Source organism: Mus musculus, chromosome 14 (genome assembly GCF_000001635.26).
Source record: "Mus musculus strain C57BL/6J chromosome 14, GRCm38.p6 C57BL/6J".
Lineage (NCBI taxonomy): Eukaryota > Metazoa > Chordata > Mammalia > Rodentia > Muridae > Mus > Mus musculus.
The window spans coordinates 24937237-25009325 of record NC_000080.6 but is presented as its reverse complement, the minus strand read 5'-3'; the positions used below and the strand labels follow the sequence as shown (position 1 = coordinate 25009325).

Sequence of the window (72089 nt, the reverse complement as noted above, 5' to 3'; positions counted from 1 at the left end):
TATTTATTTTATTTATTTATTTTTATTATTTTACTTATTTACATTCTAAATGTTGCCCCCTTCCTCATTCCCCCTCCATAAACTCTTCACCTCATCCCTTTTCCCCTTTGTTTTTAAGAAGAGCTCCCCACCCACTCCCACCTCACCCCACTAGCATCCCCCTTCCCTGGGGCCTCAAGTTTCTACAGGATTAAGCACGTCCTTTCCCACTGAGGCCAGACAAGGCAATCCTCTGCTACAAATGTAGAGGAGGCATAGACCAGCCCATGAATGCTCTTTGGTTGGTGGCTTCGTCTCTGGGAGCTTTGAGGGGTCTGGGTTAGTTGATAGTGTTGTTCTTCCTACGGGGTTGCAATCCTCTTCAGCTCCTTCAGTCCTTCCCCTAACTCTTCCATAGGGGTCCCTGACCTCAGTCCAATGGTTGGCTCTAAGTATCAGCATCTGTCTCAGTCAGCTGATGGTAGAGCCTCTCAGAGGACAGCCATGCTAGCTCCTGTCTGCAAGTACAACATGGCATCAGTAATGGTGTCAGGGTTTGGTGCCTGAGCATGGGATGGATCCTAAATTGGGCAGGTATCTGGATGGCCTTTCCTTCAGTTTCAGCTCCATTTTTGTTCCTGCATTTCCTTTAGACAGGAGCAATTCTGGGTCAAAAATTTTAAAGATGGGCGAATGGCTCCTTGCTGATTCTTTATATGGACACTGTGGTGATTTGAATAAGATGGCACCCATAGGCTCATATATTTGAAAACATAGTCACCAGGGAGTGGAATTCTTTGGTAGGATTAGAGGGATTAGGAGGTCTTGTTGGAGAAAGTGTGTCACTGGGGGGTAGGCTTTGAGGTTTCAAAAGCCCATGCCAGACCCAGTGTCTCTTTCTCTCTGCCTACTGATTAGGATGTAGCTCTAAACTATTGCTCAAGCACCATGTCTCGAATGATGTCAATGGACTAAACCTCTGAAACTGTAAGCAAGCCCTCAGTAAAGTGCTTTATTTTTTAAGAGTTGACTTGATCATGCTGTCTCTTCACAGCAATGAAAACAGGCACTAACAAGCAAAAGAGAATCCACAAAGGCTTGGACTTGAACAGCGAGATCAAGTTTGTGTTTTCAGGAGGGCTAGTTCATTAGAGCCTGGAAGACACACACTAGCTGGTGGGAGGGAATCAAAGATGGAGGGACCACTCCAAAATGGAGGTGTCAATCTTCTTGATCAATGCTATGTAAGAGAGTTTTCCTGAATGACAAGAATGTTCTGAATCTCTGCTCTCTGCTGCTATAGCCATCTATAGGTATGCACCAAAATATGGTTGTCTTGGTTACTTTTCTATTGTTGTGATAACATAACCAAGACAACTTAGAGAAGAAAGTGATTATTTGGAGCTTACAGTTGCAGAAGTCTATGACAACCATGGCATGGAGCATGGCAGCAGGCAGGCATGTGTGGTCCTCAAGCTGTAACTGAGAGCTTACATCCATATCCACACAGAAAAGGCAGAGAGAACTATGGGATTACGGAAATGGTGTGAGCTTTGGAAACCTCAAAGCCTGTCCCCAGTAATACTTCTCTTCCAATAAGGCCACATTTCCTAATTGTTCCCAAACAGCTCACCAACTGGGGATCAAGTATTCAAAATATGAGTCTCTAAGGGCCATTCCCATTCGAAGCATCACCAGGATTAAAATGACCTTTGGTCACCTTTTCCTCCTTGAATTCGATACCAGAAACAAGATGCCTGGAAGAGAGGGTCTCGCCTTGACTTCCCAGAGCAATGACAAGAGCAAGGAAGTGATTACAGTTCAGTTGAGACACAGAGAGGAAGGGCCAGCCTGCTCTTTTTATAATAGCCTCCTTGTGACAACCGATAGTCCCACAATACCTCCCTTCCAACAGTGCTCCTCCAGTGCTATAAGGACCTCTTATTTGGCCATACCTCTTAAGAATCTGATTCTGCCACCTCCCAGTGGTGACACTCATTGGCATGTAAAATGCCAACCCAAGGGTTTTAGGGTTATATCATTCAGAGCTCATGGAGCCTATTGAGGCCATGGAGTTCATGAAGCCCGTGGGACCACCTGTGCTGATGATGTGGTACTGATGCTGTGACTAGAGAGGGAAATCAGTGTGACCTTGCTATAAAACATGAAGTGGAGAACAACTGAAGAGGACACACAGCATAACCCCTGACCTCCACATACAAGCACACACAGACATGGTTATTGACACATTGCACATGTTATCGACACACACAAACTGGTGGATTTTGACACAATAAGTCCCTCCTCACCTCTTTGTCTCTGTCAGACTCTGTCTGTCTCTCTGTCTCTGTCTCTGTCTCTCTGTTTTTTGACATCTTCCATAGAGATAATCAGAAACTCAGGTAAGGATGCGAGCAGACAGATATTTATGAACGTGTTCTTCATACTGGCAAAGTTAGATGCAAACGAGATACACATTGAGGGATCATCTTGATAAAGAACACTCTGTTAGATATTAGGATACATACACTAATGAAACTAGCAATGTCAAGTAATATTTAATAAAATGCCCGTGGCATATTACTGCTAATTACCTGGCTCCGTGGACTGACGGAGGAGAAGGAGAGCGGGCAGATTGCCCGAAGCGGCTACATCAGGTGACGGGCCTGCACGTCCTTGCTCCTGAATCTTGTTATGTTTCCCAAGTTCTCTGCAGTGAGTGGGCCTTGTTTTCTCCTCTAATGAGGGAGTAGGGGTGGGGAAGGGTTATTTATAAATAAGAGAAAGCCACATTTTCTGGTTTTTTTGTTTTGTTTTGTTTTTTAAAGATATTCTCTTTTGAAATAACTAGCTTCACGCAGAGTTTTCATCCCCAACTCCACCTCCCATCTTGTCATCAGGGAGAAGGCTGTTTCCCAGGGCCTAAGCCCAAAGAACTTTGTGTCCTGGAGACCTCTATAGGCTCCAAGTGTTATTGTCACTGGTGGTCTGGTGTGAGGCCCCTATTGTTAACTTCTTTCCTCTAGGAAGCTGCTGGGTTTTAAGGCAAGGAGGGTATATGCAGGACTTAAGGGGCCCTAAGGGAGTTTGCGGGTGATGATTACATGAGACCATATCTCTGCATGGCCACTTTTTAGGGGTCTTTATCTCTGTCACTGTATCTTCCACATCTATCTGGCTTTCCGAGTCTGGGTCTCCTCTATTCACCATCTTCATCCCTCTTTACCTCAGTTTCTCCTTCTGTCACTGGCACCCCATCTCTTCACCAGTGTATCTCTGCCTCTTGATACTTATCTTGAGCCCTAATCCCCAGGCCCTCTGCCTCTCTGTTCCCTCCTCTCACTCCCTCAGGGAAGAGCTGTGAAGCTTGGCAGGGTGATGAAGGTGATGGGCTGCGGCCTGTCGGAGGCCCTGGGAGCTGTTACTATTACTGCGGGCTGCTGCTGTCAAGAGAATGTTCTCACATGTCACGTATCAGGAGAGGGTGTCTTCACTTCCTTCTGCCTGACTCCAACAAATCCACATATATCCCTGCTCGGCTCCCTCACTACAGGCAGCAGGCAGCAGGCTTTCTGAAAGCTGTCCTAAGGAGGTGTAAAGTCACGCAAGGGACAGAGTGGAGGAGTCATGATAAGATGAGAGGTCTGCCCCCCTCCACTGCAGAGATGCTGCTGTGCTGAAGATTCCGTGCTAAAAAAAAAAAAAACAAAAAAAAAAAAAAACAGTTCCCAGGCCAGGAACAGTGGGCCTTGATCTGGAATCTTGCTGCACACCGCTTAGGAGAATTATTACTTCTAGAGAGTAAGAAAGTGACCGTGCTTGGTGTCACTTGAATGGGAGGCATCTGAGAGCTGGGACCAGCTACTTCCTCTTCTAAAATCTCAAAGTCATCCATCTAGAGATCCCAAGAGCATGCACCCCGCTCTCCACCAGCTGGCTGGCAGAGGCCCAGGGTAGAGGCTAGGGACTTACGTGGCAGTTTAGGAAGAAAGAAGATATGTTCAATTGAGAATCAGGGAGCTAGAAATGCACAGGCAGAAAGCGGATGGTGCAAGACAAGACCTCACTGGGAAGAAGGTGAGGGCAGGCTGTCCAGGAGCCAAGGGCTTTCCCCTCACAGAAAGTAACAATGAGTTGTTCAGCTGGGTGCTATAGTTTTGTTTCTCTGACTCCTCCCTTCCACACATCTGGCCAGGAGCACCTCAGCCTGTGCACAGAATTCCCTGTGACTTCTACCCAGGAAGGTAAGGTGTAGGCACCACATTCTAGGAAAATACCCGAGGGGTTGTTTGCAATAATGAATGCCCTTCTACCTCAACTTCCAGGTCTTGTGTGGGGATGACAGGACTCCAGGGCTTTGTTCTAAATAATTTGCTGCTGGGATGTGGGGCCAAAGCTTTACAGCTCCAAGGCTCTGTCTGTATGGAGACGTGGCTATGATAACTCACTGCAACTCCTAGGTAAGTGTGATGAACTGGGCTCTAGAAATAACCGACCATCTCTTTTAACTTTTGTTACCTGTCAGTGGAAAGAAAGTGCCTGAGATGGAGAATCAAAGAAAGGCTAAAAGGGAAGATTTCCCTCAGGGCAAGAAGCCTTGGCCTGTAGCCAGCCTGAATTAGAATGGGCCAGGGTGCAAGCTTTCTAGGTTCCTCTTGAAATGGGGAAGGTGACCGGCAGCAAGAGGGCTGGACCCCAGGAGCCACATAAACACACTAAGTTATCCTTTGGAAGACTTTATAGTGAAGCAAAGTAGGTAAAATTAGCTTATAAGTTGGTAAAAAAAAAACTACTTATTTAGTTCACTTATTAATTATAATATATTAATTTTAAACATTAGCTCTCTGAGAAGTGAACACAAATAGATATAAGGAAGCCATTTGTTAAATGAATTTAATGAATGAACCCATCGGGGATTCTTTGAATGCACAGAGTAGTAGGCAGGTGGTACAGTGACATTTTATTAAATAGGCCTGGACAGCAGGACAAATGCCATCCTAGAAGGGGATATGGAGGTGGCCCAATCCGAGAGCAGGAGATAGAGTACTGGAGAGTCTTCAGTAGACAGACAACTCTCACATCAGTGAACTACATCAAGGACAATGTCAGGCTGGAGGTCCAAACACCTAGCAGATTAGTATACCAAAACAGACCCAGCTCTGCTCTCCCCACGGTCTTTAAAAGAGAATCATACTAACAAAGGTCAGGAATTGGAGGTTTCTCCACATCTGCCTTACATATCAGGGTAGAGTCCAGGAGGTAGCCGGATAGCCCAGGAAGCTGTTAGCATCCTGGCACTGAGGAGAAGGTCCTTGAAGCCCTCCCTCATGTCCTGAACTGTCAGAAGCCATCAGAAGGATCAATGGAGTCTCTCCTGCTGTCACCTACAGCCAGGGTGTAAACCCACCATGCATTTTAACCTCTTTTCAGAATAATGGAAAATAAATTTCCACTGGCTTCTGTGGGCCAACCATTGTGCAAAACACCAAGAACAAGGCCTGCCACTCACTCGGGGCTGGCCCCTAGCAATGACCCTGTACTGAGTTTTTCTCGTAGGCAGGGCAAGGAGTTCCCATGAGTATTGCAACTTGAGTTATCTGGGAAGTAGATTCAGAGCCATACCCTCAAGCTTCTCCTCCCAGAGAGTCCAAGTTTACCCATGGATGAGTTGGTCCAAGCATTGGAATATCTAGCAAGCCTCTGTATCTAGATATGGTTAAAGGGGAAATTCTAACAGATCTAGTATGGTTGAGAAGTTGGTTTTAATGGTGTTTCTAGATTCCAACAGCTGTCTAGACCCAGAATGTGCAGCCCAACCATGTGGGCTGGTGGCCAGAGAAAAGGAATGGATGGACATACAGGAAACTAAAGTGAGGCAGAGAGACAGTGGATTGGTCAAAGGTGAGTTAGTTTTCAGCATGCTTTGCTGCCCTGGTAGGTTGTGGGGCATTTCATGAAGGCTGCATTTGAAAAGACCTTCCTGGGCCTAGACTAGCACACAGGGTTTAGACATCTCATGTCTAACATGAACCTAACACAGGCCGATCTTGGATTCTGCACTACACATTGCTATGTGTTACTCGACCTGCCAGATGCAAGACCAGGAAAGCAGAGCACTGATGGACAACTATGCAGCCCCCCAAAAGCTGGCCAGGCCTGGGAATCACGAAAGATGCTCTACTATGTGGCCCTTAATCAACTGAAAGAGAAATATAGGTTGCAAAGACTGTGACTAATTTCTAAAGACCTGAACTCTAAGATACAAAATGGGCTTTTTGTTTGCTTCTTTTCTTTTGTTGCTTCTGTACTCTTTCAGAGCTACTAAGTGTATAACATTCACAGCTGCTCTGTTTGTTCTGGACACTGGTATTTGATAGCATCCCATACACTTCATCCTACAGGCTCAGCCCTGGGAGGTGATGTCATTCCTCCTCACAAAGGCATGAGCTTTCTTCATGTTCCTTTGGCAGCTCTTCCTTCCAAAGATAGCCTTGCCGATGCCTGCCATCCCACATGCTCTCTAGGGCATGTCGTTGTCATTTGCCCCAACTAAGAGCCAAAGTCAAATTCTCTAGCCCCTTGAATCAGTGGGTCCTATATCACTCTTTGAACAAGACCATCCTGTGGAAACTGTGCTGTGCCCACTCCGGATGCCTTTACTGGTGTTACAGACTCTGAGGAATCAGTTGTGGAACCATAAGTGTAAGCATGGGGCTTGGAGGATGGCTTGGTTGATAAAGAGCTTGCTGTGCAACCATGAAGGACCTACGTTCAGATTCTCAGCACCTACCTAAAAAGCTGAACTCAGCGCCGGGCATCTGTTATTCCACTGTGTGGGAGAGCAGAGGCAGAAGCAGCCCTAGAATTCTCTTGCCAGTTAGTCTAGCCAGGTTGGTTGAGTGCCAGGTTTTGTGAAAGACCCTATCTGAAAAAAATAAATATGGTGGGAAGTGACTAATGCACACAATGCAAAAATACCGTAAGACAACCATCACATAAGCAAGAAACCTCAACTCCTTCCCCAGACCTTAGAGGATGAAATGCTGTCTGGAGAACGAGAAGCCAAAGAATAGTGGGTCACCAGTCGTGTGATTAGTAATCTGCCTTCAAAGTTTATCCTTCAGCTCTGGCTACCCTAGTCGATACCATGCCTAGCAAAGATGGACTGTCAAGCCCCCTCCCCTTCCACATTCCTAGCCTGTGACACAGTGAACAGAGTACAGTGACTGTCCTGGGGCAATGTGTTTTGGAACGGTTTGTTTTGCAACAACAAATACCAAAATGCTGCTCCAAGAACACAAAATCATGTTTCCTTCTGTTCTTGACTGCCAGGAAGCTCAGAGCTAGATCTCTGACTCAACCTTAACAAGTCTTCTCAACTCATCCTTACCCTTTGTTTCACACATAGCACATTTGATCTCTAAAACCTATCTAAATTAAGCTGATTTGTATCTCATATAAAACTTCTCCCCCACTCTCCCCACAACCATTTGTAAAATGAAAGGATGCTGGGAGTTTCCTTGGTTCATTCCCTCTGTGTGTATCAAAGACTACCCCAGTGCTACAAAGTTCTGTTTAACCTTCATACTTGGACTCAAGTGTCACCCGTGGATGGCACCCATTGAGTCACCTTTTCAGCATTGTCAATTCATGCCCCACCACTGTCTACCTTGGTTCTGACTCTGGAGTCCCTGTTTATCAGTCAGCATTATTCGGCCAGCATCCACTTACACAGGCATTTGCCTGGTGTCCAAACTGCCCAGAGATGGTGCTTGACTGCAGAAAGTTCAATCAGACACTCAGAGAGACATTTTGGGTCATGGTGGTATAATGAATAATAGCTGAGGGAAGGTCCGTTTGCATCCCCGTCTCTGTGTCTTTGGGACAAACCCTGGAGGCAGAAGGATAATACCTCTTAAGTCTTGAACAGTCATCATGGCCATGTGTGAGGATCTTAATTGTTACTTGACACAACCTAGAATCACCTGGGAAGACACCGCAATGGGGAAATGTGTAGAGCAGGTTGGTGTGTGGGCCTGTCTGTGGGGGAATATTTTGACTGAGGGGAAGTGTGAAGGTGTGCCCATTGTAGATATAGGTAGGAGGTACTGTTCACTGGGGGGAGGGGAGGGCCTTGGACTATGGAGGAGTAGGGAAAGCAAGGTGGGTATAAGCATTAACCCATTGCTCTCTGTCTGTGGGTGTGGTATTATCAGTTCCCCAGTTCTCTCAAGCTCCTGCCACTGTGACTTCCCCTGGATCTCCAAGCCAGATAAGCCCATTCTTCCTTCAGTTGAATTTGTCATGTTTGTTCACAGCAACAGGAAATGAAACTAAGACACGGGTATTCTACAGGTCCATGATATATGGTGTGAAGTATTTGTTGACTATTTGTGTTTTAGGATTCATATCACTCTAGACGTGTGTGGGTTGCATGCCTGTGAGTGTGCACTTGTGTGCACAATGCAATAGCTAACTCAAGGTGTCTGCTGTAATCTTTTATTGCTTTCTATCTTATTCTCTTAGACAAGGTCTCTCACTGAACCAGAATCTCACCATTTTTGGCCAGGCTGGATAGCTATTGAGCTCCTGGGATCTGCCTGTTTCTCTTCCCTGGTGCTGTGTTACAGGCAGGGGCAGTCATACCTACATTTTAACATGGATGCTGGGGATTTGAACTCAGGCCCTCAGCCTTGCAGAGTCAGTGTTCTTACTCACTGAGACATGTCCCTAGCATGCCCATCCTAGACTTTCAATGGTAATGCATTACCCGGAGTGTTATGTTACCTAACTCTCTTGGCACTTCTAAGGTATTACTCTGCTGTCAAACATGTAGTCATCTGTATATCCTACTCTGAAGAAAGAAGCCTCAGTCACCACCATAACAATTCAAGTTCTCTCCATCAGTTGGGATCAGATTTCCTTGCCAAAGAAGTTATTTTAAAGCTTCAAGTTTCCAGAATGCTAATTTTGGACTTGTGGATTAATTGTGGTCCTATACCAGCCACTGCCTACACTTATTTCCCTATTTTATGAAATACACCAAGAGACTGAAACTATTATTATTCCCAATATAGATGGGGAAAAATGGAGGTTCAGAGACACAGAGCTGCTTGGCAGAGGCAGAACGAAGGGCTCGCCAGTGGCAGAGCTGGGTTGCAGCCCAGAAGTGAGCAACTTGCAAGCCTAGGTACTCTGCTGACTCGTTTGTCCTGCACCCCTTCCTCACGAGTGAACAGAAGCCGTCCAACACAGCTCAGTGGGAAGCTGACCTGTGAAACTATCTGGATGTCAGAGAAGAAGAAAAGAGGAAGAGAAAAGAAGATGGGAAGAAGACGATCTTTTAAGCAGAAGGGCCGGAGAGATGAGTTAGTTGCATACCACTTGTCTCACAAGCCTGAGGACCTAAGTGTGCAACCTCAGAACTCACTTAAAAAGCCAGACACGGTAGCCCTCACCTACAATCACGGCAATTTCGAGAGGGGAGGTAGAGACAGGAGGACCCTTGGAAGTGAGGGCTGCGAACTGGGCAGCCTGGTCTAGTCGGTGAGAGGACAGGACAGTGAGAGACCCAGCCTCAAGCAATGGTGCAAAGCCCACGAGGACAGCACAGAGCATTGTCTTCTGATCTCAGGATACATGCTGTACTGTGCACATACACTCACACCCACACTTGAAACTCTCCCTACACCAACCACACATGCACATAAGGTAAATCTAAAGACATTTTTTCCTACCAACTTGCTCTGAGGTCCGGCACCAGCATTATAATGCATGCATAACACATATGTACCCTTCCTCCTCAGCAATAGAAAATATTTCTATCCCTTCCCCCCAGTTTTTGCCTACAGAATTTTGACTGTTATACCAGCTTTGCTACTCCTACTTACAGAGGAAGGGAGCTTTTAATAGGCATTGCTTTCCTTAAAGAAGGAAACCAAAGCATGGTATTTTGGAAGAGCATGGGCTTAAGGCACGTGTGGAGACATTCCCAGCAGCTCCTAGCTGGCATTTCCTGGTTGTAGGTGCTCAGGATGTTTCCTCTGTTTTGGAGATACAGTGTAAAAAAGGCCCTTACTCTACTTCTCACTCCAGACGAAAGTCTCCGCCTGGGACAGACCTTTGAACTCTGTGCAGAGCATACAGGAAACTTGAAAGCTTATGGACTCTGGACTAAGACACAGGAGTCCTTGTTCTCTCTATCACCTTGAGAAAGTCCCCATCTCTGCAAGACACAGGACTTCTTCATCTGGTGTCAGACTACAGAGAGAGTTGACTGAGTGTGTGTGTGTGTGTGTGTGTGTGTGTGTGTGTGTGTGTGTGTGGTGTGTGTGTGTGTGTGCCAATCTAGCACTCAGTGTTCTAGGTTGGAGAAAGTGTTCAAAAGCACACTGCTGTATTTAGTATGATGAACGTAGCCCAGGGCTCTGTAAAAATGTGGGTTCCTAACCCTTCAGAGGACTATGAAACTCCCTATGCAAGCATTAGGACCAGAGCTTCGACCTTCAGAACTCAGGTTTAAGTGGGGAGGTACAGAGATGACTCAGCACTTACAAGTACCGATTGCTCTTGCAGAGGACCCAGGTCTGCTTCCCACCATCCACACCGTGGTAGTTCACATTCACCAATAACTGCATTGCAGGGGATCAGATACTGCTGTCTTCTGAACATCACAGACTGATTCACACACACACACACACACACACACACACACACACACACACACACACACACAGAGAGAGGGGGGGGGGTGCAGGGGTAAGGGTACGGTGGAATACAAAGCTGAAAGATGAACAGGGATACATCCTATTTCACTGTAGAAATGACTAGAGAAACAGTAGGAGTGAAGAAAGAATCCACATGGCTCAATGGTGAGCTGAGCGACCTGGGGCCTGGGAAGATGAGGCACACACCAGAGGCGGGGTAGCTGAACAATCTGGAGGGCACACCCTACGTAGCTTGTGCTGGCTGCCTTGCCGTGACTGGATGTGACTGTGGAGTAGCCTTGGCACAGCAGGTCCAAGAGCCAGGTGAGAACAGCACAGAGTTGTCTGACAGGCTTACAAGGCCTCACTCACAAATGTGTTTGGAAAATAACCCTACAGCCAAGTTAGAACGCTACCTTCCTAGCTCCTGAGACCCCAGGGAACTGAACCGTATCAGAGTCTCTGACCCCAGGCAGGAGGCTGCAACCTGGGGGTGGGGGGGGGAGAGGGGGGAGGTGGTACTGCCCGAAACTGCCCAAAGCCACAGTGTGTGTGTTCCTATAATCAGGAGGGCCTGCTCCCGAGCTGCTGGGAAGCTAACTCTAGGCGGTGTCAGGGTAATTATCCAAGCTGCCTGAACTTTATTCACAGCCTGACAAGGTACACTCCTGGGACTTGTCACTGTGGTTAGTCGGGGGGCGGGGACCTGACATAAGGCTGATTAGGGAGTGTTTTACACAGCAAGAATCTCTCTGATCTTTAGCCGAGGAGACCCCCCCTTCCCATCTCATAGGAGAGATGCCTGCGAGGTTGAGAATAAAGAGCAGCCAGTCCAGCCCCCTTGTTTGCAGACGAGAAAGCTGTTCATAGCATGCCATGCTCTCTCCAAGGCCACGCATGGAGAGTTTGTCCAGGAGTGGGGTGGCCTACCAGTGTCTCACGATTCTGCAGTAGGCTTTTCTCCACTACTTCCAGTCTGAGAGGCTTAAACTTCATATTTGATTCACAATTACCAGGGAGCTTGGAAATGACAGATTCTGACTCACGAGTCTGTGTGCAGTTGAAGCTCTCCATATGTCATAAGCCTAGTGTTGGTTACCGTCTTGCAAGTACAACGGAGTGTCAAGGCCCTTCCTCCTCCAAAGGCCACCTTTAACTCCAGAGGAGATGTCGGTGGATGCTTAAGTGTGCTCTCCACTGTTACGGACAGTTGTCCACTGGCTCCAGCTATCCATGAAGCAGTATCCTTGTGAAATCAGAGTGAGTTGAGCTGAGGAAAAAAAGGCTCACAGAAGCCACAGCCTTCAGCTCCTACGGAAACCTAAATGAATGCCCTTCTTACACTGAGATTTCTCATAGTTCAATGAGCCAGTGCAGTTCACTTTGATAAAATAAGGCTTTGTAGAGAAGCTCAGGGAAGCTTCACTGAGCCGTCCAGTCCTCACTCTCTGCAAACTATGCCAGTTGCCAGTGTACTGGTCAGCTTTCTATCTACCCATTTAACAAAACTGTGGAGACAATTACCTTGCAGAGAGCAAAGGCACATTTTGGCACACTGCTTTAGAGACCCTGGCCTGTGGTTGGCTCTGTTGCTTTTGAGACTGGGGTGAGGCAGCTCTCTGTGGTAGACGCTCTGGCAGAGCAGAGCTTACCTCATGGCTGGGAAGCAAAGCAAGAGGAAGAAGAGACCAGGGTACAACTATTACCTCATGGGAAAACTCCGGAAGATTTAAAGACCTCTCATTTGACCCTTATTTTAAAGGTTCTACTATCTCCCAATTGTGTTAAGGACCAAGACTTTAATGCATGGGTCTCTGGGGGATATTTAAAATTTAAACGATACTGTCTATTTACCCTAGCAAACAAATAACCTACAACAACTGTTACTCAAGTCCCTACAAAGTTGTGTGACCTACAGGCTGGGCCTGTTATAACCAGCAACTTCTCTCCGCACCCTTCCTTTGAGTTTCCTGGGACGGAGAAGCCAATGAACGCAGCTTGTACATCTGGTCCTTGTCTCCTCTGGGGCTAAGGAGTCCTCACAACCAAACAGGGAGATTTGATGATGTGGCCATTCTGCACCCTCACGTGTCTATAGCATTGGGGTGCTCTGGGATCCCAGAGCTTAAAAGTAGTCCTGTGCATTTGGAATTGGGAATGACAGGAACACAATGCTGGTGGTGTCTGGGGCTGCTTGCTCCAGATGGCAAATGGCCAAACACACAGAAGAAAATGGAGGTTTCCATATATCATTTGTCCAAGTCAATCTCTGATCCGATTCCCCAGCAGTGAACATCCTAACAGGGGCAATGAGCCTTCAGTAAGGCTGTGTGGACACCTGACTGAGGGACTAAAGGGCAGGCTCTCTCATTGCCTCTGTGCTAGGTTCTTGGATCTAGTACTTGATTCTAGTCTGGTTATCATTTTACTCAAGTGAAAGGACCCCCCCCCCCCCCCCGCAGAGCTCTCTCACTCTTTCATGTGTGTGCATGTCCATGTGCACGCAGGACATATGCACACACATGTAGAGGCCAGAGGACACCCTCAGGTACTGTCCACTTTTCTTTTGAGACAGGTTCTCTCACTGACCTTGCTTGCTGAGAGAACGTTGGATGTTGAGCAAGCCCCGAGGATCCACCTATCTTGCTTCTTGGGCAACAGGATTTTAAGAATGCACTGCCACCCAGTTCTAGTTGTGTGGGTTCTGGGGATCAAATGGGGTCTTGTGAGCTATCTTTGTCAACTGAGCTGTTTTCCTGGTCCTCACTCTTTTCCCCACTTCTTTCTCTTTGTGAGGAAATGTTACTCAGCTGCCTGCATACAGAAGACAGCCCTCACCAGAAGCCAGAGATATTGGTTTTCTGACCTCAGACTTCCAGTTTTCTGTTCCATGAAAAACACATTTCTGATGTTTATCAGCCATCCCGTATAAGGTGTATATTCTAGTATTTGGATGGACTCAAATAGTGAAATGCTTCAAGAGAGCCCCTTTCATTCCTGTGCCAGCCCTGTCACACCCACACTGCTGTCCTTGGCATTCTATCTATGTAAAGGTAACACTCTCATTAAATGACCTCTGTCTTTCCCAGTCTGGCAGGTGTGGACTAGCCTGGGAGCACATGGTCTGACAGTGAAGGAAGCCAAGCCCAGCAGGGTCTGCTTTGCACAGACTGACTTAGCCTTTAAATAAGCACAACCAACAGCTGAGATCTGCTTTGGCCAGACACTGTGGTGTGGGCATCAGCTTACAGTGGGGGAACAGCGCACAGCAGGCTCCCAAAATGAGTGAGAAGACGACCAGATGGAGGTGTGCTGTGACTCCGGTCTGCCTTGCGGTGACAAAGGCCTTCTTCGGGCTGTGACTTTTGTTTCTTTCTCCAGTCGCAGCTAGCAGTGCATGGGAGACCCGGAGCACCGGTTCTGAGTCCCATATCTGTGCACTGCTGCCTAAGGACAAGTCCCTTGAGGCCACAGATCTGGATCTCAATTTGTCTGTCTGGGACACAGAGGAAGGAAAGTGATTACACGCTTTCTGCTTCTGGCCTGAATGTGTTCTGATTCTATACAAAGAAGGAGGAGACAAGATCAGAGGCGTCTTCTAGTGCTCTGCTCCTTCGGGGTCTGAGACTGATACCCAATACCAGGTGGTCCCTGCCACTACCTCCTTAGGTATCAAAGCCAGGCCTGTGTGGCAGGTCACACAGCTGGCCTTGTGTTCTGCACTTGAGGGCTCTTGAGTTTCTGCTCCCCAGAAAGATCAGTTTCTTGCCAATGTCATCACTTTTAGCCAGGAGAGACCTATCAGCAACTCCATCAAGTTCTGCACCCCCCCCTCCCACCCCACACCCCCATGCCCGCCTCAACTTTAAGTCTGAGCCCTGGGAACACTGGGGAAACTTAATTCTCGGACACCTTGATTCAAAGAGCCACTGTTCTGCAAAGGCAGAGCTGGACCCTGCGTTTCAGCAGGCTTTCAGGTGGGGTTCCACCCAGACATCGATAGCATGCGGGAGGCCTGTGAGTGTGTTGACCTGGCTTCAACCACAGCTCAGTTTCAAAGACTTGGCTGTGGTCTCCGCAGGCCCTCCTCTTTCCACCCGAGGCTCCATCCCTCTCCTGCGAGCCCAGGTCGGTGTCTCAGTTACTGGGAAGGCTGTCTCTGCCTGTGGGCTTCACCCTTGTCTCCCCTCGAGATGAGATGACGAGCCACTTGAGGTTCCCACTCTGGGAATGCCTTGCTTTATCCTCCCAGTTCCTGCCAGGGTTGATATGGAGGGACACCAGGACTTCCACAAGAGCAGCGTAAACAGGACGAAGCTTCACACGACCTTCTCATGCCCCCATGCCACCCTGGACAGCTCATCCCCTCCCAGTGCAGCTCAGATCCTCCCTGGGCGGAGCAGAGTTGGTCTGGAATGAACAGACTTTGTAAATAGAAGTCCTTCACCACACCGCTCAGGAGCCTGCCCGTTCCTGAAGCAGGGCTGGGGACATTTCCTGCTTCCCTTCCCTGCCGCTGAGAAATTAGTAGGCACAGATTGTCAAAAAAAAAAAAAAAAAAACAGCCGGGCCTTTGTAATTACAAATGTGCACACATCCCACCGAGCGTCATTTTCAAAAGGCATATTAAGCAGCAGAGACCACAGGGGGGACCCGTGTAAACAGGCTTCCTCAGATCCTGGCAGAAAAGGCTTGGAGGAGGCAGTTGTCCCCAGGAGTTGTTGGCTGTTCCCACTCTTCCACCCCCACCTCCCTCCCTGCCCAGCAGCTAAATGTTCAATGCCTGGGAACACGGTTGCAGATCCCAGCAAGGGAGCATGGCGACAGAGAGCTCTGGAGTTCACACTACAACTGCCTTTAAGATCCCAGTGGTTTCAGAGTTGATGCTTTCCCGAATCTCATTCTACAGTCCCGCCCCACCCCCTGCCTCTAACAGCCACGGATGGTCCTCCATGTTCTCTGATGTTCCCTTGCAGCAGTCCATACAGAATATTGCCTCTGCTCAACACTAAGGGTGCTGTAGAAAGCTACATTTGAGCCTGAGATTTGTGTTAGGATTCCAGAGCATATGTCCAAAGTCCTTGTTAGTCTCCATTATCTCCCATCCTATGAGCATGCAGTCAAGACCCTGATATAGTGAGCAGCAAAGGGCATTAGCCAAACATGTATTGTTTAATTCAACATTCCTGCGCTGGACATCCCTGGTTATCAGGCCACCTTGGTTATTGTGACTAGATCACTGCTATATGACAGCAAGAATGGCAGGCATAAAGACATTGGTAGTGATAGACAAGGGGGTACCCTGGGTTTCCCTGAGAAGTGGTGGGCAGGTCTCTGCTCCCTCTGATGGCATCCTCCCAAGTAGGTAGCTTGATAAGCCACCTTCCCAAACACAGAAGCAAAGGGTCGCAGTGGGTAGCAAAGGGGGTCTCTGCCTAGAATATCCGGGAAGCCACCACTGTTCAAGGTGCAGCACCCCTGTCTCCACTGCTGTGGGAGCAGAGGAAGGAGAATATAATTCAAATCTGGAGTGCTTAATGGAAGGCTTCCTAGCTGACGGACGGGAGCGCGAAGATTAATTCAAAAGCAGGAATAGATGTTATTTAGGAAAGGAAGGGCATTCAAGACAGAGACGAGGTGAAAGACAGCATCGATCATTTCACCGGCGATGAATGCTTGAATCTGGCAGCAGTACAAAATGAAAGAGCTGGATGTGGGAGTGGGGGAGCAGAGCAGGAGACCAGGGGCAGGCAGGCCGGTCACCACGCTTGTGAGCCAGGCTGAGTTGCAATTTGACCCTACAGCAGGGAGGGTTGTTGTTGTTGTTGTTTGTCCATACACACACATACACACACACACACACACACACACACACACACACATACACACACACACACACACACACACACACACACGCACGCACGCGTGCATAGGCAGACATGGGCTATGGCATCTGTGTGGAGGTCAGATGACACTGTTTGGGAATAAAGTTCTCTCCTTCCACGGTGGGTTCTAGGAAAAAAACCTCAGGTCACCAGGCTTGTATAACAAGTGCCTTCACACAGTGAGCCATCTCTCCTGTCCAAGAGAGTTTCAAACAGTGTGGTCAGGTCCTAGGAGGATGTCTCTGTGGACAGGTGAAAGATATTAATCCGTGTATAGGCTCCAGGAGTCAGTCATGGTTCTGGTATAGCTAGAGTCCCTCTAATAAAGTGGTCACTCCAAACTGGCCACCCACTTTCTGATGGTTGCAGCTGGTCAAATGCAGCTCTTTTGTAGGCATGTAGGTGTTGCTCAAGCACAGGGCCAGTCTGTCTTCCCAGAAAACTACAGTACTGAAGTGTAACCTGGAGTCACCTGGGAAAAGCAGCTCTTTGGATTTCTGTCTAGAGGTAAAATCCCCAACAAGGTGGTAGGCGTTGGGGCAGTTAAGAACACTAGCTGTTCTTCCAGAGGACCTGAGTTCAATTCTTAGCACCCACATAATGGAGCGCAACTCTTGGTAACTGCAGTTCCAGAGGATCTTGTGCCCTCTTCTGGCCTTCATGGGTACTTCACCCACATGGTGCATATTCATTCATGAAAGCAAAACACCCATACACATAAAATAAAAATAAAAATTTTAATTAAAAAAAAATCCCTAAGAAGGGATTCCAAGATGTTCAGGACAATCTGCCTGAGCCATGCCCACAGGGATCCCAGGGGATTGGCAAGTCCCTACGCAGAAGGGCAGTCAGTAGAGTTTATTGGTGATTTGTTTCAGAGGTGAAATAAAAGGTAGTCCCCTAAGAACGCCTGCTCCTCCTCTTGCTGGACTCAGCAGGGACTAGACACACAGGATATGCGTAGAGGGATGTGAGTGGAAGGGCTACCCTTGGGTGACAGTGGGAGAGCGAGGGGGTAGAGTGAGTTCTGAATGCCAACTCCATGTGGCTGCTGGGAGCAGAGCCTCAGGGAAGGCCCACTTCTGGAGCTGCTGAGAACTGTGTGCACACAGCACCTCTGTGGGTTTGCTGCAGAGCTGGGGAGGGGGTGGGGATACTCTACAGCTGATGTGACAAGGAGGACCAGCCAGCCAAGCTCCTCCTTGATTATCAAATCAAGCTCACCCATGTACACTACTTAAGAAACTCTCTCCCTGGGTTTCCCGAGAGAAGCCTAGCCACCATGTCCCTATGTCCTTGGTTTTTTCCCCTGCTGGAACAGGAAGTCTGTGGCTTAGTGACAGGGTTACTTTCTGAAAAGCAGGTATTATTATCATCCTGCTGACATCCTGGCATGACTTACACAGTCACCAGATGTGACCTCTTGCTAACAGAGGACACTGGACACATGCTAGATGTGTAGAGTGTTGTAAGTGGACGGGTGACACAGAGGTGGCACAATAAGAAAGACACAAAACCCCTAACACAGATGGTTCTAGATGTGATTGTGTGAGCCTACATTCACAGATCTGTTGGAGTAATTTCCTCTTTATCAGGGTCACCACACCCTCAAGTTGTATTACACGGTGATATGACAGCGGTGGCATTGCTGGGTCATAGGAGTCTTTCAGCACCTTTGTATTGCAATTTGTCATTGACTAGAAGGTGGTTGTGTCCTGTGGGATGCTGTATGTCGAAGATACGTGGCTTCTATTTTAACCTTAGGATTCCCAATAACTGGCATCTTTGCTTATAATGGACTTCCCTCCCTCAGGCTTGTCCTCATGACCAGTGGCATCCAACAGAAGTGGTGGCTTGTCACTTCTCTGAACAAGGTGTTTCCCCTGTGTTTCAGATCCTTTGTTCGGGCACTATGGAGTGCTGGAATCATGAAGAATGGCAGCTACCCTCCCAGGGGCAGAGCTGCCCAAGAACACTTTCAATTGATTGAGACCTCAGCCTACAAGAGACTGCCGCTTCAAGAGGGCATGACCTGGAATAACTCAATGGCGCCACCCCAGACTCTTGCCTCTTGGACTCTATGGTCCTGAGCTCCTAATTTTCAGGATAATTGCTTCAATAGCTGTGGGTGGGAATGGGCTATGGGAAGATTCTGACCATGTAGAACCACGGATGCAGAAGATAAGTGTAGGTCGGGTCCGCCCCAACCTTGGCATGGTGGGCCAGTCTCTGGACCTCAGCGACTGGGTCTTCCCATTCCAGAGATGAGGAAGATGCAGCACCTGCCTCAGAGGTCACAGGGCTTATGTCTGTGAATGGCGCAGTGCAGGAAGCACGGGGTTACACAAGCTGTGTTCAGAACAGGTCTGGGTGCCATCATACTGTTTTAGCCTCTCCTTCCGATGACAGCAAGCCTCCTACAGATTAGCAAACTTACCTCCTCCGCACCTTCCCAGCTCCAGGCTACTTCTGGAAACTTACCTCTTCACCTACAACACTTACCCACCCAGGTCAGGGCAGTTCCCGTGGGAGAGATGGCTGCTCTTCTGGACTTGGTTAGGTTTCTGTTTCTCAAGGGTTCACATGTAGTAGACATTTTGAGATAGTTGCTGACAGGGAATAGGTATGTGCTCTTGGCTTTGTCCCAGAAGGCCTTGTGGGAATAGGGGTATTCTGATTTCCAGCAGTTGAGACAGCTGTCCATCAAATCCTTACTCCATTTGTGTTGTTCTTGTTTCCTTCGGCCACCACTGGTGGCTCTTGCTATCCCATTCCCTCTGAAACACCGTTCTTTTCTCTGTTCCATCTCTTCATGGTTTCCTCTCTGCTTTCAGTCCTGTATTGTGAGTGGAAGATAGGTATTTGGGTAAGAAAACAATGTAACCATTTGTTACAGTAGTTGGAGTGGCTTCACAACTTCTTTTGGGGGCCTATCCTGACCCTGACCTTTCAAGTCCTCAAATCATAAACAGTACAGACTTACATGGCCAATCCCCTACTGTAATGTCCCAATACAGACACTATTGGGCAGTGGTCTCCTGTAGTACCTTAGACCTAAGACAGCTTTGCTTCAAAGATAGAAAGCTCCAACACTGAGGTCTGGCCTTAAAGGCACCCTGTCTCTGTCCTACAGCAGACACACAACTAGAAAGCCAAGAATGGCCCAAATGGACCTTTAGCCTGGGTACTGTACCCTCATTCACCGATGACCAAGATCACAGTCTCTAGTCCCTGTTATCCCCAGTTGATTCACCTCTATGGTAGAGGCCACCACTATATGATGCATGTACCCCAGCACGACTTGGGTGCTGACTCTGAGATAAACATCATGTGAGATCCAGAGTCCACCTCCTCGTGTGTGTGTGTGTGTGTGTTTGGATCCTCTGCTCTGTTCTCCAGGGGCTCTGAGGTTAGAAAGGAGGCGGGCCTGTCTCGTGTGTGTGTGTGTGTGTGTGTGTGTGTGTGTGTGTGTTTGTGTGTGTGTGTGTATCCTCTGCTCTGTTCTCCAGGGGCTCTGAGCTTAGAAAGGAGGCAGGCCTGTCACCGGATCCTAGTGACTGCACTGAGGTAGATATATGGGCCATGGAGAAGGAAGGAGGGGCTGGCAGCCAAAGCTGGGTACATCTGAAAGGCTCCCAGAGGAGCACCAGAGGAGATGCACCAGCACTGCATGATGTCTTAAAAGTGAGAAACAGGAAGGGACCCAGGGATGGGGTCAGCATGCAGATGTAGGGGTGGGTGGGCATCAGGCTGCAGGTGCACTGGACAGAGTCAGGGGTGGGGTCAGCATGCAGATGTGGGGATGGGTAGGCATCAGGCTGCAGGTGCACTGGACAGAGTCAGGGGTGGGGGCAGCGTGCAGTTTGTAGAATGAGCACTATCGCTAAGGAGTGGCTAGGAGCCAGGTGTATCCAGGACGTGGAGTAGAAAGGGAACACACATGAGTGGGCACTGAAGGTTCGAGACCTTGCCCAGGTGTGGGGATCAGCCATGTTCACTCTCCTTCCTAGCTACCAGAGCCCCTCCCCCTTATAGAAATCCCGCTGAAGCCAGCGCCTTTTTATCTTTTAAGTGGCCCTCCTCCTCTCTACAGGCTCTCAGAGCTCAATCACGCATATGCACAGTCACGTGCTGTCCTGTAATCCAATGATCGGTGATTTTGTTTTTAATTTTCCCTTCCTTACCCAGTCGCTCTTCCACTGAGTTCCTGTGTCAGGAACAGGAATACAGCATCGCCATGTTTTCAGGAGTAAGTCAGAGTCCCTTCCTTAATTCTATTATCCCAGAAACAAGCTCGATTTTCCCTCCATACAATCCCGCAATCGACAGGAACCAGGGAGGAAGTGACTCTGCCTTTCTCTGGCTTTTTTTTCCTAATGAGTGGCATTTGAGGAAATTAACTGTGTTGAACTTGATACCCAGGATCCAGTCCCCAGACAGAATAGAGGACTAAAGTGGTAGAGAGTTGGTTACAGAAGTAAGAATTTTGTTGCATCTTCCTCTGGCCCCGATGAAGATCATTGCAGATGAAATGATATGCTTTGGCCTGACACTACTTTAAATAGTGCCAGTAAGTCAGGCTCAGGCACCTTGTTATCACCACTGTGAGAACTTCACTTTCTCAGAGTTGAGGATGCGTGGGAGTGGCCGGCCGCCTCAGCCTTGGATTCTAGCGCCCTTGCAGGGGTCCTGGCTGCACATGGTAAGATCTGGAAAATAAGCCCCCATGTTGCAGGGAGGAAGCACAGGGTGACATGACAGCAAGAGGGGTAGCTTTGGAAGCAAACCATAGATGTGTACCCCAATTCTGGTGCTCTGGAAGTTCGCTTGTATCTTCTGAGCCCTGGTTTTCTTATTTATTAAATGGGAATCAAAACATCTACCCTGCTAGATTATCACAGAAAGAATAGAATGAGATGGTATCCAGTGTGTTTGCGTCTGTGTGTGTGTGTGTGTGTGTGTGTGTGTGTGTGTGTGTGCAAGTATGTATATGTGTGTCTATGTCTGTCTGTCTGTATGTGCATCTGTGTCTGTGTGTGTCTGTGAGTGTAGTGGGGGAGGGGGTCTGCTGTGTACAGGTATATTGTTGTTCCCATAACAAAGATGTCCAACCAAGAGTCAAGTGGCGCTGACACCTTGCCTTGTTTATCTAGCTTATCGTCCATACTATGAAGCCCTTTTTAAAAAACCCACCCAGAGAAGAGCTTTGGAAGACTCATCAGAGGGGAAGGGGGAGGTAGAGGGAGAAGAGCCATCGCGGGACCCTGAAATTCTGGGAGGTGGGTCCTTATAACATTCCTGGTTTTTCCCCTACAGTCTTCGTGACAGAAGCCTTCCCTCTGGATCCACAAGAATCTGCAGAGCAGGGATGAGGTCGCATCAGGAAGCAGGCCATGCCCCTTCAGATGTCCCTGTAAAGGGCTATCTTAAGTGGCAGTTGACATCTTCCCCCACCTACCCTGGCTTATGTATCTGCAGGTCCTTGAAGAAGCCAGTTAGTAACCCCATGGGTTCCCTGGCTATTTTAATATATTTTTGGTTAGTTAAGGTTGTCATGCTATAGAAAAGAATTTCTAACTTAACACAAACATATCAATCCTAGCCACTGGACAGAAGCTATTGATCCCCACCCAAGCCAGTGGTTCCCAACCTTCCTGTGTTATAACCCTTTAAAATAGTTTCTCATACCATGCGACTTCCAACCATAAAGTTATTTTGTTGCTACTTCCTAACTGTAATTGTGCTCTTGTTACAAATCATAATGTAACTCTCTGTGTTTTCTAATAGTCTCAGGTGACCCCTGTGACGGGGGTCTTTTGATTCCCGCAAAGAGGTCGTGACCCACAGGTTGAGAACCATTGGCATCAGCTTCTCCTTGCTGCAGCTAGGGACAGATGCATTTCAAAGCGGTCAGGGGTGCACTTGGCCTAACACCTCTGCACCAAGGTGGCCGAGAAAGGAGGATGCTGAGTGAGCTCTAGGCCAGCTTGAGTTAGGAGCACAACTTTTAGCCCAGGGAATGTTTTACTCCTGCTCAGCCCTCTGCCCCTCCACACTTCCCAGAACCCCTCATCTGAGCGGGATGGTGCTGAGTGGGTGACTATTTCTCTCTGTAACTCACACATCTGTGACACTTCAGGGAATGTGGGTAGCTCCTGGCATTGGTCCTCGAGTTGGTGGCTGTAGGCAAAACTGTCCTGGATGCCAGTTCCCCACTTGCCCGTCTACAAAATGAAAATATCAGCAGCCAGGCTGGCTGCAGATGGGAAATGGGACGCCCTTGGGTGCTCACACTCTCTGGCTCTCCAGCATGGGCCTCTGGGGGGACTTGCAGCTTTGGAAAGGAGAACTAGGAAAGACCCTAAAGAATGCATGGATGTGTGGAGAAGGGAGATTAGCCCAGGAAGCCAGAGCTCTGTGCAGAGGCTTGGCTATAGATCCCTCCTAAGCAAACCAAGAGAGCCCAAGAGCCTGGGGCACTACTATTCCCATTTCACAGGAACCTGTGGCGCCCACAGTGTCCGCTGCTTTTACTAGGGCCTAGGGTGGGTGGAAGGACCTGGTTTGTGGCCACAGAGAACTGTTGTCTCCAGGGGGTCTGGCTGGCCCCCTTCCTGAGGATTACCGTAACTTTTTAATTAAGGCAAAGTTTGCAGGCGTTTGGTCTTTTGATGTGGCAGCTGCAGCTGGGAACAGGCCTGTGTCTGAAACTTTACTGCCCAGTGGCTCAGGAGCCCGCCACCCACACGTCAGAGCCCACACCCCATAAACAGCCCAGATCATGTGTCTTCAGGCCAGGGTGGGTGAGAGGGGTCTTAGACCACCATGATGGAGGCTACCACCCTTACTGAGAATTTCCTGGGGGCCTGGACCACCCCAGGGACCCCTATGGAAATAAGGAGAGTGTCTTGAGATGTTCATGGAGTGAGTAAGGTATTCTTTGATACCTGAGACAGTTTTCCTTCTTGGTCTTGGAGGTCTGGTACATCTAGGGAGACAGTGATGGAAGGATATTGAGCTAGAAAGAATGCCCCATGACCCTTTACATTTCAAATGTTGTTTATATTCCCGTGGTACTTGTTTGCCTCTGCCAGACTGGAGAAGCGCAAAGACTTCCCTCTCTTATTTTTGTGTCTCAGAGGCACACCTGGGATAGGCCAGGGGCTCACATGTTAACAGATCTGAAACCTGTACTTTAGGGAGAGTTATAAAGTGAATTGGAGTTTGTGGCTCTATTTATAGCCCATATCTATTTATTGAACTCAGACCTGTGCACCAGGGACTGTCCTAGGTACTGATTCAGCAGTCAGGAGAAGCCCCTGCCTTTGGCCTTCACAGCTTGGACTTTATGGAGACACTGGGATCCATCAGTGACACTGGGAAGCCAGACGTGAACCTGGCTTCACGAGAGCAGCATATCTCAAGCTTTCTTCTGGAAGGAACCTCTATCAAATGTCTGAGGTCAGAGCCCAAATGGACCAGATGTAAGCGGAATGCTTGTCTCACACTTCACAGCTTTGCATGAAACCCTCTGTGCATGCTGAGATCTGTGCCGTGTCGTATCTGTGCATAGTTACTGTATAGCAATGCTACAGGCAACTTAGTATATGTGATTTTCACATTTTCATCCGTTTACCCCTATACTTGTGTATTTCCTTTGGCATCCGAATGGGCACTTGGTGGCTCCTAGTCACAGGATACATTCAGAGCTTGAGCAGAACCCCACCTTCACCCCAAATATCTCCCAGGACATAAGCCATGGGTTCTCTTTATCCTTGTTTTCATGAGTTATGTCTTAGGCAAAGTTAAAAAGTAACAGACCATGTAATAGTAGCTCCCACCCATGGCCCTGTCACATGAGAGGGAGGCAGAAATACAGGACTGGGAGTATGAGAGCAGTCTGGGCTACAGAGTGAGATTCTGTCTCAACAAACAAACAAAAGAAAACAAAACAACAAAAGCCAATGACAGCAACAAGATAAATCCCTACCTGGGAAAGAGTAATTGAAACTTAGGTTGTCACAATCTCCCCAATCCATATCCTATAGTGCTCGGAGGGAAAGCCCAGAGACTGGATGCTGTGTGCTGTCCCCCCACTGTGGAAGCATATGTGGATGCTGTTAACCAGGTGCAATGTGCTGAAGCCAATTCCTAGGAAGATAAATGCAAATTTAGATCGTGGTGAGATGCTAATTTTTACCTATCAGAGGGGCAGAAATCTAAATGCCGGCCATTGAGTGGTGTTGGGGAATAAGAGAAAGAGCCATGTGTGTGTGTGTGTGTGTTGCCTCTGCTTGAGATACACAGAGTGGTCCAGGCACCAATGAGGGCGACTGGGTATTATGGAGAACATGCATTCACAGACAATAGTATTTTATTAGGTTGCCCAACTGCTTCCAGGTCAGCCATTCGCGTGCGTGCGTGCGTGCGTGCGTGCGTGCGTGTGTGTGTGTGTGTGTGTGTGTGTGTGTGTGTGTGTACTCAGTCCTGGCTACACATTCCAAAGAAGTGTGTTATATATGTGCATAGGCTTGCCCCCAAGGAATTTTTGTCTCTGGCATCAGAGATATAACATGTTTAGAAGTAATGATATCTTATGTGTCTCATTTAGTAGGAAGTTACTGAGCATCTTAGTCAGGGATATGTCTGGATTTCCATTTTCCAGTTCATGATGCTGAAGCAGGTATGTCCCAGTTAGTTCATCCTTAAGGCAACTCTAGAGCTAGAAGAAGCCACTGGGGTTCCATTCTTTCCACCGAGACTAAACAGCCTGCATGAAGAATAATGTGGTCTGACAGAGGTCTCCAAAAAGAACTAGAGAGAATGTGAAGCATGGTCAAGGTGGGGTATGGGAGCTCAGCTTGGAGACTAGGAACACTGTGTGCCACTCCGACCTGGGTTCAAGGCTGGGATCCATCACTAGCTATTTGTGCAACCCTGGATGAGTGACTAAACCTCTCTGAACTCTGGACCCTTCCTCCTTACTATAGATAAGCAATGAAATTTTGTAGAGGCTGATTGAGAAAATATAGGTAAGTGTGTTGCTTGCCACATTGCTTTCTGTCAATAAACAGTGGAGTTGAAGAAGGAAGAAGAGAGAAAGAGGAGAAGGAAGATTGATTAAGATATAGAAGAGGCTTGAAGGATGGCTCAGTGGTTAAGAGCACTGGCTGCTCTTGCAGAGGACCCAGGTTTAGTTCTCAGTACCCAAATGGTGGCTCACAAACTGACTGTGACTCCAGTGGATCTGGTGCCCTCTTCTGGCCTTGATGGGAACTGCATGAACACAGTACATAACTACATGTAGACACATAAGTACATGAAGGCAAATGGGCAGGCACATAAAATAAAAAAAATAAAAATAAACCTTTAAAAAAAAGAATGTAGAAGAAAGATGAGGCTGCTGATGACAGAAGGGGAAAGGGTAAGAAAAGTATGAAGAAGATGCAGGTGGAAGAAAAGATGACAGAGGGTGAGAAGAGAAAGCTAAAGAAGGAAAAAGAAGATGGAGGGGAGAAGAAGAGAAAAAAAACTAAGGTGGATAAATAAACAGAGAAGGCAAGCATGAGAATCACAGTTCCCAGAGCAAGCCCCGAGCCTTCTGCCAGTCTCTAGTTCAGCAGCTCTGTCTGTCTGGGGTACATTTTGGAAACCCAATACACCCTTCTCTCTCACCTCCTGTTAACAAAGGAAATGACATCATTGTTGGGAGGAAGTAGAAGTCGTTTCTCTGGCTCTCCACATGGATGATGGCTAAGCACAAAGGGATGTGAAGCGATTTGTGGTCTATTCACTAGCATCTCACTTTGCCTGTGAACCTCTCTGCCCAGAGGCGAACCTGGAGCTCCCACACTGAGCCCTGAAAACTCTCCCCCCCCCCCCGCCCCCAGCTACGGAAATGACTCTGTCTGCGCTCTTGTGTTCTGCGTAAAACTACAATAAAACCTTATACAATCAGGCAACTATTCAAGACTCATAATAAATAATTGCCCTGTGGCCAGTGCAATGGATCCCCACGCACCCGCTACAGGCTTGTTTCTCATTCACAGAACAAATAAAAGGCACAGCTGCAGGGACCCTTCTGCCAGCACCACTGTGGCCTCCCATCCGGCTGCAGGATGGGATGCTGAGAACCTAGTTCTCACACTGATAACATGTGGGGTGGTAAATGGACAAGGCCCATCCTTATGGCTGCTCACAGACCTCACGTATAAATTGTTGGGAGCAATAGCACAGAGCCTGTGGATTCTCCTAGCCTGAATAACTCCTCTGTGGCTGAAGGTGAGTCCAGAGCAGATCTCCATGTCCCAGGTAGAACCCCAGCCTTGGTGACAGACTCTTGTCTTTCCCCATGGACCTGACCCCCTTTGCTTCCTTCCCTCAATACTCTGCTTTTTCCTTTTCTCTGCCCCCAGCTACTCTCAACTTTACCAGGCCATCAGCATCTCCTCCCTGGGGCTTGTACCTGGTGGTGCTGAGTGTGCTGGTATCAGGGCGCTATGCATGATGTAATGTTTGTCAAGTTAGTCTGCAAAATAAGAAATGCAATGGGGAATCACCTACCTGTTTTTTTGGTTTTTGTTTTTGTTTTGTTTTCTGCAAGGCTGAGTCCAGTGAATTTTATTTCAGTCCACCCAAGGATTAGGAGACAAATTGCCCTGTCTGGCTCCTCTGAGTGGAATCACAGAACATAGAGCCCAAGGCTTGTTTCACAGAGCCAATCACAGCATTTGATAATGGAGGTGGGACATACATTGATTCTGAGACCTGTAAGTTCTGTGACCTTGCCTAGCTCTTAGACCTAGCCAGGCAATCAGAAGTTCTCTCCTGGGGATTTGTATGTCCTTGTTAGTGGCAAAAGGTAGACTCCGAGGGATCCTGTGGTGGTAAGTGGAGAAGACAACCCTTGGGGTCCTGCATGTCCGTGCTGGGCAGCCTGCCTCTGCCCTTTCTGAGATTGGAAAGGCAGGCCTTAACTCTCAGTTTCCTTTTGTACCACAATTGACCATGCCTGACTTCTGTGAGTTCGGGCTCTATCCCTTAATTGCCAATTTGATACAGCCTAGAGTTGCCTGAGAAGGGAGTCGTGATTGACAGACTGCCCGGAGGATCAGGCAGACTGTCCTGTAGGGATGTCTGCGGGGGATTGTCTGGATTGTTAATTGACATTGGAGGGCCCAGTTCACTGTGAACAGTATTATATCTCTGGGAAGGCATTTCTGGGCTTTAGGGGGGAAAATCTAGCTAAGCATGCACTTGAAGGGTGAGCCACAAGCAGTGTTCTTCCGTGGTTTCTACGCCAAGGTCCTGCCTGACTTCCCCTGGTGATTGGCTGTGACCTGGAGCGTAAGGCCAAATAAACCCTTTCTTCTCCTAAGTTGCCCTTAGTCAGAGTCAGCTACCAAAGAAAAGCAGAATGGGACCTCACACCTTCAACCGGATGAGCCCCAACCTGACACTACTGGCGGTTTGATCGGGACAGTCCTTTGCTGAGAGCACTCCCTGTGACCAGTGCAGATGAACTGTGCATGACTGGTACCTGATGCCTGAGACTGCCTGTGCTCTTCCTGTAGGGTTCCTTGGTGCTGGCACTATTAACATTCAGGAAGAGGCTCTGTCCTGGGCATGGTAGGTCCCTACCTTCAGCCCTGGCCTCTCTTCCAGCTTCAGCCCCTTAGATGTGACAAATGTCTCATAACAACAGAAGCACCTCCTGGGAGGAAGAATCATGGCCATAATTGGACTCAGTGCGTGAGGAGCAGTGTTCCTTGGGGGCTTGGTGGATCTTCAGTATTTGGTAGCAAGGTATGGAGTCCACAATGAGGGGGCTTGAGTATCCCTTGACTTTGGCTTTCCCTCTACCCTCTGAGCTCTCTGACCATCCTCTCTTCCCCACATCTCCTCAAGTCTGCAGAGGAGTAGGGATAAGCAGGAAACGCTGTAAATCTGCCTCCAATGGCAGTAGAGGACCCATGACCTTGTCCCGATTCCTTCTTCCTTACAAGAGAAGTAAAAACCTGCTTCTTGGACAGCAGGACAAACTTGACACTGACCAAAGAACACAAATAAGAACCCAGACCGGTGGCGTGGGCCTGCGTGTTGGCATATCACCTGTCATACTGGGTGGCATTTCTCAGACAACCGAGCAATTGTTCTCTGTGAGACAGACCTGCCTTTCTCCTGTCAAGGGCTCTTTCTGCTGTAGTGACCATTGCATCAGAACGGCTGGAGGAACAAGGTGAAATTATAAACCTGGGAGATAGACAGGTCCAGGACTGGCCTTTCAGATTCAATAGGCAGATCTCCTACCCTTTCTCACACTTAAATAGAAGCCTCTAGAAGCTTTGGTAAAACTCAATTGCTGCTTTGTTCCTAACTGTCTCTTTCATGTTCTGAGACCAGGTAGGCATGGGTGCACCAAGGATACCTGGCCAGTCCAGTTCCAAATGAGCAGCTCTTGAAATCATTCCTCTAACCTTGTGTTACTCCTTCTCAGGTAACAGTGCAGGCTGAAGGGGAGGGACAGGATGTAATGCTGTCAGAACTGGAGGAGTACAGTGGGGTCCCAATGCTACCACAGGCAGAAAAGCTCTGCAAACATCTCTCCCTTGGCGGGTGGCTTCTCCACTTATACACTGGATCCATGTATGGATCTGTGAGTCTTAAATTTATTTCTGCTCCTCACTGAGTTTGAACCTGTGCCTCTGGGAACACACACTAAGCCATACTCAGGGTCTCATAACACTGAGGAAGAATTGCTGAGATCTTGACCTGAAGTCCAAGGTCAATGTACTGGGACGAATGGCCTTTCCTGCTTCAGTGGACCAGGATGTGGCAGACAGAATGGGAATTATGAAATCAGGCAGGCCTTGTTTGGATGGGTTCTTAGTTCTTTGGCTAACTAGTTCTATGATATCAAGTGACTTTTCTTTCTTTAAAAAAAAACTTATTTTTAGTATGCAAAACAATGGGTTCTACAGAGACATTTTCAGAGACACATTTGTACATTTCATGTACCTTGGCCATGTCCCCACCAACCCCTGGCTACCCTCCTGCTCCTCCCCCACACTGTCACCTCCATCTCACCAAAGATTCTCCTGGGTTTTGTCCCCCAAAGACTTGTTTATTTTTATTTTATGTATGTGTCTGCCTGCATGTACATATTACATACATCACATGAATGCCTGGTGTCAGCAGAGGCCAGAAGAGGACATGAGATCCCTCGAAACTGGCGTTGCAGCCAGTGGTAAGCCACTATGTAGGTGCTGAGAATCAAACCCAGGTTCTCTGCAAGAGCAACCACTGAGTCTCTCCAGAGCCAACACTTCTTCCTGCTTTCCTGCCATGGGCACATGTATATGTACAACCCTCATCCATATGGTTTCATAACCTTTCTGGTCCCTATCTGTGATTACACCGCAGGGAGATGACAGTGTTTCCTCTTAGCATTAAATACCACAGTGTATGAACATCACACACCTGGGAAATGCTTCATTCCTTTGGGTTCCCCTTGTTGGTAGTAGTTGATAGTAGTCAGTAGTAGTAGGTAGTTGTCTAAAACACACTGTGTTATTTTGTCATCTAAGGCAGGGTCTGATTTTCACCTATTCTTCACAATAAGAAAAGCCACTAGAGTTGATGTCCAGAGACATGGAATTCATCTGCAAATGAATATGTGAGCTGTGTGGCTTTGACCAAGAAACCTAACCTCTCTGGGCCTCATTTATAAATGAGTAAGATTATATCTCCCTACAAATCTCTTCTTGGAGAATTCCTTCTCAAAACCAGACACTGCAGCTCTGTATACAGTAGGAGGTCACCAGCAGAAAGCTGGGTGTAGGTGCAGCTCTGTATACAGTAGGAGGTTACCAGCAGAGAGCTGGAGTGTGTGTGTGTGTGTGTGTGTGTGTGTGTGTGTGTGTGTGTGTGTGTATGTGTGTGTAAAGCAGCTACAAGGCAGGTCATTTAAGTTTTACTACCTCTCTGTCTCACACTCTTGTTTCTCGCCATGCAAGGGTGTGCAGAGCTCTTCCCACTGAGTGTCCAGGGATGCAGAGCAGAAAGTGGCAAAGGACGCACAGAGTCACACTGCCCGCTGTGGCTGCTTTCCCGGAGCTCGCTGAGAAGCACACGCACAGTGAGATTTGTCTTCTTCTGTCTTGCAGAACATGCAGCAGCCTCTTTGCGATGAAGGTCCAATTTACCCACTTCTCGTTCAAGGCTCAATTTATTGGATGCTGTAGCGTAACAGCCAGAAGGCTGGGTGAAACAGTGTGTCCCATAATAAAATTTCTAAATGATTGATAAAGATGGTGTAGGGAGACCGTGGCATCCACAGTGGTCTAATGAGATCCCCAAGCTTTGGGAAACCTCCCCCAGACACCTATGCGCTGTGTGTAGACCTCTCCATCTTTATCGAGCTGAACTGCCAACATGAACACATGCAAGCACGGATTTAACAGGCCAAGGTGGGGCCGTGCTCAGGACTCTAAGTGTTAGGAACAGCAGATCAATGGAGAGTTGTTGGAAGGAGCAGATGGAGCAGCTGTTGCTGAGTCCATTGTGGGTGGGAAGGATGTAAGGAGACGGGGGCACCAGGCCCAAGCAGCGAGCGAAACTTAGGCAGATGCTCTTGACAGTGGCTTGGGAGTGTTCTTCACGTGGGCTGGGAGTGAGGTATGCTGAAGGGGAAGGCCTGAAAGCCTAGTGATGTACTGCCAAGCAGAGAAAGAATAGTCAGGAGTCAACTGGAAGGCTAGGCAGGCTTTGCAATAATAATAATAAAACAATGATAAAAATTTTAATGCATAATAGCCAAATGATAAAAATAACCCAAATATCCATGATGGATAGAAGGGTATGACGTCATATAGCCACACGATGGAATATTAGTCAGCCATAAGAGGAAGGAAATCTTGCCACCATCTGTCACATGGGTGAACCTTGAAAGCTTTATGCTAAGTGAAGCAAGCCCAGCACAGCTAGCCAGTCACAATTTGATCCCGATCCTCTGAGAGCGAGGCACGGTCAGACACAGAGATGGAGAGGATGACAGGAGGTCCCTGGGCTGCGGGGATGAGCAGGCTGTGCTGTTTCATGGTCTCAGAGTTTCTCTTCGGGAAGATGCTTGGGCCTGGAGATGGAGGGAGGCCATGCTTTCACATCTCCATGACTGCACCTAATGCCTACATGGTTGAATCGGTGCATTTCATGTTACACATAGTTCACTGCAACAAAAAAGTGGTAGCATTTGCTTCACTCTGACACAGGTTTTCAGTGTCAAACTTTCAATATTGGATAGCGAATAACCCTGAAGAAAGAGTTGTCTGTGTATGTCTCTCACGAAGACGGAAGTTTCCAAAGTGCAGCTTGTGAGCCATTCCAAAAGTCCATGAGGTCAAATGACTTGCATAATGTTGCCAACGCAAGACGTGCCATTTGTTCTGATGGCACAAACGCAACAGTGGTGCTTAACCAGGACTGGAGATGTTTGCCACAGCCTGTACCTGCAGTCACTGTGCCCTGCTGTGCCCACAGTTTAAAAGATGCGTCCTTGATGAGCAGAACAAATGATTGGTCTAATCAGCCCCCTGGAGCACGTGTCTTTATACTATGTGGTATGACATATTGGGAGGGAATCTAGACAAAGCCTTTCTGCACTTTCCCCCAGAGCAATGGTTGCCTCGGGTGTCCAATCGAAGCAACCAATGTTTGCATAGGACATCCATCCATTCAAAAGCCTGAGTGGCATTAAAGTGAGCCTGTGCAGATGGGGTATCTGGGGACACTCACTCAAAGGGCAATGGGTAGAGCCTGTCCCTTCAAGGGGAACAAGAAGCAATATTGCTACCAATACTAAAATGCACAGAACTCCACGAAGTGGGAACCTGGACAACTCATACTCACATGTGTGTGAATTTGAGTACTTTCAATACTTAATGGGTGTCTTGGTATCATCACTGGTAGAAGAAATGAAGGTGATGATTTGGTATCAGATAATTAAACGCATCAGTCTTGAGAAAGGTCTGTGTGAGTCACCACTGCATCTTAACCCAAAATTGTATACAGGTCAGAGATCTCCTAGGCTGCAAGATGGAACCCCAGAGTTGATTTCATCTGATGCTGCAGTTGTGCTGTCATGGCCTTGGATTCTACTTGCTGTGTTTGGTATAATACCAGAGCAGAAGATCAACAGCGGTCTAGAAAGACAATGCTTGAATCTGACCCAGGCGAAGGGTTCGTTCTAAACTTCAAGAGACTTGGAAGGAAGAGCAGAGAGACAAATCCAGCCATCTCCCACTGACCCAGATAATTGCAAAGGTATCACGTCACCCCTCACTACTCTTTGCTGTCTATTTTGAAAAGCAGATATTTTGGATGGAAAATATGTATGCTAACACATAGTGGGCTGTGCACTAGATACATTGTTAAGTAAATGTGTCTTAACAATTCTGACCGTGCATTGGTTTTCTCATGAAGAGATATCAAGGTGAGCAAAAGCGTTTCAGGGCTCCTCAGGAGGTTTGGAGAGTGAAGTCAGTCTCCTCATCTGAGAGTCTGAGGTCCTCTAGGTAACACATGGTCTTTAGTGCTTAGCAAGGAATTGCAGGAATGAATGAACAAGAATGTGAAGATGTTGCTAGTTAAAAAACATATAGGGTTACCAGGACTAGGGAGATGGCTCAGAGGATTAAATCCTTGGCACAGGTATGAGGACCCACCCGAGTGAGTTCAGAATCCCAGAACTCAGGCACCTCAGCTTGCATCTGCAATCTGTTGTGCCTAGCACTAGATGGAAGTACATACAGAAGAGTCCCTCAAAGCCCACAGGCCAGGTGGCCTGGTGTACAAAGCAGGTGACTGGAGATCCTGTCTCTAACAAAGGGGAGGGTGACAAAGGACAGTAGAAGTTGTCAACTGGTCCCACATGTGCTCTGTGGCAAGCCCTAGCCCATACTCACTCACATATGCACAGGAACAAACTCACTGGACACACCCACCTAACCACCCACACCGTACTCACTCAAACACAAAGATTATGGGTGATATTTTATTTACTCTTCTGTCCCAGTGACTAGTACCTCACAGAAATAAGCCGGAGAAGATCAGGTTGACTCTGGCTTACCTTTTCAGAGGCTTTCATTCCATCTTGGTGAAGAAGGTGGCAGCGTATGTGCTGAAGCTTCCTCACAGCATCGTGGACCAAGAAGTGGAGAAGGTTGAATGGAGTCAAGGGTGTAGGGCTGTAGCCTTCAAGGACCCATCTCCAGGGGACTACTTCTGCCAGGCAAACCCTACCTCCCACAGGGTCTATAGCCATATTCCTAATCTGAAAGTGGGAGGTGGGGATAGGGTGCTCTCGAACCATGCCAAGTGCTGAGAAGAACAGAAATTAACACCTTCTAATGAGTATCCAGAGTGGAACACTAGTGCTTCCTGCCTGGGAGACCCTGTTGGTGAACACAGGTTTTCAGGGGTTTTTGAGGGGAGGGGGGGGGCAACATTTAATCCAGCTAAGAATATTTTGAAATTTTTATGGTATGTGTGTGTGTGTCTGTCTGTCTGTCTGTCTGTCTATGTGTCTGTGTGTCTCTGTGTGTGTGTGTCTGTGTGTGTTATATATGTGTGGGCATCTATGCCACAAGCACATATGAGGAGGTCAGAGAATATCTGTCCTTGTGTCTATTTTCCTCTTCCACCTTCATGCGGGTTCTAGAATTAACAATAGGCCATCAGTAGTAAGGACTTTTCCTGGGCCATCCTTCTGGCCCCGGTTAAGAATATGCTTTGATATATATATATATCAAAGCATATTCTTTGATATATATATATATATATTTTTTTTTATTAGTTTATTCTCATCAAGATGGATTAGTGGGAAAAGGCACTTCCTACCAAGTCAGACAACCTAAATTTAATCTCCTGGACCAACATGGTGGAAGGAGAGAACCAATTCTGTCAATTTGCTGTCTGAGCTCTACAAGCACTTTGTCACACTCATGGCCCCCAGGAAGTCAGTCAATCAGTAACTAATAAGTAAGAAAATGAAACAAAACTCAACTAATACAAAAGCAGACTCCCTAGGTGAATAAAATGTAGCCATAAATGGGCTATATTTTTGAAACAGCTATAAGCAGTCTGGGAGGCTGGCTCTGTTGGGAAGGTGCCTGCTTGCCTTGCAAGCATACGGACCTAAGTTCAAGCCCAGAAACCATATTTCAAAGAGCCAGGCCTGGTAGCAAGTACTCGGTATCCACTCTCTGAAGAGGCAGTGACTGTGAGAGTTAGCAAACCCAAACAAAGCCAGACCGAGGCCTGAGGAATGGGACCTAAGGGCTTTTCTGCTTCCCCCCTTCCATAGGCATGTGCCCACACACACGTGCAGGCACACACATACACACAAACACAGGTATGTTTACACACACACACACACACACACACACACACACACACACACACACCTATAAATCTACCATTCTCATAATTTCACAGAAGCTAAAAGCTTATCACCAGGAAAGAACCCAGGTCTTATAGGATGAGTAGGTTCATCCTTGGCATATCGTATGTCTACTGGGAATCCATTCCCTTGTCCAGAAATACTATGCCTGGTCATCGTCTCTTCTTTGCCATAGTCTGAGGAATACTATACTGGTTACCAACCTTTGCAAGCCTCATTCCAGAACAGTGCCATTCACAATGCTTTCCTACCATGAAGCAGGTAAGTGGCTGTTTCAGGAGTGTCAGGCCACACCCTCTGTGGTGCAGTGTCTCCCCAAATCACTATCGCAGCCTGGATGTTAAATAAACAAAGAGATGGTAGACAGCCAACTCATTTTTATGCGGGGGTGGGGGGGGTGGGGGGAGCAAACAACAACAAAAACAGGTGATGGCTGCCTTTGGCCCTGAGCCAAACCCTGACCTAGCAGGCTACAGAGGATTGGCTGGGAACTGAGAGACCCTTCCTGTCTGCTGACTGCAGGCTCTGAGGTTAGGAGATGGTAGTGAGCACTAATCCCCTGGCAAGTGGCTCACGATCTTCTCCCCATGAAGACAGTTGTTCTCCAGGGTACACTAAGACCACCCTTGCTGGTAACTGAGGAGTGTCAGAGACATGAATCCCCCACGTCTGCCCTGAAGGGTAATCTGGCATCCAGACAAAGAGGTGGGGGAAGGCAGGTTGGTTGTCTGTCCCCACTGATAGATGTGACAGGTGAGGGATGTCTGTCACTGGAAGGGAGCTCCGTTACATGGATACCTCTCTCTTGCTCTGTACCCCCTCTACTATAAAATTATAGAATTTTGGCTTGATTTAGAGGTGTGTCTAGGAACAGCCACTTTCAGCAAACTCCAAGTCCCCAACTTCCCTTCAGAACAAAGTAGTGGGATTTCATTGTCTCCTTCTGAAGAGTGGAGCTTGTTCCTGCAGCCCTCTGCCCGTGTGGGCATATCCTCCCCACAGCCTCAGCTCTGCCCATCAGGACAGAGCCATGCACAGATGGTGGCAAAGGCAGGGGAGAAGGAGCTGCAGCGGGTCTGCCATGGGACTGTAGCACCTGGAGCATATGGCCTGGAAGACTCTCAGGACTTTCACGGGACATTGCATGTGAGCGGAGGCCCAGGCATCCACTCAGGAGCCAGGAGCCAGAGAAGGAGAAAGAGAGGCAGCAGAACAGAATACCCCTTGGGAATCCTCAAGGCAAATGCAAATGCATGGCTAACGTCAGTGAGGTAAGGCTCTTGTTCAAAACAGAAGTGAGCACCAAAAATAAATAAATAAATAAATAAATAAATAAATAAATAAATAAATAACCAAACCAAACCTTGCAAAACATGAGCCCGTATTCACAAAAGACACGCAGCAAGAAATTTGTTGTCACTGATAATAAACGAGTGGACACTGAAATAGAACACATTTTTTAGTTACCTCTTGGGAGGGGGGCAATACTAGTGTTGGTGGGAGTGCACAGAAGGGAACACTCTTTGTGATGTGCTGGTGGGCAGGAAGATGGGTACGCGTCAGCTTTCAATCATTCTGGTAATGCATACTGGGAATTATAAAAAGCACTCTTAATCACTAACTCAGTAATTCCACTTCCGTAGATATGTGCAGAATAAATGAAGATTACCACCTCCTTCTAATGGAGCCGCTACCTCTATGAGTGGAACCATGCTGCTAACAGCTTTTCCTGGCAGAGTTGCATGTCACGCACTGTGTACCGCAGACCAGAACACCACTCTTTTTCCCACAAGTGGTACTGCAAACCAATATCCACACTGTCTGGGTTTGAGAGGATTTCCCAAACATAACAGCATTTATTTTTGGTTGAGTCTGTCCGTCACTCAATCAGCTGGTTTCTACACCTGTCACTCAAAACAGCCTCTTCCTCTCCCAGCTTAGCAGCAACTTTAAATGGCATCAGCGTCTGCCACCTCTACAGCTCACTGTCCCCACCCAGATGAGGTAGAACCAGACACAGTGAAGGACTGAGCCAGTCGCAGGCCCTCGATGCCTCTCTCCTCACTGCCCCTGATCCTTTAGAAAGCAAATGGAGTTGCTAACTAGAATCTAGACACTGTCCTCTGCCATGGCTGCCAGGAGCCACAGAAGGTCACATCAGATGCGACACCCACAGAACCCCAGCAGGACAAGGGAGAACACTCACCCATGGGGAATTTTCAGGACCTCTGGCCTTGCACCCCTAACTTTCCCAGGTCTCCATGTACCCAGTTCTCTTTCACCAGCTTGCAGCACCAGCATCCCTCAGGACCTTTCTTGTGCTCCCCCCTTTACTTCATGTCCTACACATGGTAACTCATCTTTGGCTACAAAGTGAACAAAAAGGAGTTCAGGTTGGCATCGGGGCCAGGGATGCGGGGGGTCTGGTTGGACCATTTAGTCCTGGCATCATCCTGAACATGTCACTGAATTTCCTGATCCTGAAACTCCTCACTTCCAACAGGAGCCTCATACCTGTCTTCACACCTCCTAGGGTGTCTGTGAAGCTGGAAGGAGGCATGGTGGTGACAGGCCTTGTAAGGCTAATAATATGCAAATAAGTTACTGTGTTAGTGTTATTGCCACTTCCAAGAAATGACGCACTTGCTACTTGGCATGGGAGAGGGCAAAGCCTTTGCAGATGACTGTGTAATGTGAGATGGAAGGAGAGACACCCCCCCACACCCCAGAGAACAGGGATAACCTGTATATCTAGGAACACACTAGAGAGGAGCGACATTAAGGCCTACCCAGCTTCGTCCTTAGATGTGGATCCTGGATCCCCCCCTGCACATGGTCCCGGTGAGAGAACAAGTGTGAAGTGGGAGAGAATGTGAACTGGGTGAAAGGAGGGATGTTGCATCATGAGGGTCCCCTACAGCATCTCAAAGTGTTATCCATCTTCCACAGCATTCACCCCAAGGAGCCTGCAGGACAGCCCAAGATGAAAGCGTAGTCTATTTAAATGTCGAATTAAAACACAAAACAAAAACATTCCAATCAAATCCAAGGCCACAGAGTCATGTGCCAAGGCTCCCTGGTGCCATTCATTACCATCCATCAGGAGGTTTGGCATGACACACTTGGGGACAGTAGAGAAGGGAATTTTGTGACACGGGCACTTCTGGGGAACTGGTTTGTGTTAGTCAGCTTCCCATGCTGGTATAGAATTAACCATTGAAAATGCAGAAATACACTTTCACACAATGTGAAGAAAGATTACCTCAACACTTCCTTTCTCTCGGTTTGGTCTGGAGAACCTTGAGTCTACAGACATGTTTGTAGGTGAAGGACCTCAGTGCCCACCGACACACACACCCTTTTAATTTCCCCTTCTCCTGTTCCACAGGGCAGGGATATTTGACTGTTGTTCTCTGGTGAGTCGAGAGAGAGAGAGAGAGAGAGAGAGAGAGAGAGAGAGAGAGAGAGAGAGAGAGAGAGAGAGAGAGAAGAGACCTGTTCCCAGTTCCTGGGGCCTTCAGAAAGTCACACCGTGTTAAAGCATTTGTCCACTGGATGAATGGGTTCTCCAAGAGGCTGCTTGGCTCTGCCTGTGTATGAATGAATTCCTTTTGTGTCCTTGTGACTCCATCACCTGACAGATATAACTTGAGGAAAGATTTACTGCGCCTCTTCTCCTGGTGTTTCAGTCCATCCTGCCTCAGAAGCTGTGGTAGCCTGCATGGCAGCAGCAGGAGTGTGTGCAGAGGCTCACAGGATGGTGAGGCAGAGATGGTTGAGAAGGAACCAGGGACTGGGGATAACCTCAAAGTCCACCCAGAGAATCTGCCTACTTCAGCCAATCCTGACCTTCTAAAGGCTCCACAGCCGGCCCTACCTAAAAACAGTGCCACTGTCTGGGCAAAGTGTTCCAGTGAGTGTGCAGGGCCCTTCAAATCTAACCCTAATGCTCTGTAGTATGTGGGTGGCGGTGGCTGACATCGATATTGCTCCATCTTTACTTCCTCTGTCATTCGAATTCCACATTGTTTACAAGGAGCAGATGTGTCCGGGTCAGGTGACGTTCCTTCCCAGCATCAAAGCCCTTTCTTTGATTTCCACCTTTCCAAGCTGCCACGCTCAACCTTTTTGGAGACCCACTGCACGACGATTATTTGAGGAGTGCTTATTTTATTCAAAGCAGAGAGGTTTGAAGAAAGAGAAACATCATCCCTCCGACCTCCAAATCCCTTTCCACCTCTAACATCCTCCAGTTCTGAGATGAAAATCCCACTGGGTTGGCCTTCTGCCTGCAGTTTTCAAGGAGATGCAGCGCGGGAATCCCGGCAGCTGACTGAGGTTCCATCTCCTGGAAAGTGTGACTTTCCATGTTAAGATCTCTTGGTCAAAAAAATGCACCTGATCTAAAATTCAGAGCCACTCAGGGACGATGGTGCAGGCTACAGAGCTGTGTCCTAGCTGCAGGCCTTTCTGAGAGGGATGCTGGAACCCCAGTGTCAGCTGGCAGAAGTCCCTTCCAGGGCTCAGCTGGGAATACAAGTGTGAATCCCAGGACATCTGGTCCCTCCCAAGGGCCCAGGTCAAACCTCAGCAGCTCTTCCCTCTTGTGGCCTGGCTGGAAATCTAAGGGGTCACTCTCAGTAGCCTTTAAGTGCAGGCAACCAGAGTAGGGCCTGTTATTTTAACCAGAAAGAAATCCATACTGGCCACTGTTCAAGTATGTGTCCCTCCCTAACCTACCCCATCAAACCCATCTGCACACACAGAAACTCCCTTTTCAGAGATGGCATGAAGGTGAACATTTATCCCATGACATGGGAGTGGCTTCTTTCATTTGTATATCATGTTTGAGAAGTTGTTTCTCAACGAGGGAAGAACTGAGTCCATATTATTGTTTGAATCTTAAGTGGTGCCATTGTCCATTTGAAAGGCTTTGTCCCTGGTCTTTGCTAGTTCTCCAGTTAGAACTGCCAGTAGGTGGGGTCCCTTAGGGACAAGAGTCTTGCTTCTGACCACCAGGAGGCAATCACACCTCCTTGACCTTCTTGCATCATGTCCAGCACCACCATGGGGCCCAAATCACTGAGTCAAGCAGCCGTGAACGGAACCCTTTAAACCCCTAGCCAAAATAAACCTTTGCTCTTTTTAATTATTGTCTCCCAGGAATTTTGTCACAGGGATGGAAAACTGTGACATGGTCCATTTGGGGGAGATCTCCAAACTGGAATATTATGTGCCCTGGAAAAGTCACACACTCAGAACCCGTTTCAAGGCATGTGCAAGTATTTGTGATGCAATGTTAAGCAGAGGTATCAAGAGACCAAATTATGCACACACAGGGAATGCTATTTTTATAGCTATATACATCTCCTTTCTGATGGCAGTGCTACGTAAGATCCACTACCTGATATTTGAGCATACACACTGAAACAACTAGTAGATGTATTGTGATTTCAGAAACATTAAAGTATGAAAAATACATTTTAAAAAACAAATGTAAGCATGAATTTACCACAGAAGCACACAGGGACACTCAGAGCCATGTGCACATGAGATGGACCAGGGATACTTTAGACATTAATAGTTATATCAGAGGTAGATATTTTATTTTTTTGCACTTGCATCAGTGTTTCTTAATTTTGTCACTGATGTGTGTGCACCATGCATACCAATTTCATTCACCAGGAAGAAACTTTTCGTGTGCAACACTGAAGTCATACATAAGAAAAGTGCACACAGCCTTTGACTCACCTAATGTGGCTCCAACTCCCCCAACTGAACACTGTTTTTAGCTCTTCTTCATCTCACCATGTGTCCCCTCTGGCTCCTAAGAACAATTCCACCTTTCATTTTCTATGTACTGAAAAAAAAAAAAACCAACAACAACAACAACAACAACCCTCCCTTAATGGTACTCTGCACCCTGCTCTAGGACAGCAGGGTGGCCATTGTTTTAACCAGAGTCTATAGGGGGAAAGATGGTACAGTCTCTTGGTGTGGGTCCCACAGGCATGTCTAAGACTTCAGACCCCATTCAGGGTTGGAAATAGAGAATTCTGTGCAATGGACAAGGACATCTAGGACATGCACTAAAGTCTGTGGGACTAGGAGACTGCTTGGGTTCTTTGAAATCATGGATGCTTTGTGTTCTATTGTCCTCACTGTGCACAGACAGAACACTAAGCCACTCACTCAAACTGCAAATGCGAGGACCAGAATGAATGTTTGATTTGGTTGTTTGTGTACCTGGGTACGGAGTTGTGAATTTTGTTGGGAAGGACACAGGAAGAATAGTCATGTGTCTCGGTTCTCTATGAAACCCGACCTCCTTGTCATGTCCTCCACCTCCTCCTTCCCAGCACGCACCTCACCTGTCCATCAGCCGAACTTGTCACTTAAATGTCTGGAGCATGCTCCACACCTGCCCATCTTCCTCATCTCCCTGTCACAGAGTCACCAGCTTCCTCCCTGGAGGATGCTGACAGCAGCCTCTTCGCTGGCCGTTAGGCACCTTCTCTTGCGCCTCCTTGGTTCTCTTTATCCTCTTAAAGAGTTCTCGTGAGTGCCCGATGAAAGCCATCCCTGGTAGAAGCAGGTACGTGGCTCAAGCTCCAGTGAGCTCACACTAATCTGCACACAGGCAGCACAAACTGGATTCCAGGTTCTTCAAAACAAAAATAAAAAGAGGGGGTGAAGTTTAGAGGAAAGTGAGGTAGGGGCACAGGGGAACTGGGGAGAGATGGTGAGGAGGGATAGGATAAATATACATTGTATAAATGTATGACAATTTCAAAAGTATAAAAATGTTATTCTGTTAGAAGCCACCCTCTCTCCCCCACTCTCCCATTGCCCTGTTTTATACTCTTTGCTGCATGTACAATGTTTGAGAAGAACCTTCAGACTCTCTCTCTCTCTCTCTCTCTCTCTCTCTCTCTCTCTCTCTCTCTCTCTCTCTCTCTCTCTCTCTCCTTCCCTTCCCAATCTTTCTCCACACTGCATCCTTGGTTCTCAGGATGACATGCAATGCAGTAATTGTTAGTACCTACTGAAGATAGCATTAAGTCAGGCTGGGCTCCAACACTCCTGGCCATGCAATCTTGAGGAGGGCTTCTTGGGTGTGTCAGCCACTGATCAAATCTCCATCCTGCAAGCTCCTTCCCCTCAGCCCATGTACTATGGGTTTCTGTCATCCATACCTTGTGGGAGGTCAGAGTGGATCACTGGTGAAGGAAAGGGAATAGAGCAGAGGTCAGGCTCTTCTCGGGACCACCCACGGTCATGATCAGGGGCTGTGGAAAGATCCAGAGAGTCCATGCCTGGTTCCTAAGAAGACTCTTTATCCCTTGTAAAACATACTAACAAAGACCTCGCACACACTTTGAGACACGTCCGTGGGACTGACTGGTTCTCTCCGACCGAGGGAGGGAAGAAGTGTGCCTGCTTGCATCACAGATTTTGATCTCAAATTCCCTTCTTGGTGAGACTTCCTGCTCCTGGGTTTGTCGCTCGCTGCCTCAGCTAAACAGTCTCACTCTCAGGAAGACACCAGAGTAAAGGATGAAGCTCCACAGACCCATCTGTCTCAGACTATTTTGTGTCGCCGTAGCCGCACCCTTCAGGTGACAGTGTTGGGGACTATACAAAGAAAAGAGGCTTGTTTGGTTCTAGATCCTGGTGATTGCCAAGTGCAAACTGTATGGCTTCTAGCTGCAACCACTGCCTGAGCCCGTGCAAGACAGCTCGCATGCTGGGATAGGATACCTTAGATGGAGGAAGAGGAGGGGTAGGGGCTATCCTGCCTGTCTTAGGGCATCTATTGCTGTGATAAAACATCATGACCAAAAACAACTTGGGTGTTCATGTGTGAGGGTGTGGTTTTTCTGTTTACAACTTGTTTACAACGTGTAACCCATCATCTAGGGAAGTCAGCGAGGGAACTCAAGGCAGGGACCTGGAGGCAGAGGCCATGAAGTTAAGGGCCATGGAGAAGTGCTGCTTCTTGGCTTGCTCCTCAAGGTTTACTCAGCCTGCCTTCTTATAGCACCCAGGACTACCAGCCCAGAGGTGGCACTGCCTACTAAACCTCCCACATCCACCACCAATCAAGAAGATGCCCCACAGGCTTTCCCACAGTTCAATCTTTTGGGGAGCATTTTCTCAATTGAGGTTCCCTCTTTCCAAATAACTCTGGCTTGTGCCAAATTGACATAAAGCTAGCTAATACAGCCCCTTTAAAATTTGGTTTTGAAAGTTTTTCCCACTCTGTACCCTAGACTGGCTTGGAACTCCTTATGTAGCCCAGGCTAGCCTCAAATTTATGATCGTCCCTTTGCCTCAGTCTTCTAGTTGTCGAGATTACAGGCTTGAGCCATCATGTCTGGCTTTAGCTTTCTCTTTTCATAGTAACCTGCTTTCCTGGGAACTAGTCCTCTCCTGGAAGACCTATCTCACTCCAAGAATCCAGTAATCATCTCTTATGAGGTGGGATCACTTCACACTTGACTGCTCCTGTCAAAGGTCCATCAGCTATCAGTAGTGCTAAAATGGGAACCCGGGCCATGGTACATGAAAGTTTAGGGATTACCCACATGTGAATCCTTTCACCCTTTTAGAAGCAAGTTAATGTAGATGCACTGGGAACTAATTCTAATCCCCCAGTTCCTTTGTGTATGCTGCTTCTTTTTTAATTTAATTAATTTATTTTTTTTTTTGGAGGCACCAGTGCAGATAGAAAGAGGTTAAAAAACAACCCGCAAGGTGATCTGTGGTTTCTAACTGAATATGAAATCACCCCCAGCAGGAATTTCAATGGGAAGTTACTATAGCAAAGGCATCATGGCCTAGTGGTACAGGCCCTGGGAGCATCTGTCAGCATACAGAGAAGATCAGTTACCCAGAAGAGAAACACAGGAGGTAGGGACAGTCAGGGGACCATGACCTGTTTTTTCTTAGTATGCTTGCGTATGTGTTCTTGTGAGTATGTACACATGAAACATGAGATTAATGTCATGGATCTTTTTCAGTGTTGTCACCTCACAGGCGTGTGCCACAGTGCCTGGCCTTTATGTGAGTGTTGGAGGTCAAACGCCGGTCCTAATGCTTGCATGACACATGTTTTATTGATTGAGTCCAGCATGCTCTGTCGCGATGGTCGTGGGGACTTGGAGACTTAGGACTCGGAACATTTGATGTATGGATACCGAGTAGTTTAACTCCAGGGAATTCTGGAAGGAGCTTTCATTCACACTTACTGATTTGGAGGAACTTCCAGAACATTCTAGCAGGTGAGCCCTGAATGCTCTTTGTTCTCACTGTGCACCTAAGCAACCAAGGGGCAGAGGTGGGGTGGTATCAGCCAGTGATTTCTTGCTTTCCTCTGATGTTACAATACTCTGGAGCAAGATTCCCATCTCTCTCTCCCAGCTGACATCTGTGTCCCCCACACGCATGAAATATGTAAACCTTTCCTGAGGAGCATTACATCACTTAGAAATCAACTTATTTGACTCTAGTCTTCATCTACCTGTATCTCTGATGTCGGAGGCTGTATCTCCGACATCATTACAGAGAAGGTGGGGTCTGATGTTTCCTATCAAAGTAAAAATGTCCCTTTCTATGATTTGAGCTTGAACAGTGACAGAAGGCAGAAAGGAGTTCAAAGCTCATCTCAGGTGGATTCTGACTGTGTGACATCTGGCAATCCCTCTCCTTCTCTGTGCTTAGTTTGTAAATCTGGAAAATGGGTACAATACTACTCATGGCTAACTAAGAAGTGGTCTTTTATAGGATGCACTCTGTGCTTTTGTAGGGAGTAGGAAGTGTCCATGCTGTGTCTATGGTGGGTAGCCTTTGGGATACTAGATTAGATGCCCCTCCCCTGAGGCATACGGATGACATATTGCCCTTGAGGGTCAGTACTCTTGGACATTCAAGTGGTGACCCATCAATCACCCCTCAATCAATGTAGTGGGGGACTTGTTTTAATGGTATCTCTCCCTTTCCTTGGTGAGGCATGAAGCTACTTGTTGCAAGTGGCACCACTAGTAGTGGGTCTTTCCCTGCCTTGCCCTCTGGGACAGTGTGTGGAAGAAAACTTCTCCTGGCCCTACAGAACCAAACATGGAAGGCTGAGGTTCTTCTTCCATGATCTAAGCTACCAGAAATGACTACTGCGGTCTAACCCAGGGCTGTAACTCTTAAACAATGCACTTTCTAATAACCCCGAATCTCTCCAAATGTCACATTACATTCTTCATGTAGGACACAGGGTGTGGACACCCCACCTTTCTCTCTTCCTCTTTTTCGCAAAGCAGCAGCTGAATCTGCTCTACCCTACTTACGACCCCACCCCCACCTTTTTTTTTTCCTGAGACAGGATTTCTCTGTGTAGCCCTGGCTGTCCTGGAACTCACTCTGTAGACCAGGCTGGCCCGAACTCAGAAATCCACCTGCCTCTGCCTCCCAAGTGCTGGGATTAAAGGTGTGCGCCACCACCGCCCAGTTTATTTACCCCCTTCCTATTCCTTATTCCCTCACTGCTGAGGTCTGAGCAGGCTCAGTAGAACCAGTGTGAAGGCAGCATGATGAACCAGGGAGAGAGAGAGAGAGAGAGAGAGAGAGAGAGAGAGAGAGAGAGAGAGAGAGAGAGTGTGTGTGTGTGTGGGGGGGGGTGTTTAGAACACAAGCAGCCTTTGACTCCCGGCTTGCACATCAGAAATGTTCCTCCCAGTCTGTTTAGAGCTGTAAGCTCCAACACAGACATCCACCACACTTCCAAGGAGAAAGATGGGGGATCAAAACTCAGCCTTATCTTAGAATCTGATCAATCTTCACCCCTCTAATGGGATCAGGGAGCTAAGGATAGTGTTTCCCATGCTCTTGTATTAAATGGGAGCTGGAAGGGCTGTTCACATCGCTCAACTATACAGAGGGGTAAAGTGAGGCGTCAGGAAGGAGTGGAACTTGCCTGGTAGTACTCTGGGGCAGCAATATACAAGAGATCACAATCCTGCTGTCAGCATAAGCATGGAGCCCAGAGGCCATTGCAGGAGGCTTTCCTGGAATCTGAGATAAGCTTGGCTTAGTAGTTTGAGCAAGGAAGCAGCTCCTGTTGATCTGGATACTATGTCTACTCTCAGAAGACCATAGGCTCCTCCTACCAAAGACAGGACTCAGAGAGTTCAGATGGCCCTGAGCATCCTGTATCCTTCTCCTCAGCTACTGGATCTCTGTGCAGGCTCTGAGGCTCGTGCAGAAAAACAGAACACAAGTATCAAGGCCAGAGATAGATAGGAGCCAGTGAGATGGCTCAGTGCATAAAGTGCTCGCTGAGCAAGCTTGAGGACTGGTGTTCTCATTAAGGGATTGTAGTCCATGCCTGGGACTCTGGTACTGGGGAAGCAGCAACAGAAGGATTCCAGGGTCGTGATAGTCAGCAGTTTAGCTACAAGAGTGAGTTCCAGGCTCAACAAGAGATTCTGTCTCAGAAAAAAATAATCTCCATATAGGCACACACAATTGTAAACATGTATGTATACATAGACACACACACACACTCCAATAATAAAAAGACTGTAGAAGGAGAAGTCCTAAAAGTGTCAAAGGATGGACATACTGGGTGTCTCTTCTGGTTAGTCTATCGAAATCATAGACCCCAGAGAGAACCTGGCTACGATGGGACACCCGTTACCTTCCCATGGTGGTCCTTGCATCTTAGATGGGCCTTTCTGTTATGGATGCCTACCTGGGACAAGCTCAGCTAGAACCTCTTTGCCCCCTTAGCAGCTTCTCTAGTTTGAGAGGCCCTTGTGAGCTTTCTCTAGACAAGGTGAGGACAGCCTCTGTGAACGTGGTACCCGTGGAGCAGGCAGTCATGGTCCTGGCTGCTGGTGTGTAGGACAGGTGATCCATGTCTCAATTTAGTCACTAAAACTGTCCTCAGCAAATCAGGACACTTGGATACTCACCCGTGGCCAGCTTGGGTAGCCCTGGTCTCATGACTCCAGCTCTTTAAACCTGCCCACTTGCTAGGGCTGGTACCACTTCAGGACAACCCAAAGGCTCCTGTGGACAAGCCAAAACAAAGGAGACCTTGGCCGAGACTGGAACAATGTCACTTCTTCCCACTGGCCAGACATCTTCAGCCTCAAATCTCACCTCATTGCTTTAGAGCAAGCCTCACTCCAGGCTGCTCCATTTTTTTCTGGATCTTGACTTAGGTATGTTGCCCATTGTCCAAAACAAGCTACAAAGCTGAGCCCCAGGTTAAGAGGTATGGAAACTATTCCGCTCCACATGGGCCATGGCAGGGCCATGGAAATGGAGAGGAATGGTATTTGGGGCCAGTCATTCCAATGCAACCCACAGGCTCACCCCAAGCTCCCTCTGCATGGAAAGATGCTGGACTCTATCCACGGGTGATGTAAACTTCCTGTCTCCTGACTCTTCCCAGGGAAACCTGGTCCTGGGACCTGACCCTGGCTCAGCTTCCCCATCCAGCTCCTTCAGCACACATGTTCTCAAACTCTCCCTATCCCTCGCTCCTCCTCTTTCTCCTCCTCTCCCTCCTTCCCTTCCTCTTCCTGTCCCTCCACCCAGCAGAAGCATCTGGAAAGGGAGGGATGATCTTGCATCTGCCTCTTCACTAGACTACCCTGTTGCCAAGGACATCTCCACATAGCAGGCTCTGCCTCCCTCTTGCCTGGCAGAGTCTGCTGATCCTGGTTCACTATCTAGCATCGTGCCTGTCACCCTCGAACCCTGTACTCTGGCTGCAGTTCCCAAGCATCTATAACCCATATGTCAGCTGAGGCCTTTGGGCCCTAACTATTTGGGCAGGCATGGCTTCAACCTCTAATTCCAAGCTCTGAAAAAGGCAACAGATTCCTGCCCCTAACTACCTCCGACTCCTGGAAGGATCTTGGACACCTTTCTAGACCAAGCCTGTGTCCCAAGAGCTCACTGTCTACTGGTATATAATAAATGTCAGAATTATATTGAGGCCATCAAGGCAAGGACGACCAACAACATTACGAAACTCAAAGCCTCACAGCCCACAAGATACCTCTCTGGCTCTGTTTTCTCATCCCTCCCTCCCCTCCTTCCTGGCTCCCTCCCACAAGACCCACCCTGCAACTCCTATTGGGTCCATCTGCTGCCTCTTGAACCAACGTGAATCTCTGCTTCAGACTCTGGAGGAATTGAGGGAAATGATTTCCTCATCTCATTCCACATCAATTACTTCTGACCATGCCTTAGGTCCCAGGGCCATGTCTGTCCCCAGCCACCCAGCAAGCTTCTGGGCTCTGGTCCCAGTCAAATGTAGGAAAGCAAAAACCATGAGCAGACCTTCAAGGGAAAGAATTATAAAAGAGTCTCATCTCTTTAAAGACTACGCAGCTGACTCACACTGCATCCTGAAGTTTATAGCACTGTCTCCACAACACACGGTGGGGGCTGGGGTTGTAGCTGGCTGACACCCGCCAACCTGGCTCCTGAGGCCCACCCACAGTTAGCCCCTAGCCCTGATCCACAGACTTGGAAGCCAGCAGAGTTCACACACTGAAGCCTCTCCGAGCCTGGCTGTCCCTTCAGAAGCTGACCCTGCCTGACAAGTCATGTGTCGTTTTAGAACCCTGCTCCTTATGGGGTAGTCTCCATGGGCTGGGGACATTAAGGAAAATACAAGAAATGGGAACGGAGGAGGATTCTGAATCCTCTGAAACATGCTACCCTAGAGGGAGATACTAGATCCCTATTTGTTGAGCTTAAGAAATGCCAGCTGATTTCAACACACTCCTCAGTAAGTCCCTGATTAAGAAGGCAAGACACTGTCACAGGAGACACATGCCTCATCTCCATGCCAATGCAGTGGGTCTCTGGATAAGCCCAGCTGATGGCACATGTTTCTTTCCCTGGCACAGACAAGCATGGAGAACAGATACTACTAATGCCCACTCCTCGGGCCTCAAAGCAGGCAGGGAGCCTGGTAGCTTCCATAGAAGGGCACAAAGGTTCTGCAGCTGTGCTGAGGTCAGGGACAGAGGCCTGGGCTCAGCAGAGAGAGCCAAGTGCCTGGTCCAACTGCTACCGCTGTGAGTTGGGCTGCATGCCGGAGGCAGACGGTACAGGGCCAGCCAGCCTTTCATCACTGCCTGGGCCAGGCCTGCAGTCTGCAGCGTGCCCTCCCCTCCCCTCTCACCACAGGCTTGCTCTCTCAGCCTCCATCACTGCCTCTTTCTACTCTTTCTTCCTCTGCCTCTCTTATCCTCTCTAGGTCCACCCACTTTTCCTCCTCCTCCCCCCCCCCCCCCACTCTGTCTCTGTCACCTGTTTGCCAGCCTCTTTCTACCTCTGTCTGAGTCAAAGTTCAGGGGAATAGGAGAGAAGGAGGTCGAGTTCTAAAGAAATCCCAACTAAAATCACGCAGAAACCTACTATGGTTTGTGACTCTACCCTCAAGTTTATTTTAATCACGAACACACAGTGCAATGCCATTGAGGGGTGGGCCTTTACAGGGTTTGGTGTTTGTTAGGGAAGACCCTCATGAATGAGACTGTTTCCATTATAAAAGAGGTTTTGGGGAGGGGAAAGGGTTGCCTACCCCTGTCACCAAAGGACATTTGTAGAAGGTACTGTCTGTGATGTTAGAACTGGGTCTTCTGCAGACATGGAGCCCACCCAGGCAGCAGGCTCTGCTTGGTGCCCCTGGGCAAGGAAAACGCTACAGTATCAGGTTCATACTGGCACCCAAATCATCTTTTGGGCTCTGTTTCTGCTTTGACAGGGCTCCAGTGCATACACACAGGTGGATTTGGGGATCTGCTGCATACCCTGATGTTCCCTATGGGCAGGGGCAACCCAAAGAGAGGGCCAGGAGAGGTAGAGGGTGTAGCCAACTGTAATCCCTGGAGGGCAAAGTCAGAGCTTAGCCTGGGATGACTATCAGTCGCTTGTCACTGTAACAAATGACCCTAGACAATCAGTTTAGCAAAGGCAAGGGGTCATTCCAGCTACTGTTTTCACAGTGAGAGTGTGGCAAAGGAAGGTTTTCACCTCGTGGTGGATAGGAAGCAAATGGGCAGTGGGTGATACACACACTCAGTGGTGTAAATTCTTCCCATAAGATTCCACATTTTGAAAACTGTACCACTTCCTAGTAGCACAATAGGATGAGAAATAAGCCTTCTCCACACCTATCTTTGGAGGACAGCCTACATCCAGCCTGGCATTGTTTCAATACAGATGCTTACCCGCCAAGGCTCATGCATGAAGGGCCCGGTGACACCTAGACAACATTGGATGGCTCCTTCTCCCTCAGTGGATGCATCTAAAGCTGCATGGGCCACCAGGAGGTGAGGCCTGATTGGAAGAAACACGCCACTGGAGGCACACTCTCGAAGGGCCTGCCTCCTCTCCAGTCCCTTTTCTGTCTGCTTCCTAACTGCCATGAAGTGAGCAGCTTCTCTACCACAGGGTGTTATCCCTGTGTACTGCCCCTATGGTCATGTGATCATGGACTGACACCTCTGGTATAGTAAGCAAAAATTGTTTCTTTTTAAATTTGATTTTATAAGGCATTTATATATACGTATAAATTATAAAATTATTATACATATGATATATATTGTTATATATCTATACCATTTATATATGTGTGTGTGTATATATATATGTATATGTATATATGTGTGTGTGTATGTAGACACACACACACACACACACACACACACACACACACATTTCTTGAGCAATAGAGGCAGAGAGGCTTCCAGAAGCTTCATCTGAAGCCCTTGGTGTTTGCTCCAGCCTAAGGACAAGGGGAGGAAGTGAGCATGACAGGAGACAAAACTAGGAAGGGGCAGGACTTTGTCACATGTGGCTGGAAGAGGATTCTGAAGAGAAGCCATGGGGAATGCAGGAAGAGGTTCGGAGACCCTGTCCCCCCTGTGAGCCAGGAAGAATGGCCCTCTCACTGTTGGAGGAGAAGGGGAGTTTAAAAAGAGGCTGTCTAGACATCCTGCCATCATAAGTAGCAAGAACATCAATTCAGTTCTCCCCAAAGAACATCATCTCTGTTGTCCACAAGACTCATCAAGGAAAAGGGCCTCATTACAAGCTGGCTTCCTCTGTGCAGGAGGTTAGTATGAACCACATGGCGGGCTCGATTTCTAAATGAAACACATAGCTTTATTTGAATATGACTTTTCCCATAATTCAGAGAGGAGATGGCAGCTATGAGGATGAGGTTCGGGATGCCAGTGAGGATGAAGTAAAAGAGACACCTTTGGGGTAGGTAGTCTCCCTTGGGGGCTTCTGTGAGTCTGCCCTGCAATGCCTATGCTTTCCCCAGTATGTGCTCAGTGCCTCTTGCTCCGTCTGCTCCAAATGATCTCCACACAAGGAGAACCGACTGGGAGCATCACTGGGGGAACTAAGTGCCCATGGTCATAGAACTTGGTAGAGCTGTGTATACATGAATATCACACAAGGAGAGGCTTGGGAGTCTATTCACAGGCAGAGCCTGATCTGCTTATGGCAAGTACACTGTCATTCTGAGGGGAGGACCAGGGAGGCGCCTGGAAAGCCTCTAGAGTGGGTGCTGGAACTCAAATGAGAACATGCTGCTCACTGACCCCTCAGCCTGGACACCTTGCCTGTGAGGATAGACACTACTACAGCTTGCTTTCCAAATGAGGAAGTGGAGGCTAAGGGAGGCAGGGGTCGGGGTGAATCCTACACTCAGGCTGAACCTCTCTGCCCTGAGGCTCACATCTTTCCCTGATCCTGTCCAGCATGGTAGTGGATTCCCCCTTATATGTTGTACACATGATGTGGGCATGAATGGTGTGTGTGTTCTTTCAGCATGCCTACAAACACGCGCACACACATGCTGAGGCACAAACAAACATACAGGCATTCATTCACACATATGCACGTACTTACAGATGCACAGGTACATATACAGAAGCACACATTCAAAATGCACACGTGTACATGTATGCACGTACACATCTAGACACCCTTATATACACATGTGCATGCCACACAAACACACATGTAAATGTGCACGTGATTTTAAAACTCCACTGGCTCTCCTCACCCTGTGTTGCACAGAACATTAGTAGATCGGAGCAGTCACTAATCCCTTTCATTTGGAGGCTTGCAAATGACAGGCTCAGTCTCCATCACTGCCATGGCTAAACCCCAGGGCTCTCCCTGGTGCTTGAAGAAGAGTCAGGCTGACCCACTTTCTCTAGCTAGTGCCTGTCTCCAGGCTGCTCTGGCTGTGAAGCTGTCAGTCTGGTAAATATCACAGGCTCAGTAGGGCAGGTTCTTGCTTCCCAGGCTGCTCCTCTGTGACTGCCCAGCCTGGTTGATCAAACCAAGCCCCAGGGTCCTGCCCTAAATGCTAGAGTTCAGCTGCCCTTACATAGATGGGGTTTGTCTACCCAGCATGCCAGCATCCAAAGATGCCCCCAAACACATTAAGAACACCCAGCCCCTCAGCAGTGTTTCCTGAATGCCCAGCTGTGCCAGGTGTACCAGAGCCTTCACCAGACATAGGCTCTGCTCTTGGGAAAGGAAATGGTCAGAAACCAGAAGGCTGCAGCAGAAGGGGAAGCCAGAGTCCTCTGAGCTTAGAGGAGGGAACAACTCATTCTGCCCAGCGGTGCAGGGGGGGGGGGGGGGGCTCTAAAATGCTTTAGAGTTTGGGCTAGAATACAAATTAGAATGCACTGCTTCTAGAATGAAGGAAGGGCATCTAAGGAAAACACAGCATTGGCTAAGGCCTGGAAACAGCAGAGAGGCAGTGAAGAAGAAATGGCTGGAAGGTGGTGAAGTCAAGCCCCCACAAACTGTGGTTAGGTTTTGGGGACACCTTTGTCTTCCAGGTATGGGTCAGAGGTTTTAGAAAGAAGCCAGCAGTATGTGGACCATCCTATCCACTGGCTCTAGTCTTACCCTGTGCTGTGGTGCTAGCACACATCTCAGCTCTCCTCTTCCCCAGAGATCATGGCCCCCTTCCCCATCCCGCCTTTGTGCCAGCTCCTCTCCTCCCCTTCCGAGAATTCTATTTCCCATCATGCACAGAGGACCTTCTAGCAAATATCAAACCCTTGTCATGAGGAATGATGGTAGCAACACTCCTCCCTAAAGGTCACTCAGGCTGGAGAGAGGAGAAGAACCCAGTGTCACCCCGTACCTTGGGGCCCAAGGTCAGCTTTGCAGGAGGAACTGACTCGGAGGCAGACTTCGACCGTGGCCTCAAGCTTCCAGGAGTCAAGGTTGATGAGAACAGCAGAGTACGCCTCTCCGTAGCTGAGCGATACCTAAGACTCCAGGTCATTTCCAGGAAGAGATGGGACACCTCTGAGCCTGGAGCCGGAGTGTTTGCTCTGAAGGACGTTGTGATTTGCTAGGCTGTCCTCACTCTGACAGACATGGCTGTACAAGCATGGAAGGGTCTGGGCTGGGGGAAGAAGCCAAAGCTGTGCCCTTGGTGCTGGGAGGCTGGAGGACTTACCTACAGTTACAGCTCTTTGGGTGCTCCAAGGTGGGGGCTCACTTGCTGTGTGTTGCAGGTGGCACAGTCCTCATGAATCTTGCTTATCCTGAGAAATGGAAAAATCCAAGTGAGCTAGAAGGAGAAACCAGTGGCTGACGCAGGGCTTAGCTTCTCTCCCTGTACAGTCATCTTTTCTCAGATGTTGGCCCCAGGCAGCCACTGCCCATGTCTGCTTTCTGTCACCAGGAGTTAGCCTTGCGATTATTAGAGCTTAATGCTCATGCGACCCCTCACTTAGGACCCTTCCCTTACAGTTTCTCGGTCTCACAATGGTGTAAAATCAATACCCACTCAGTAAGGATGGTGATTCTGAAAATTTGAACTTTGATGTCTTCTTAGGCTATCCAACTTCTCCACAGAGAGTGGGCACAGTAAACATCTTCCAAACTAAAAACTCACTCTCACACTGGGGGATGGTGGTGCATGCCAGTAATCCCAGTGCTCAGGAGGCAGAGGCAGGTAGATCTGAGGTCAAGGCCAGACTGGTCTACAGACTGAGTTCTAGGACAGGATCTGGATGTGCAGAGAAACCCTGTCTCACAAAACAAAGCAAAGCAAAGCAAAGCAAAGCAAAACAAAACAAAACAAAACAAAACAAAACAAAACAAAACAAAACAAAACAAAACCTTCACTCTCCAGACTTTAAAACGGTCATGGGTGTGGAGAGGTGACTGGACTATGTAAATCATACAGGTTGTCAACAGAGCAGAGTGTAGCCCCAGATCCCCGATTCCTCCTGCAGGATCTTTCTACCTTTATCCAGAGCTTCATTTTCTTATGCCATTCTTTCAGGTGACAGCCAAAGGCATTAGCCTGCAAGGGTACCTACCATAGAGAGTCATTCCTTTTTTATACAGAGCCAGAGGTAGGCTTCACTGGACACCCCAAATTTGAGCCTCTTGTTTTAGAATCTGTGGTGTGAATAATTGTCCACCATGGGAACCGTCTCCACATTTAAGTGGTAAAAGAGCCAGTTGCCCCTGTCTCCTTTCTCCAAGGGACCCCTGGGTTGCCAGCCCATGGTCTGCCCTGTGTGCTATATGAAATAGCAAGCTCAGAGCCATTAGGTTGTCAGTTCCCATCAATCACCTTCTAAGTGGGAACGAATTGCATGGTGATATTTAAAGAGGGCGGTTATAGAACCCAGCCTGCATCCCCAACGCTGACCCTTGGTTATTTCAGAGCACAGAAGGCCAGAACTGTAAAGAGTCCCAGTGTGCACACCTGAGTCTAAGAGGCTGCCACTGTCACCAGTATTCACATGCCAAGCAAAGAGTCGAGTACTGAGGAGAGTCTCAGCTCTCCCACTGCCATCTTCTCATCTGCTCCGCATTCCACCATGGTTATCTGCATCCCACCATGGGTACCTACATCCTACTATGGGCACCTAAATACCACTATGGATACCTTCATCCCACCATGGGTACCTGTATCCCACCATGGATACCTGCATCCTACTATGGCTACCTGTATCTCACCATGGGTACCTACATCCCACTATGGGTACCTACATCCCACTATGGGTACCTACATCCCACTATGGGTACCTAAATACCACTATGGATACCTACATCTCACCATGGGTACCTGCATCTCACCATGGGTACCTGGAGCTCACCATGAGTACCTGCATCCCATCATAGGTACCTTCATCTCACCATGGGTACCTGCATCCCACCATTGATACCTACCTACATCCCACCATGGGTACCTGCATCCTACTATGGGCACCTAAATACCACTATGGATACCTGCATCCCACCATGGGTACCTACATCCCACTATGGGTACCTAAAAACCACTATGGATACCTACATCTCACCATGGGTACCTGGAGCTCACCATGAGTACCTGCATCCCATCATGGGTACCTAAATCCCACCATGGGTACCTGCATCCCACCACGGGTACCTGCATCCTATTATGGGCACCTAAATACCACTATGGATACCTGCATCCCATCATGGGTACCTGCATCTCACCATGGGTTCCTGCATCTTACTATGGCTACCTGTATCACACCATGGGTACCTGCATCCTACCATGGGTACTTGCATCTCACCAACCTTCATCTCACCATGGGTATCTGGATCTCACCATGGGTACCTGCAACCCATCATGTGTACCTGGATCTCACCATGTGTACCTGGATCTCACCATGGGTACCTGTATTGCACCATGGGTACCTGCATCCTACTATGCAGGGATAATAGTGGAACCCCAGTCCTTCACCCAGAGCTTCAGACATCTTCAGGGTAGAGCCTTAGTCAGCTGCTCTTCTCCTCCCACAGAGGTCCATCATCAGTCAATGTATAGCTAGGGACAAGTAACTGAACCCATTCTCACCAGTTTAAACAGCCAGGGCTTCCAACAAGAACCTAGGGAACACCAGAGGAAAAGACTGAGACCCAGGATGCCACCCTGAAGACAGCTCCCTAACGACCTTGCCTCCATCATAGTCAGAAATCTGAGGCCCAGAATGCTCTCAAAGAACCACACAGTCCCTGCTGGAACCTAGACATCCGATGCTGTTGCTCCAGCAGCTGTCTCCAAGGCTGGGACAGAGTTCAGGGAACCGATCTATAACCTCTAGAAAAGACACATCCTTTTGGCTATGTAAAACAGTATTTACCTGAACATGTAGTTAACCTATGTCCAGATTTGTTTACTATGTTCTGAAACTGTGTCTTGGACTATGAACCAGTAAGGGAGGTGAGGTGAAGGGCAGAGGCCTATGCAATAGAACCTCTGGACTCACACATCAAAGTCCTTCAAGAGACACAGATAGCCCAATAGCTAAAAGCACGGGTCCTAGGGGTGCTCATGCGGCCTGACCCCTGATGACACAGTTATAACTTGAACATCGGATATCCTTCACATTATGAATGTTTGGGTCTCCAGTCAGTGACACTATTTGGGGGCAACTCTGAAGACTTGAGAAAATAGGATTTAGCTGTAGAGGTTGCCCTGGGTGTCTTGTCCTTGGTTCCTCCCTTGTCTTCCTTATCCCTTCCTCCTTCTTATTCACCACGATATAAGGAAATAGCCCTGCTCCATGCTCCCACCATCATGATGCCTACCTCACCACACCCAGAACCTTATAGCCAAACGTCCATGGACTGACCCCACGGAAACTCTGGTCTCCTCTTTTAAGTTGAGGTCTCAGATGCTCCAGAGAGAGATCTGTAGTTGCTATGCTTTTGGTTTCAAATGCAAGTAGCAGATAGATAGGAACAGCAGATAGACACCAAAACATTGTCAGTCAAGTGATTACAACATCCCGGAGCCTGATTGAGAAAAAGAGAAATACCATCAAATAGGAGGCTGACACCATCCAACAGAAATTGACTGAGAAAAAGTGGTCAGCTGGAATTGATAACCGAGAGCTCTACGTCTAAGGATGAGCTTCGGTCTCCACTGTAGGCGTCTCCATTCCAGGAGATAACCCATAGTAACAGTTTTTGGAAACAGTTTATCTTCTGACTGACCTCAATGATACAATGTTTTCAACCCTCTTATATGCTGTCTGCTCCTCCATCTCCCCACCACAGAGCAAGGAGGGCAACCTGACCCAGGACAGGGGCTTTGAAGAACTCTTGACATAACTATAACTTGAGTTTGTGAGGAGGAATGGTGTCCTCACTCCCAAAGTTGACTCTTAAGGAACTTAAAGAGCACACACATGACAGTTCACCAACACAATGTGCATTGCAATTGTTTATGCCACCTTGGTCGCTTTCGTGCAAAAGGAACCCACCCACCTGCTTGTCCCACATCCTGGTCTCTGTGTTGAAACCTTGGACTTGTGGTCTGAGCCATGATCAGCATTTCTCAACTATTTCTCACTATTGATATTTGGGGTCTGCAGTAGTTACTGTGTGCTGTGGATGAACATCAGATGAGAATCGACTTCTGGAAAGAAGGGTCTGTTCTGGCTCACAGATTGAAAGGGAACAGTCCATCATGTGAGGAACAATATCATGGTTAAATAGCCCTCAGCCTTAGCCCTTCACTTCCTCCCATCCTGACAGGACAAGATGCACACCATAGAGAACAGAGCTTACTTTTCATTCAGTGTAGGACCCCATCCCATGAGATGAAGCCATCCATTCCTTATCAACGTAGGTCATTTCTCCAGTTAATCTCTGAAAATTCCCTCACAGATACACCCAGAGGCATGAGTTTCCTAGGCAACTCCAAAGTTAGTCAGGTTGACAGTAAAGATTGACCATCATAGAGTCAGATGACCCATAGTTGCAAGGAGCTGCCGGTACTATATAACAGAGAGCCACATTCCTGCTTTCTACTCACTACCTGCCAGTAACTCTCTCTCTGCTACTAAAACTGTCAGAAGTATCCCCAGACATTGTCAAATGTTCCCTAGGAGACAGAAATCACCCCCAGCTGAGAATCACAGCTAAAGAAGGTAGGGATAATTTTATCTGTTCACAGTACAACTATGTAGACTAGACAAGACATAGAATGGGACAGTTTTCATATCTAGACCTCATTTGAGCCACCCAATCCCTTGAATGGCAAGATCTGCTTAAACCTATGAGTTTAATGCCTATGAGTTGTTCAATGTGTCCATCCCCTAATATGACTAAACACTCTTAGAGTTGGCATTTGGGGTTATCTCTTGCTCCAATTTCTCATTTGTGAAAAATGATAACTGTTCCTACCTTTGTCTCTCTGTGCATTTGAGGTGGATCCCAGTGTTGAAAATAGGTTCGTTTTCTTTATTTCCTCTGAAATCCTGCTCAAAGAAGTAGTTCGGCACACAACTGATCCCAAGGGTCACTTGGGCTTGAGTCTAGGGATCCTAAAGTCCCCCATGCCAGTCATTGTTTGCTCTGACCCTCAAGGTGTTTTCATGTCCCAATCTCAGATTTCTCTTGGGATAACAAGGTAGCACTCTTGCCATCCACCCAGGCCAAAAGCTAGCCTCAAATGGGGTCCCTTAATGGCTGTTCTCTAAGAGATCTGAACTGAGGAATGGGGTGGGTGCCCTCCCAAGCATCCTCCAAGCTCTCACTGATGTTGCCAGCCCCAAGAAATGCAGACTGCAATAAAACATGTCAGCTTTATGCCTGCACAGATGAACCCCTAGGCAAGAAGACAAATTCTTCCCATGTCAGACACAAAGGAAAAATTCCAAGGCAGAGTAGCACAGGGAAGCTAAAGCTGAACAGCCCACAGAAGCATCAGAGCTGGATAGAATGCTCCTGTGTTAGTACCGGGAGAGACAAGGAAGAGAGGCAACACACCTACCTCACAAAAGAGGGGAAGCAGACAATCTTTCTCCGTGGATCTCAGAAAGCAGAAAACCTCCACTCACTGCTCATGAAGTGAACCCACATCCCTTGAGGCTGAATGAGAAAGGGGGACACCAGAGAGAAACTCAGATACTACAGCTATGCTGTGTGCAGCAGAAGCCCCCAAGCTATCCCTTCACTAGCTAGGTAGCTCCAGGGAAGGATAGTGACAGCAGAACTTGCCCATAGGTAGGGGAGACATATTTCCTTGCCAAAGCTGATGGGAAAAGCAACGTCTCTCTCACGGGACACAGCACTTTCAGAAGCTAGTGCTAGCATCCAAATAGTTAAGCAGGCAAGTAAAGAGGAGGCCAGGACAAGCGTTTTTGCCAGGTCCCTACAGGAGATGGAAACAGAGACAAAGAGGATGGAAGAAGGACCATTTCGGTACAGCATCACCTCCTAGTCTTTCAGAAGCCAAATGGCCCATGACTTCTTACAGTGAAGTGTTTTCTGGATTTTTTGAATCCCAAGTAGGATGTATATCCACCAGTGTTCATGTTTGAAGAAGAGGCCAACACATCAGAAGCTGATAGAAGGCTCTAGATGTAGAAAGATACTGTTTAAGGTCCAAAAGAATGGAGAACACTACACCCAAACAGGCATGTGGAAAACTAAGCCTGAGGAAGCAAATGAACCTCCATGATTTTTATGATTGGAAAATCTCTTAAGTTATAATTCAGTAAGTACAGCATAAAGGGATATTGTATATAGTTACATGCCAGCCAGTGGAAGAGCTAAAAATACCCCATAAACCTTCCAAGTTATTGGAGAGGAAGCCAATACATAGTGCAAATCACAGAAGGTTTGAGCACGAAGCAAGACTTCTCCAGGGAGCATTGCGATTAGTAGGTATTATATTAAATGATATAACAGGACTGAGGCCAAATTAGCTCCAATATATCATCAAATAAAATAGGATAACCTCATGTAGTATTTAAAAGATACTATCATTGGGGGAACCAAAAAGTGAAATAATCATCCAGGTGGGAAAAGAATCTGAGTTCCCAGATCAGCTTTGAATGGTCATGCTGAGGTAGAGGTTCAACAGAGGGGCCTAGACTGGATTCAAAATGGCAGCAGATGCGACCATGTGTTTCCTCTGTTCCCAAGCTCCCCCTAGAGCAAGGAGAGCCACTTGTGTGCATCCTTCTTGCTGTACAGACTTCTAAACTAATTGCACTGGAATTAACAACTCAGAAGAGCCACTGGACTCATACTGAAGGACACTCATCTATAAACTGTCCAGCCCCGTTAAGCCAGTAGGGAAATACAAACCAAGCCCCAAGTTTTGACCCTTATATGAGGAAACTCTAGATTGCTCTCTGTTGTAATAAACACTATGATAAAAAGCAAATTAGGAGGAAATGGTTTATAAAACCAAGGCGGGAACTAAAGCAGAGACCATGAAGAAACATTGCTTACCAGCTTGCTCCTCATGGCTTTGATCAGCTTGGTTTCTTAGATAATCTAGGCCTTCCTTTCTAAGGATGGCACACCACAGTGGGCTGGGTCCATCAGTCAATAATCAAGAAAATGCTCCTTCCCCCACATATCCATGTGACAATTTGATAGAGGGAACTTTTCCCGTGTGTGTCTAGGTTTGTTTAAAGTTGGCATAACTAAGTGCACCATGCTGAATTCTAAAAGATCAGAGACTGTCCATGCAAAGGGAGACTATGGGCCATATTGTTATACTGGTGGAAATGTCAGTTGGTAGAACCACATTAGCAAACATACTGACATTATCTCATAAAATGTGAAAACATTTGGGTGCCCGGGAGATAGTTTAATGATTAAAATGTTTGCTGCACAAGCATAAAGACCAAATTCAGATTCTCAACATCCACATAAAGTCTAGGAGTGGTGGTGCACGTCTGCAGCTCCAAGGCTGGGAGGTAGAGACAGATGGATCCTGAGGGCTCATTGACCATTCAGTTCAAGCTAAAATGGTGAGTTTCAGGTTAAGTTAGAGACCCTATCTTAAAAACCAAGAGAGGGAGAAGAGAGAGAGAGAGGGAGAGAGAGAGAGAGAGAGAGAGAGAGAGAGAGAGAGAGAGAGAGAGAGAGAGATATCCAAAGTTGACCTTTGGCTTCTATAGCAAGTCCATGCCCAGGTAAAGTCCCAAGAGAAAATCATGCAAATTTACGCCAGAGAGCAACATTGAGTGTAATTGTCATAAAAATATTCTTCATAGTAGCCAAACCATGGAAACAATCAAAGCAGCCATAGGAAAGATTAAGGCTCAATAAATCTTGGAGTATTTACAAAATGGAATATTGTATCCTAATCAGAAAGAAAAAACCCTGTAGCTCCATGAAGCAATATAAACTATCTTGTTGAATAGGGAAAGTTTTCGGAGAGTATACACTTCCTGATATCATGTTTGCAGAGATGATAAAAATGGCACGCAGATTGTAAAGGAATAAACAGAGCCATTTCTAATTTCAGATGACAGGCACACGTATGTAAAAAGTCCTAAGAAACTCACCAAAAACCTATTTGAATTAATCATTTCAGAAGGCCTATAAGATGTAAGATCAAATTGAAAGAAAATTCTAAATATTTTAGGATAATTACTATGGAGGCTGCAAATCTACATTCAAAATGGTGATTTGACAGCCCAAGTCATTGTTAATGGTGAAGCATGAGCTGCTGTCTTCCATAATCAGGAACAAGACCTTGATATCTGCTTCCAAAACTATTCTCAAGGTTGTACTGGAGACTCTAGACAGAGTAACAAAGCAAGAAAAATTAAAAATGGCACGCAGATTGTAAAGGAATAAACAGGACCATTTCTAATTTCAGATGACAGGCACACGTATGTAAAAGGTCCTAAGGAACTCACTAAAAACCTATTTGAATTAATCAGTTCAGAAGGCCTATAAGATGTAAGATCAATATCGCCAGTCAGTCCAATTTCTATAAAATAGTAATAAACCATCCAAATATGTCAATTTTCACAGAGAACAAAGTGTGTAAAGGTAACTGAAACAAAAGAAATACAAGACACGCACCAAAACCCTATAACGTAGTTGAAGGATGGAGAGATCAGGGGTTCAGGGAACAGGACTTGCAGAGGACTCGGGTTCAGTTCCCAGGACCACGTGGCAGCTTACAACCACCTGTAACTCAGGTTCCAGGTGAGCTGGCGCCCTCTTTTGGCCACCTTTGGGCATTACCCACACATGGGGCATTCATGAGAGCCAAATGCTCATAAGCATAATATAAAAATAATTAAAATCTTTTAAAAAGCAAGCAAAGAAGTAACCCATGAAGAGAGATGGGGTGAGTGATGGAATTTGTCCTAAACAAAGGCTTTATCTCTGGGTACTTAGAGTCTAAACACAAAAACAAAACTCTCAACCTGGATACCAGGAAGCAGAGGCAGTAGACCCCCTCCTGCGCTCACTGCACACAGAAAGCAGCGCCACCCCCCTCCGCCCCTGCCCAGAAGCCTCATGGCCACAATTAGTTTATGCTACCCTAAGTAAGAAAAAACCCGAAAATAACTCAATTTAAAAGTCACACAAGGAACAATGTATAAAGCATGAAGAAAGCAGAAGGAAGGAATTAGTGAAGATAAAAGTGCAAATAAACCAATTATAAAATAAGAGACGGAGAAATTAGTCCATTCAAAAGCAAGTCCTTGACTGGGCAGGGGGAGAGGGGAGAGGAATTCTGTGCCCTTGGAAAAGAAATATGTAAGCATGTTAATAAAAATGACGAACTCACAAGTATGTACATACAGATATAGCCATGAAAATGGAGATACCACGGGCTCTGATACTAGTGAATCATGTACCCCCTGCCCCACTACCGGTTTTTTCTCTACCTGTAGCCCCCCGTGATGATGTCCTCTGGACTGCGCATGTGCACACGAGTGTAGGCCTTTCTCTACCACTCTCTGCCTGACTCCTAATCCTCTGAGATTGTATATCCCAGTGACTCGAGTTCACTGCTTTTCAGCTCAGCCCCAGTGAGCCCCAGTGACCCTTCAGTCTCCACGTTCCCTGCCTTGCCCAGCCTTGATGTTATAGGTATGCACATACATGCATGCAGGCGCTCAACAAAATTTAAATATAATTATGTATTTAGAATGATAAAATGATGAAACCAATAACTGGAGAATAAATTGGGAAAATTCCTAAGTTTTTTTTTCCTTAAAACTTTAAAAGACAAAACCAAACAAACACTACCGCCCCCCCCCCAAAAAAAAAAACCCACAGTCTTTTGGTTCTTGTGCTGTCTAACATTTTTAAATTTAACACCAGGAGATAACAACAAACTGACATGCAGTTGGAAGAAATCATGCCAAAGGATTCTCTATGTCCTTTTCCCAATTGCCTGTGGCAATACTGTCTTACAAAATCATAGGATTTTATCCTATAATTTTATCTTATCAAAGTAGAGAACTCAGGTTCAGTTCCACATCCACATGGCAGCTCCAACCATTTATAACTCCTGTTCCAAGGAATTCAGCGCTCCCTTCTGGCCTAGACAGGTACTACACATACAGGCACATACAGGTATGGTGCACATACAGGCAAGGAAGAATGTGAACACTCACGCCTGTGTGCAAGCACACACTCACAAATACACACATACTAAAACCCAACACACATCTCTCTCTCTCTCTCTTTCCTCTCTCCCTTTCCAACACCCCTCTCTCTCTCTCCTCTCTCCCTTTCTTCCTCTCTCTCTCCTCTCTCTCTTTCTTCCTCTCTCTCTCTCTCTCTTCATTTTACATCCTGATCAGAGCCCCACACTCTCCCCTCACACAGCTCCCTACCTCCTCTCCTCTGGGAAGAGGGAGCCCCACTCCAGGTATCACCCCACCCTGGCACATCAGGTCACCGCAGGACTAGGTACATCCTCTCCCACTGAGATCAGACAAGGCGGCCCAATTAGGGAAACAGGATTCATAGGCAGACAACAGATCCGGGGACAGCCCCCGCTCCAGTTGTTAAGGACCCTGCATGAAGACCAAGCTGCACAACGGCTACATACACCAACACATCTTTCTTATTCTCTCTTCCCTTCCCTTGCCCCTTACTAGCCCACTAACATGTTCTTCATATCTACTCTTCTGTTTTTTAAAAGAACATTGCAAAAGCTGAGTCACATGACACTTGTAAACCATTTATGACTATTCTGATTTTTTTCCACATGTTTCTCTAAGCACTGCTTATCAACCTTTCTTTATGCTTTGACGTTTTAATACAGTTCCTCAGGTTGTGGTGACCACCAAACATAAAATTATTTTCATTGCTACTTCATATCTGTGATTTTGCTACTGTTGTGAATCATAATGTACATATTTGTGTTTTCAGATGGTCTTAGGTGACCCCTGTGAAAGGGTTGTTCAACCCCCAAAGGAATAGCAATGCATAGGCCAATAACTGCTGCTCTAGAGGGCCATCTAAGTTGCTGCTGTGCCAATACTTCATTTTATTGCCAAGAATGCCCAATATTGCCAAGACCAATGTATGGATATACCGAGTTTGTGGAACCCACTAAAGAACTGAACTCGGAGTTGGGGAGAAGTCTCAACCAGTGCAACGCTTTCCACACAAACAGCACCAGTCTCCAGCACCCATTTAAGAGCTGTTGTAATCCCTATGCTGCTGCTGCTGCTGCTGCTGCTGAGGAGGAGGAGGAGGAGGAGGAGGAGGAGATCAGAGGATCCCTAGAGCTCACTGGTGGCCAGTCCAGCTGAATCATTGAACTCTAGGCTCAGGGAAAGATGACATCTCAAAATATAAGGCAGAAAATGGTAGAGGAAGACACTCTGCTACGTTCTCTCTCTCTCTCTCTCTCTCTCTCTCTCTCTCTCTCTCTCTCTCTCTCTCTCCCCTCTCTCTCTGTCTTTCTCTCCATCTCTCTGTGTATCTGTCTCTCCCTCTCTCCCTTCCCCCACACAAACACACACACATACACACCACACACACACATACACACCACACACACACATACACACCACACACACACACACACCACACACATACACACCATGCACACACACACACACATACACACACACACACATACACACCATACACACATACACACCATGCACACACACACATACACACCACACACACACATACACCACACACACACACACACACACACACATTCACACACACACACACATTCACACCACACACACACACACACACACACACACACACACAGAGGGGGGATGAAATAGAACTGAACTCTTCTACTTTGAAGCTATTAAATGAAGTAGCTAAGACCATTGTGTACAGGTTTTATACTTCTCTAGATTAAATGTCCAAGAGATCCCTAACTGGGCTTACACAGATACTTAATTATCTAGTAAGTCAAAGAAGACTGTGAGCCTTTGGTGGGACCAAGCCTCTTATCTCCCTAGGTCTTTGTTCTTGCCGCTGTTGGGTCCATCTTTCTGACTGGCGTGTGATAACGCCTCCCTTTGGTTATGCACTGCACTTGCCCAATGGCTAGTGATTTTAAGCATCTTTCTGTGTGCTCGCTGGCCATCTGGATACTCTCTTCACCGAACTGCTCATCTGTGCTGTGTTTTCTAATCAAACTACTTGTTTTCCTTCACCTTTGGTTTCAAGAATTCTTTCTATATTCCAGGAAAGTCTTTCATCAGACACATGGTGGTTTGTGCACAGTTCCTCTTGGTCGTAGCTTGTCTTTCCCTCTTCCCAATAGGATCGGTGGCAGAGGAAACACATTTGATGATCCAGGATGGTGATGCTCAGATTACAAGTTTTACTTTCATGGCTCACATGTTGGTGTCCATTCCAGAAATTCTGCACACAGCTAAATCCTGGGTGCTTTGCAGAAGTTACATAGTTAGCATTTACAAAATCCATTTGGAGTTGAATTTTATATATGGTATGACATTTATACTTGTGTTCATTATTTTAACTATGACTAGCCAGCCATTCTAATACCTTTCACTGAAAATTCTCCATTAAGTTACCTCCACATCACTGTCAAATGCTAGTGAGGCACATTTGTTTGGGTCTACTTCTGTAATCTCTAGTCTATCTATTGATCTATTATTGTCTGAGTCTCCACTGGTACCACATTGCCTTTATCACTGCAGTTACATTTAGACTGAAATAAGGCATAGGATTATTTAGCCTACTTTATTCCTTCATCAAGATCATTTAACAAGTTGTAGCCTGTACTTTATAAACACCATTTTGATCAGAATTGCATTAAACTTGTAGATTCATGTATAGAGATGGCTAGCATCTTCACAATGTTAAATGTCCTAATCTGTGAAAATAGTGCATGTCCCCATTTAATCAAGTTTTCCTTGTTTTATGTAAAACATATATTAATTACAAATTTGGCCCTACACACATTTTCTTGATTTTTATATTCAAATATTCCATTTTAGGGGGGTGATTATGAGTGCCATCATGCTTCTTATTTTTGTTACAGATGCCTTGTGCTTCTACACAGACATGAGGTCCACTTTGTATATCCTGATTTTTCATCCTATAACTTTGATCAACTCCTATCTTAACTTTTTTTCTCTTTGTCCTGCGAGATGGATTCCTTAGAATTTTATACATGTAGAATCATGACATCTATATAGAAAGGCAGACCTAAATGACTTTTTGTTTCTTTTCCCTCACTTTTTACAAAGGACACATTTCCAACAATACATTGAGTGAGAGTGTTAGAACCCAAGCAGCTTTGCCTTGCTTCCAGAGGTGGAGAAGCGGTAGAGGCTGTGCTGTCAGCTGGCTCTAGTGTAGGGTTCTGCAGATGTTCTTTATTGAGGTGAGGAAGTGTTCTGTTCCCAGTTTACTAACAGTGCTTAACATGAATGGGTGTTCGGTTTTTAACCAACGGCTTTGCCTGTTTGTATAAAATTCTGATTTTACTTTTGAGTCTGTGTACTGGCTGGTTTTGTGTGTCAACTTGACACAAGTTGGAGTTACAACAGAGAAAGGAGTTTCAGTTGAGGAAATGCCTCCATGAGATCCAGCTGTAAGGCATTTTCTCAATTAGTGATGAAGGGTGGAAGGGCCCATTGTGGGTGGTGCCATCCATGGGCTGGTAGTCTTGGGTTCTATAAGAAAGCAGGCTGAGCAAGCCAGGGGAAGCAAGCCAGTAAGAAACATCCCTCCATGACCTCTGCATCCGCTCTTGCTTCCTGCCCTGCCTGAGTTCCAGTCCTGGCTTCCTTTGGTAATGAACAGCAATGTGGAAGTGTAAGCTGAATAAACCCTTTCCTCCCCAACTTACTTCTTGGTCATGATGTTTGTGCAGGAATAGAAGCCCCGACTAAGACAATCTGTTAATATGGTAGTTTATATTAAATGTCAGTCTCCAAATATTGAACCAAACTTGTATGCCTGGAGTGAATATTATTTAATAATAATTATTTATGTCTTTAAAGATTTTACTTGCAAATATTGTACTGTTAGTACTGAGGTCTCAGTTCATGAGAGATACTGCTCTATGTAGTTTTTTAAAAAAATACAAATGATACTTGGATAATATTAGTCTGACAAGATTAATTGAGTTGTGTCTCCTCTTATTTATAGGAAAAGATTTTTGCAGAATTGCTGTGAATTCTTCCTCAAATACTTGGTAAAGCTAATCAACACATTATTAAACTTGGAGATTTCTTTAAGATCTTTATGTTATACATACAATTTTCAACAGTCTCAGGACTATTTGAGTTCTATATTTCTTCTTGGCTTAGTTTAATAGTTTGTGACTTCAGAAAAAAATTGTAAGTTGACAGAGTTATACAAATTTATTCCTGGTACTCCTGTATGCTAATAAAATTATATCTGTTAATGTTAATAAAATTATATCTGTTGTGATCATATCTTTTTATTTTTTATATCAGTTATTTTTTTCTATTTTTCTATTTTTCAGCCTAGGTTGAGGTTTCAGACTTTTAATATTATTTTTTGGGAAAAAAAAAACCCTGTTGTTGTTGTTACTGTTCCATTAAAGTTTTTTTTTTTTTTCTGTTTTCCCACTTCCAATCTTATTGATTTCAGATCCCATCTCTGTTACTTCTTTATTCTGCTTACTTTGGGTTGGATCTCTTTGCTTTTCTGCTTCATCTGGGTGAGACATTGGGCAACTGGTTGGAAGCCTTCCTCTTTCATAACAACAGCGTTCTAGCCAAGCAGTGGTGGCGCACGCCTTTAATCCCAGCAGTTGGGAGGCAGAGGTAGGCAGGTTTCTGAGTTTGAAGGCAGCCTGGTCTACAGAGTGAGTTCCAGGACAGCCAGGGCTGTCTGTACAGAGAAACCCTGTCTCGACCCCCCACCCCCACCACCAAAAAAATAGAACTCCTCCCACCACGGCTCCTACTGAGCTCCTCCCACCATGGTTCTTGCTGCTCATGTCTGTTTTCTGCTCTATTTCCTGTTCGCTCCACAAGAGGTCTTTAAATTGTCCTTGAGAATTGACCCATGGCCTACTCGGATTTATATAAGTACTGAAATGTTCGTTCTCTCCTGCACCCCAGCCTCTGCATGCTACTCACAATGAGGCCATTTCAAGCTGGACCTTTAGAATAAAGTAATCAACATGAAGGGAACATCTTTCTGTGTTGTTTCTTTCAGGTGGGTTTTTGTAGTTTTCAGAACTATAAATGTGTTGTACTTGGTCATGGATTTTCTTGGGTTTGTATGAGATTCTACCTCCTGAATCTGGTTTCTCCTGCTAAATTTAGATCAGTAAGCCTTTACAGATCTTCATTTCTATAATTTCAGTAAGACATATCTTCTGATGTGGTCAGCTAGGTCCCTAAGACTTCCTAGTTTTGTCTATTTAACCTGTTGACCAAATTGTGTATGTTCTGTCCATCTGCCCTCTAGCTCCGTAATTATTTCTGCCCTTCTTCATCTTTGCTCTGCTTTTAAGTCCATTCAGATAAATTTTATTTGTTTGTTATTGCATTCTCTACAACATCCATTTTTCTTGCTTTTCAGTTTCTGTTTCTTTACTGAGATACCCTTTTCATTTGCTTGAAGAGAATTCATAATTACTTATTGATGAACTTTCACAATGACTGCCTTAAAGTCCTTGGCAGATCCTTCCGATATTTGAATCATTTTCCTGCTGGTTATCATCGTTACTCAGCATGTTCTCCTGCTTGCAATAGGACCTAGTTTTGTTATTGCTATAGCCTTGGCACTTTACACATGATGTCATGAAACTCAATTCTATTTGATTCTCTTCTCTGTTAAAAGAAACCAAGCTGTCCATTTTAAAAGACATGATGGAGAGCTGGAGGAGTCCCTGTATTCAGCTTCCAGCAGGGGCCACTGTCACTAAGGAGGCTAAAGTAAAGGGCTGACTCACTGGCTTTGTTGCTGGGGAGGAAGCTCACACAGCACAGAGCTGACACCAGGGACTGAAAGGGTCATAGTCTTGCTTCCCACCATCTATGCTCCTGTGTGGTGATCAGGAGGTAGAAGTGCAGCTCCTCTAACGGACCCACTGATTCCAGAGTAAGAAGGGAAAAGGGCCTGGACTCTTTCCTCTTAGAAGGCCCTTTCCTGGCTTCCTGAGTGTACCCTCAGCTCCCTACTGGAGGCCACTGATACAACCATGGGGGCACTGGCACGCAGACTGTTTCCTCTGGGAAAGGAATTAAAGAGCAGCTCCCCACTCAACCCAGCCAACGCTGTCTTGGCACAGAAATTGGAGCAGTGCCTAGTTCCGCTGGGGGGAGATGAAAGGTCTCTCTATTCCTCCCCATTTGGCATCGCTCCGATGAGGGAGCAGAGCCCTTTCTGAGCCCGTGAAGCAGAGGGAGACATGAGGGCCAGTGGAAGGCCAGTTCCTGGCTCCAGTCTGTAAAACTGTGTGTCTGTGTGTGTGTGTGCAGGTGAGGGTTTCTGCCAGTGCTCAGCTGGAGTAGTGCGGATATCACTACGAATAGTTTCTGTCCTTAGGGTGCCCTGGATCTGGTCCTTTAGTTATGGGTAATAGGTTTCCTCTCTCTCTCTCTCTCTCTCTCTCTCTCTCTCTCTCTCTCTCTCTCTTGCTCGTTCTCTCTCTCTCCTTTCCATTCCTGTTGTTGAAGTTTATGGGTCAGAAGCCTCAGCAGCACCCGACTGGCATATGTAGTGAACAAGAAGGAAACTGAATACACGCCATAGCTCCTCTAGTTCCCAAAGCCCTCCCTCCTCCCTCCTCCCTCCTCCCATCCTCCATGGTTCTCCCACACTTGTCTCTTCTCTCACACCAAGAGGTCTTCAGCTTCAGCAAGGGCCTGGGGTGAATGATGGTACTCTAGTTTGCCACAAATGAAACTCAGAAAAGCATCCCAGCGTTCACTTTTAGAAGGAGACTGGTGGTCAATATCTAGCTTGGACCCAGCAGCAGCCAGCTTACAGCACAGCCATGGCCATGGTCCCACAGGCTCAGCTCATGGCCCTGTCAATCACAAGAGCTCTCCCTAAGGGTACCTAGTTTTTGTTTTTCTTTCTCCTTGCACAATGGATTAGTTTCTCCTGAGAAATTCACTCCATCTTCCACCAACTGGCAGAACAGTAGCGACCTGCTCCTACAGGGTAAAGCTGAATTTTCCACTGGGGTATGGTGTAGCCTGTGTGTTTTCCCTTCTTTAGATAGCGAGTCCTGCTTTCTTTATCACACCAATCAGGTAAATTTTTTTTTCTAGCACTAGTTTTCTGGCTCCCTAATGCCACTCTGACACACAGCGATTCAATCTGTTTCTGACACCGATGACTATAGGGCAGTGTAGACAGTCTAGGCCAGTGCTTCTCAATGCTGTGACACTTTAATACAGTTCCTTATGTTGAGGTGATCCTCCAACCATAAAATTTTTTTATTGCTATTTCATAACTGTGATTTTGCTAGTTATGAATTGTAAATATTTTTTGGAGCTAGAGGTTTGCAAAAGGGGTCAATCCTTCATGGCAGTCCTGACTTTAAACACTATTGTCGAGTTCTAGCCTGTGGGTACTTCTGATAGTCCAGCTATAAATGCAGGGATCCACATAACTACATCCTACTCAGCTTCAGCATTCATGAGGATGACCCCAGATCTCAGGGCAACACTCTGTTAACGTTTGCAAGTACGCCATCAGATCTACAACTTGGAAGCAGATAGAGAAATTGGAAGAGATGTCTAGGGAAGGCTGTGAATGAAGAAAGATCAGTCTGGAACTCCGATGCCTGCTCTGAGAATGCAATCCTCCCACATCCCTGCAACTAGGAGTAGTCCAAGCCCTGTCGTCTAGCTGCACTAAGTAGACTCCACTGCATAGACCCAATGGATTAGCCATCACTGTGAGTGGATGAATGAGTGAACTCCATTCTCTCCCTGATTCCAGGAGATCTGAATGTCCCCATTCTGGAGCCAAGACCTGGTTCTTGACCAGACCCCATCCTGGAATGGTCTAGAGGCCACCAGTCACCTCACCAGTATGCAGAAGTCACTCCTGTCATTTGGGAGAGTCTGATGGTGTTAAAGATCCTGTGCCAGGAACAGGGGGGGAGTACAAATGTGTTCTTTTATCTCACCATACTCTATTACTGAGAGCTACTTGTGATGTCAACATCACATTTTTGTCTCTGCTGGATAGTTTTTATTGTCAACATGACAAAAACCTAGACACACTTTCAGAGAGGGAATCTCCATTGAGGAATATTTCTATTGGATTGGCCCGTGAGCTTGTTTTTAGGACATTTTCTTAATTGATAATGGAAATGGGAGGGACCAGCTCCCTGTGGGCGGTGCCATCCCTAGGCAGGCAACCAAGGGCTGTATAAGAGGAGTAGCTAAGGAAGCCAGAGGGAGAAAGCCTCTAAGCAGCACTCCTCCATGGTTTGTGCTTCAGTTTTGCCTCCAGGTTTCTGCCTTGAGTTCCTGCCCTGGTTTCCCTCAATGATGGACCATATTGTGAAAGATGAGATGAGCTCTTTCTTCCCTGCCTTGTTTCCCGTTAGTGTATTATCACTGCAACAGAAAGCAAGCTAGAACGATGCTCTTCCCATGGGGCAGACAAAGTCTTTCTGTCCCCCTGTAAACAAGTTTTCTTCTCAGGTGTCACTTCATTAAATCCAGTAAACTGGCTGGTGAAAGAATTGGCCTTATGGTATGCTTTCCCCTCAAACCTGAGAGATCTCTTGGTTTCTTTGCTCTAAGCAGTCTCTGTCTG

The 72089-nt window shown here is 47.0% G+C and overlaps 2 long non-coding RNA genes across 2 annotated transcripts; one reads left to right on the top strand and one right to left on the bottom strand.

The window, feature by feature from the left end:
* The first annotated feature begins 26642 nt into the window (after positions 1 to 26642).
* On the top strand, positions 26643 to 34319 carry Gm41111. Its single transcript, XR_874422.2, has 3 exons — positions 26643 to 26851; positions 27174 to 28375; positions 30736 to 34319. It is a non-coding gene; the product is annotated as a predicted gene, 41111 (long non-coding RNA).
* A 6812-nt stretch (positions 34320 to 41131) lies between these two features.
* Positions 41132 to 58949, bottom strand: Gm32068. The gene is made up of 5 exons (XR_383267.2): positions 58867 to 58949; positions 53233 to 53641; positions 46994 to 47090; positions 42074 to 42247; positions 41132 to 41691 (listed from the first exon to the last, which is right to left on the bottom strand). It is a non-coding gene; the product is annotated as a predicted gene, 32068 (long non-coding RNA).
* Positions 58950 to 72089: the final 13140 nt, after the last annotated feature.